Source organism: Gossypium arboreum, chromosome 9 (genome assembly GCF_025698485.1).
Source record: "Gossypium arboreum isolate Shixiya-1 chromosome 9, ASM2569848v2, whole genome shotgun sequence".
In the NCBI taxonomy this organism is placed as follows: Eukaryota; Viridiplantae; Streptophyta; class Magnoliopsida; order Malvales; family Malvaceae; genus Gossypium; species Gossypium arboreum.
In genome coordinates this window covers 59,722,646-59,794,734 of record NC_069078.1, presented here as the reverse complement: position 1 = coordinate 59,794,734, position 72,089 = coordinate 59,722,646, and the positions used below count along the sequence as shown (strand labels likewise).

Sequence of the window (72,089 nt, the reverse complement as noted above, 5' to 3'; positions counted from 1 at the left end):
GACATTGACTCAAAACTTTAGAATCTTTACAATTTGGTCCTAATTTGATCTCGAGTTAGCAAAATAGCTTTTGTAAGGTCATATAAGACCCAAAATTCATTATGTATCATTTACACATTTGTTTTAGTTACATTCAAAAGTTTAACGGTTTATAATTGAATGTAGTTTGATTATAGTTGCTTTGGAAATAAATGTGACACCTTGTAGCTGGGACCCAAAGATCGAGTTGGGTATTTAGGTGTTACATTTAATAGTATCAGAGCTATAGGTTTAGTAGATTCTAAGACTAAATTGAGCTCAGAATTGAGTTTAGAGGTACATGCCAAGTTGAGTCGTGTTTGAGTTGATATTTGGATGCGGATTATAAAATTTATCTATTTTATAACTGAAATGTCGCGGAATTGAGAAATGAGGCTAGTAATGATAATACAGTCAGATATCATCAGTATAGGGCAGAAAGATGTTGTCAGGAAAGTCAAGATAGTGAAAACTTGCTCCACACCATTACAGAGGCTTTTTAGTGAGTGGTCAGAGCTGTTGCGCCAATCGTACCAGTGATCATAGCTCTATGAGCTCCGATAAAAGAGTTGTGTAAATACAAAGCGACCTAGTTTAGAGTTTCGAATGGGCTGAATCCTTCATTAGCTGAAGCTTGGCTTGAGTCGATAGATCAAGTATTACATTAGCTTGAATGTTTTCTGCACGAGTGTGTCACATGTGTTGTATCTCTCCTGAAATGTACCAGTTGATCGGATCACTTGGACTTTCTTCAAGTTTGAATTTCAAAAGAAATATAATGGTAAGTTGTATTCAAAAGATCGAAAACAAGAGTTTATGATGCTGAGACACGGTGATATGGTAGTGATTGATTATGAACGGGAATTCCTGCGACTCAGCAAGTATGCTTCGGAATTAATTTTCTCCAAAAAAGAGAGTTGTAAGTGATTCCTCCAGGGATTGCAGGATGAGATCAGGGTTCAATTTGTATCATATAAACTGAAGGAATTTACAGATCTGACTAAACGCGTGAAGATGGTTGAGTAGACCATGGGCTTTGATAAAAATACCGAACCCTCCTTAGCCTTCGGGAAAAACTAAGAACTTCTAGTTCGCATCTGTTACTTAATCGGCCTAGAGAGTCTCAGGGATCTTAGAGGTCAGCTCCTAGGACAGCAAGATCTGAAAGAGGCTGTAACACTCCTCACCTGACTCGACCATCGGGTCCAAGCTACAAAATGCTATAGTCGTTGTTGGAGCAACTACGGTCGAATAACATGCAATGTAAAACATAAATCATACAATCACAACCATTATAGATCATAAGTTCATTATACAAACTTTCTCGGGTCTTATACGAGCCTATAAATGCTCTAAAGTTAACTTGAAATCACATTATAACCAAATTGCAACATTTTCAAAATTATAAAATGACATTGTGACATGAAGGGTTCCACGTCCCGACATGATTGTCTGACTTGCCTCTTTGTGAGATGGGGTTTTTCTTCACGCCGTGGCCCAAAATCCAGATCTTGTCACGATAACCATGTCTTGACATCACGACGTGAACTCTATTTTTGGCATAAAGTAGGCCTTTTGGTGCCTATTTCAACCAACCAAACCATTTTTCACATTTGGTGCACTTAGCACAACATTCAACCTGCACAAAACATGCCATAATACATACCAAAGATCTCACAACATCATTTCAATCCAATCTACCCAACATGTCTTCATTTGAACAACAAAACATAATAAATTAGCTTAATCAATTCAATCATAATTATCCATGAATTTTACCATTCATTGCCATCACTTTTACTACATCATTTCATACTCATCTTACCATTTTAAATGTCAAACACAAAGTCACACAAGTTACCAAAACGTACATTTACATATATGAACATTAACACTTCATAATTCAAACATTAACCTAGTTCAAAACAAACTATCCATCTAAAGTCTCTTATATTAACACTTTTATATTAACACTTATGTACATGCCACATAATCAGGTTACAAAATGATCAAAAGACTACCGAGTCAATGATAGGATAATATGGTCTGCAAGCTAATCCAATAATATGTTCCACAAAACTGACAATCTACAAAACAGGGAAAACAACTAGGTAAGAATTTCAAATGCTTAGTAAGTTCATAGGTATTAAAATGATAAACTTACCTCGTTTTATAATTAAACATATTAAAAAATTAACTTGATACAACTTCCCTAACATAGCAATTCACAACAACAAGATATGTTTATCATATAACTGAGTCATATAGCAATTCAACATTTAACATCTTATTTCAATTTAGTACCATTCATATAAAATCAACAATTCAATTCCATTTTCATTGTCTCATCATCATATAAACATTTGATAATCGAATTTACTTCATTTTACTTTCATTTTTCTTTTTCATTAGCTAGTTAGCCCGATGAATTATGATGAACAAATTTAGATACAAGGGTAACTACACCACACCAAGGCACCGAAGTGCAAAGTCTATAGGCAACATATATACATCGTCTTACCATATCGGGGTCTCCATAGAGACATATAACTCAGTAATCCACAACAAAGGATAGATTCTGGTATAATCAATAATAACTCTGTACAATCACATATATCCCGTACCAGCGCACAAATAACCCTATTGGCATTTCAATTGTATCATATCCTTGTATACGTTCACTCGGGCACGTTTAGTACATATAACCATTTTTTTTCAATTTAGTCCATATATCATATTATGTACCAAATCGTAAATAATTCAAATTACATTTGCACACAAACCAAATTCATAATTCAAATATATACATAAATTAAAATTACATTTAAATACACCTTATGAACTACTTGGCAAAGACAACAACAATAAAATGTCGAGGACTAAATCACAATTTTACATTTTCTCTGATTATCCTTATTTTGACTCAATTCCTGATCTAAACGATAATTTAATTCAAATTATCAATTCCAAACATTTTTTAATTTTCTATTATATGCATGTGATAATTCAATTTCATCATTCGAATGCCCACTAAAGTTTTTATTCTATTTAGTCCCTAAAATTAAAATTGCTATAACTTTCATTTTTGAGCCTCGATTTTGAAATAAATCTCAATTCCATCCTCATTCTATAATTAAAGAAATTTAACATCAATTTTGAATTCTTTACACTTTAGTCCCTATGTTCAAAACTAATAACTTTCACTTTACAAATTAGTCATTTTTCATATCTAAGCTTTAAGTCTAACCATTTATTTCTTAAAAAAAAATTTAAAACTTTAATAGTTTTGTAAATAGGTACATGGCTAGCTAAATTAAGCTCTCAGGATCTCAAAAACATAAAAACTACAAGAAACAAACTAAATCAAACTTACAGAATTAAAAGTCGAAACTTCAAAGATTAGAACCCTAGTTTCTCCTCTTTGTTTTGTGAAAGGAAGAACATATAATGTCATCCTTTCCTTTCCTTTTATTTTTTTTATACTTTAATTAAATCTTAATTAATATTAATTAGTTAATAAAATCTTGATTAATTAACTTTTAATCTAAATTAACATAAATTACTGGATCTTAGATATTTACCACCACCGTTTGTCACATAAAGAGGGGTTCAATTTCTCAATTGGCCCCTCAATTAATTAAAAATCTATAGCGATTATTTTTACCACTTTTACAATTTAGTCCTTATGCCTTAATTAACTATCCGATTAACAAAATTAAAGGAAAAAAACTTTAATTTACAATAATACTAACATCGTAAATATTAAATAATAATATTTATGGACTCACTCGTCAGAAATGGGGTTTTGAAACCACCATTTTTGAAACCATTGAAAAATAAGTTGTTACAGAGGCTAGGACCATCAATCGTCTGTATTTGTGGGCAACATCAGAGGTCTTTCGAAAGATGCCAAATTGTTAATTATATGAAAGAAGGCACTGGGGCAAGTGTTGGAAGAAATGGGTGCATGCTTCCGTTGTGGATCCCTAGAGAATTTTGCTCAAGAATGTCTAAAGAATAATGATGCCTCTCTTGTTGTCACGTAGAGGTCCGCTCCAACTATTAGGGGTCAGGGAAATTCTCGTGGTGGTTCTGTTTCTAGATGAAGCTAGAGGAAGGGAACTGATCTGGTTGTTTAGCAACTTGAGGCTAAAGCACCAATGCAAGCCTATATTGTTCAGACCTATGAAGAGGATGATGATACAGATGTTATAATGGATATTTTCCTTTTATATTCAATGCCTATGTATGATTTAATTGAAAATGGTTCGTCGAATTCTTATATCAACTCTAGTTTTGTGAAATCTAGAAATTTAAAATCTGAGTTGTACAAAGCGATTATGGTTGTCTTGAGTCCTTTTAGGATAAATCGTGCTCGTTGATCAACTATGTAGAAGGTATCCATTGAAAATCTAGAATACATAATTTCCTATCAATTTTTTGATTATGTCGTTTGGCGATTTTGATGGGATTCTGAGAATGGACTAGTTAACTCGGTATGGTGTAGTTCTAGATTATTGTAAAAAGAATATTTCAGTCCAGATTTCGAAAGGTGAGATAATAGAAGCGAGTGGGTATAACAACCCACCTGGTGAAGTCTTCGTATTTGGTTATTGTTTGGCATATAGATGGTAAATTAAGGATAGATTTGAATAAGTAAAGTATTTTTGGCTAAGTATAGAATTTTGTGTAATACGCCATTTGGCGAACTTTTAGTTTTGGCAAACTCTTCTGTTAAGTATTCGCCCAACCTAGATGCTTTACGTGAACTCATTAAGTTAGCAGTTGTTTATATTTGTTTATTATTTTAGTATGGTGATATTAGCTAGTCAAGTTGAGCTCTAATTAGAACAGAACTAGACTGCTGTAGATGATAAGACTTAAATTTTGTTAAATGTACTTAATCACATGAATCAAGAGAGTTAGTGGAATTATTTAATTTTTCCACTAATCATTGTCTTCGTGTTTAAGTATATAAGGATAGTGGTGGTCTTTCTGAACACCTTTACATTTTCTTCTTCTTTCTTGATTTCCTTTGAAACTCTCTGGATAAAACTAAGTTTAGAAAACTTCTTCAAAGTAAGGTTCGTAATATTCAGCTAACTTCCATGTTAGTACTAGCTCTACGGTAATTACTGATGAACCTTTAAGTTATCATCTAAGTTATTTAGGTGTTTTTTATTTTGTATGCATAGATGTTAAAATGATGTATGAGGAAGGAAACTTCCTGATTCAGGATTAAGTGCTATTGATTCTTGCATGCATGTTCAGATTTGATAAATTTATGGTCTGATGTGTGTAATTATCTTTCTTTTAGCTCAAGAGGCTAACGATGGTCTAAGGGATAAAGGCAAATAACCTACTTTGTAATTTTATACTAGAATTTTTGGTGAGTTCCTTGTTACTTTCATGTGTTGTAAGTTTCTTTATTTTATAATTCATGTAAGGTAAGTATTCTTCCTCTGAATGGATGAAAAGTGTATGTATGGATAATGATTATCGAGATTCATTAGTCTGAGTTCGGTTTATCTATGGTATGATGTAAGCGCCATTCTTCATGCTTAAACCACTACCATCTGTTTTTGACATGTATGATATGATCTGATCTGTAGTGATGGAGAAAATGAGATATGTTTGTGTAGCCTCTAGTAGGGTGGCTATATTGCAAACCAGATTGGTAGATCATGTTAATATATGCTATTATAAATTAAAATGATATAAGGTGTTGATAGGGTGAATGTGTGAAAATGAGAATGTATAATATACTTTTGGTTATGAACTTCAGGTACGTGACTAGCATAAAGATGGATTTTCTAATTTATGTTAAGTTGGCATACAATAAAGCCCACGAGTTAAGTAAGTTGGTGTACTTTGTCTGTCTATGTTTTGTATACGCCATTGGGTGTACTATGTTCATCGTGAGTAAATGTCCCTGAAAGATTTGGTTGTGTTGTAAGAAATGTTATGTATGATTTCTCTTTGGAACTTACTAAGTTCATATGAACTTACAACGTTTTCCATTTTAGGCTTGCTGACTGAAGGAAGGCTTTGTTAGAAGGACTACACCAGAATACTACTATTACTATGAGCTGACAGCTTTGTTTTGTATCATGCATGACTCTTGGGGTGGCATATAAATGTATTTTGGAAATGACTTGTATAAAGAACTTCTATTCTGATAAGACTTTGTTTTTATGAAACCTTTATTAAAAATCAAAGTTTATACTTAAAAGTTTTATATTATGTTTAATGAGGTTGTTCTATCTGAACTTATAGGCCATATGACTTGAGCGTTATTATAAACTGTTAATGATTTCATTTAAACATTATTAAAACAACAATTATAATATGTTTTATATTTATAACTTGTAAAATTTTGTAAAGTTTTCGCAAAATTATTTTGTTATAAGTTAGCCAAGTGTTGAGTAGTGACACATCATATTCAGATCCTATTAAAGGGTCAGGTTTAGCATGTTACAATGGCATTAGATCGAGTGGCTCAACTTTTATCATTTCAGCAATTTGAGCTGATAAACTTTTGAATCGAGGTTTTGAAGCTTTTTTAGCCTATGTTGTAACATCTCAAATTAGGGTCTAGTCGAAACAGTGGTTTTGAGACCATAAATCTGAGATAGAAATAATTATTATATGATTCTTATGAGGTCTATGATATGAATGCATGTTTATGTGAAAGTTTCATGAAGAAATTCTATGCATAAAATGTCTAATTGAACTTTAGGGACCAAATTGAATAAGATGCAAAACTTGCATTCTAGAAGCTTTAAGCATAAAATTTCTTTAAATTATGAATTAGAGGGTCCTAATTATCAATTTGACCAATTTCTATAATTTTGGACAAAAATGGACATGCATAGGAAAAATTTGAAAGAAAAACCCTAAAGGCATTTTAGTTATTTGGTAATTAAAAGAATAAAAAGGGAAAATCAAAGCAAAAATGTGTCCATTTTCTCCAAGTGCTAGCCGAATTTCTCAATAGCCATAGCTAGGGTTTTTTTCAACATTTCCAAGCTTGATTGTAAGTGCTCCCTAGCCCCGTTTTTTATGTTCTTTGTATTTTTGAAGTCTTTAAAGCATGATCTACCCATTTCTAGCTATATTTTGAGCTAGGGTCATGTGTAACATGCATGTATTTTATTGATTAATGGAGGAATATGAATGTTTGATGCATGATAAATATCTTTTACTAGGTGATTTTTAGTGAAAACACCTAAAAAAAGGGACTTATTTGTAAAAGAGTAAAAGTGAGTAGTAATAATGTGAAATAAAGGAAACTATGGGCTGATATGAGCATAGTAGAGGTTTGGTTAGGATTGGGTAACCAAGAAAATGCATGCATTTCATTTTACGAGCCTAGGGACTAAATCGTAAATAAATGGAAAGATAGGGGTAAAAAGGTAATTTTACCAAAGCATAAAATATGGATCGATTTTCGTAATATGATTAATAAACAAGTTAAATTTGGCATTATAGATCAAGAAAAACATGAACCGAGTCTTGATCGAGGGAAGAATAAAGTATACGATGATTAGACTTGATTACTATCATTTTTGTACCGAGGTAAGTACATGTGTAAATAATGTGACAATGTGGTATGTTATGTTGTTTTAACATTATGTGATAATTATTTTATTGCTTATTATGTATGTTATGCCTGATGGTACTATTGTAAGCATGAATGATATTATGGTCGCCATCCACGATGTCACGAGCAATTGCAATAGAGGTGCAATGTGCAAGTGAGAAAAACCCCGTTTGAACCTTAGGAATAGTAGAGGATACAAGTGACATGTCACTAGGAATTAAGAAGTTCAAACTCGTTAAATAGTCCGAGTTCGTGATATATGTGGCATCCGAGCTCGTTGAGTGGTCCGAGTTCATAATGGATGCGATCCATGTGATTTAGTTCCGGGCAATGGTCTTGTGTGTTCTACCGGTGGCTAGGTAATCCTTGAGTGGTTGGATACCTAACAGATTTTGTGAGCAGCCCATGTAGTTACACCTTGATCGATAACTTATATTAGCAAGCCCGTGAGTAGCTCCATTGCGAGCGTAGCATGATATGAGGTAGCTTCGGCTACGTATGTTTATGTGGCACTTATGTGCAAGTTTCCATATATCCAATAGTATTCTGAGTGTTCAACGGGTATTATAATGAATGATGCGATGAAAGTCCCAAGATGGGCTGATAATAAAGGTAAAGTTATTTGATATGCTACGAATATGTACAGGTACGTACGTTATACTCATGAGTGATGCCTTGTTAAGGGATGATATGTGATGAGAAAGTATATTCATATATATATATATATGAACACTTGATAAATGAGCTAGAATGCTTGAATGATGAATAATCTTAATGGTTATGCTATTTTTTCTTATATGATTATGTTTACTAATAGTACATATTATTTGCATGTGGACTTACTAAGCTTAAATGCTTACTCCCCTCTCTTTTTCCATCCTTTGTAGTTCCACCAAGCTAGCTCAGGGATCGGAAGTTGTTGGAGCATTCGATCACACTATCAAAAGAATATTGGGTATAGTGAATTTGTTATTTTGAGTATGGCATGTATAGGGGACTTGGTCATTTTATGGTATTTGTCATGCTATTTGGCCAAATTGTGAAGGCCTATGATGTTCATGATTCATTTGGTAATAGTCATGTGATATGGCTCATGATTGATTCTTGGGTTGTAATATTGATTCTTGGGTTGTAATATCTAATTGTTCATGCATACATGTGTTGATGCCTTAATGAGGTTATATGTGGTTGTGTGATGGATATATGATGAGATATTGTCTTGATGATGTGAAATATGATTGGTTGGAGGATGTATGAAAATGTATGGATTAAATACTAGGAGATAAAAAATAGTTTAATAACCTAAGATGACAATAGTCATAAATATGCAACTTGGAATTCTAATAATTAAGTTGATTTGCATGAAGTTTGTATAAAATGCTTCCAAATGGTGTGATCAAGGGAATGTGCAATAGGATGATATTATAAAAATGTGAAAGTGCTATGGTGTTGAATATTGAGTGTTTAAGTATTTCATATTGCACGCTATGAAATATGCTTAAATGCATGAGTGATTAAGGGTGGCAATTGGCTTGGAAAATAGCCTTCAAATTGTCCACACGGGTATGTGTCTAGGCCGTACGTGACACACGGTCTGTCCCACGGGCGTGTTGAATGGCCGTGTGTCCCCTGCACCCTATTTTTGCAAGTCAGTATGTTTAGTAGTAAATACACGGGCTAAGACACAGGCGTGTGTCTTGGCCGTGTGAGAGACACGGCCTACCCACATGGGCGTGTACTCTGGTCGTGTGACGTCGGCACCATTTTTATGAAAAATCATTTAATTTTTATTGACCACATGGTCTGGCCACATAGGCGTGTGATACGGCCGTGTGACCCTAAATTGGTGTTGATGTCATAATCAGAGAATTACACAACCGGAGGACACAGGCGTGTCAAGAGCACACGAGCGTGTCCCCTGTCTCACACAGGCATGTGGCTCTGTATTAGGGAAAATTTCCCAAACTTCCTAAAAGTTTCCGATTTATTCCTGATTCTTTTCTGATGGTTGTTTGGGGCCTCGTAGGCCCATATTAGGGACAAATTATGTATGTATGAATGAAGTTGTTTTAAAGAAAAAAAATTATAATCTGACTTTTGTATGAATGTATGAGTACAAGTTTGGTAATGCCTCGTACCCTATCCCGGCGTCGGATACGGGTAAAGGGTGTTACATATGTTATTAATTCAAATTAAGATGAGAATCAAATAAGCAAGATTCGAACAATTTTTGAGTTTCTAAGTGTGTTTCTTGAAGAATTACCAAGACTTCCTCCTAATCGCGAGGTCAAATTTGCAATTGAAGTTTACCCGGGTACAACTCCTATGTCAATTGCTCACCAATGGAGTTAAAAGAACTAAAAATTCAATTGCAAGATCTTTTAAATCGAGACTTTATATGCCCTAGTATATCATCCTGGGGGGCTCTAGTACTATTTGTAAAGAAGAAAGATGGGATGATGAGTCTTTGCATTGATTATCGAAAGTTGAAAGGCGCATCAGTCTTCTCTAAGATCTATTTCAAATCGGGGTATTACAAGCTGAAAGTGAAAGACAGTGACATACCAAAAATGGTGTTTCATACGCGGCACGATCACTATGAATTTCTTGTGATACCATTTGAGTTAATGAATGTACCTGCGGCATTCATGGATCTCATGAATCGCATTTTCCAACCCTATCTGGATCAATTTGTAGTGGTGTTTATCGAAAATATCCTGATATACTCTAAATTGGAAGCTAAACATAATAAGCATTAGAGAATCGTACTATAAGTTTTAAGCGAGAAGCAACTGTTCGAGAAGCTCAGTAAATGTGAGTTTTGGTGTATAGAAGTGGTATTTCTGGGGCATGTCATCTCATCCAAAGGAATTTGAGTTGATTCTAAAATGATCGAAGCTATCCTTCAGTGGAATGAATAGAAAAATGTGTCTAAAATTCAAAACTTCCTTGGCTTGACAGGTTATTACAAGAGATTCGTGAACAAATTTTCCAAAATAGCTTTTCCAATGATGAAACTCCTACATAAGTATGTGTCATTTGTATGGGATAATCAATGTCATGAAAGTTTGGAGAAGTTAAAGGTTATGTTGATAGAAGCACTGATCCTAACTTTACCCGAATCAGGGAAAGAATTTATGGTTTAAAGCAACGCTTTGTTAAACAATTTAGGTTGTGTTTTGATGCAGGATGGTAAAGTAATTGTGTATGTGTCCCGACAACTGAAAACACATGAACGTAATTACCCGACACATGATTTAGAGCTTGTCGCTGTGGTTTTTGCTCTAAAGATCTGGAGGCATTACTTGTATGATGAAAAGTGTCACATTTACTTAGATCACAAAAGTTTCAAATATCTCCTCTCCCAAAAGGAGTTGAACCTGAGACAGCAACGTTGGACCAAACTGGTAAAAGATTATGGCTGCATGATTGACTACCATCCAAACAAAGCAAATGTTGTTTTTGGTGCTCTAAGTTGGAAGTCAACAATTGAATTGAGAGCAATGTTTGCTGAGCTCAGCCTTTGTGACGACGACAGCCTTTTGGCTGAATTAAAAATTAAGCCCGTGTTGCTTGATCAGATTAAAGAAGCATAGTATGCTGATACGAAGTTAATGGATAAAAAGAAACTTGTTCAACAAGGTGATATTGAGAATTTCAATATTGATTCGAATGATTGTTTTCAATTTCGAAATCGAATTGGTGTCCCTGATAATGCTTATCGAAAAAACATGATTTTACATGAGGCTTACGATAATCCTTTTGTTATGCACCCGATAGTGTGAAAATGTATCGTGAATTGCAAGAATCTTACCAATGGTCTGGAATGAAAAAAAAATTGTTGAATATGTCGCGAAGTGTCTGACTTTTCAGCGAGTGAAAGTTGAACATCAAGTTCCCACTGAGGTCCTTCAGCTTATCTCTATTCCAGAATGGAAATAAGAACGAATTATTATGGATTCTGTAGTTGGTAATTACCTCCAAGTAAAAGAAATGTGATTTGGGTAATAGTGGATCAACTGACAAAATCTGCTCATTTCCTTACAATGAGAACTGATTAGTCAGTTCTGAAATTGGCTAAAGTTTATATTTGCGAGATAGTTAGACTACACAGTGTGCTTGTTTCTATTATCTCTATTCGCGATCATTGTTTTACCTTGAGATTCTAGAAGCAATTGCATGAATCTTTAGGTACGAGGTTAAATTTCAGCATGACATTTCATCCTCAGTCTGATGACCAGTCAAAGCAAGTTATTCAAGTGTTGGAAGATATGTTACGAGCCTGTGTTATTGATCTTGAGTCTGGCTGGGAACGCTACTTACCGTCAGCTGAGTTTGTGTATAATAATAGTTTCCAGTCGAATATTCAGATGGCGCCATATGAAGCTTTATATGGTCGTAGATGTAGAACACCTATATGCTAGTCAAAATTAAGTGAGAAAAGGATCGTGAGCCAAAATTGATTTAGGAAGCTAAAAAAGTAGTAAAATTAATCAGGGACAGATTGAAGGCAATGTTTGATAGACAAAATTCGTATACTAATATGAAATGAAGAGATATCGAATACGTAGTGGGTGATAAGGTATTCTTGAAAATATCTCTGTGGAAAAAGATCTTGCGTTTCAGACAAAAAAGGAAATTGAGTCCTAGGTTTATAGGGTCGTATGAGATTGTCGAGAGAACCGGACCGATTGCATATAACTTAGTTTTACCGTTGGAATTGCAAAAGATTCACGATGTGTTCCATGTATCCATGCTCTGGCGATACCGATCTAACCCGTCATATGTTATTTTGGTGGAAGAAATTGAAGTTCAATCAGATTTATCTTATGGCAAAGAACAAGTCAAAGTTTTAACTCAAGAAGTGAAAGAGCTGAGGAATAAACGGGTGCCTTTAGTAAAAGTCCTATGGCGTAGCCATAGAGTTGAAGAGGTGACCTAGGAACCATAAAATGCAATGAAATCCCAATATTCCCACCTCTTCTCAAGTAAATTTTAAGGACGAAATTTCTTGAGAGAGAGAATGGTAACGACCCAGTTTCCAGTGGTGTCGAAAAAACGGCTTCGAGATCCCTTTTTCATAAATTGAGCCTGTAAATATTAAATATGGATATTTACGAAGTTAGTGTATTAATAAATTAGACTTTGGTTAAATGATTTAATTGAAATTGTGAGTAATTATGGCTTAGGGACTAAACTCTAAAATTTAATCTCTATATTTTTTAATTAATAAATAATTTAGGGACTTAAATTGCAATTAACCAAAAATTTAAAATAACAATTATACCATGTTAAATCATATGTTATTGAACAACATGCTTAAATAAGTATTAACTTAGTTTAAATAAGAATTATTTAGCAAAAACATGATTAATTAAATTAATTTATAAACTAGGAAGAAAAAAATTGTTTCTTTTCCACCGAATCTAAAGAAAGAAAAGAAGAGAAAATGTCATAGCTAGGGTTTATAAGTTTTTTAGCTTTAATTTCAACTAACGTCGACACGAAAACGTCGAGTGAGGAAGAAAAAAAAGGAGTTATAATAAAATATTTATAATATTTAATGTAATTTTAATTAAACATCTATTTTATTTTGATAGGTTCAGTTTACGAAAAAAAATCCGATCAAATAATCACACTAAAATCGAGTTATAATAAAATCAAATTGGACAATTTAACTAAATTTCGTCTATTTGCATTTCTGCTCACGCGCGCTTCCAACAAAGGGTAGACAGGTAACTGAAAAAACAGAAAATCGAATGGAAAAAAATACATATACATAAAAGAAAAAAGAACCGTGTTGAACACTAAATTCCCCTTCTCGTCTCTTCCATATAGAAAAAACCGTAAATTCATAAATATAAATTATTAAATTTCCCTCCCCTTCCTTTCTCACTCATTTGATCCTCCTCAAAACGGCACCGTTCAGGCTAACCGGAGCCGTACGGTCGCCGGGAATAAACCACGATTCCTTCTTAATCGGAGCTCCACAATCCCCGTTTTTATCAGGTCCGTTTCTAATTAATTTGCTTTCCTTAGAATTTTCCTCTTTTTTTTGCTTACTATTCCTAACAATTTCTCCTTTGTAGATTATGGAGCAAAAATCGTTGATTATTTTGATTATTTTGACGTGTTTAATTGCACCTTCTTGCGGAAGAGGTACTAATTAGATTCAATTCTTTCGGTTTCTGAAATTTTCTTTTAATATTAAACCTTCCTATTGTAATAATAGTGAAAATCAGCTTAAAAATTTTGTCCTTTTATTTGATTTTTGCAGCTTATGAGTTTTTAAAAAAAATTAATTGAGGAATTTGCTTTTGTTTATTGCAGAATTGCAGGTGAAGCACAAGGATAGACAGGCAGTCTACAATCGTACGCTTGCCACTATTTTAGTAGAATATGCATCTGCGGTAAAGTTGTTATTACCACCAGTTTACTTTATGATGACTTCGACCTTCAAACTATAAATAATTATCTAGGAAATTTTAGTTTCAAGCTGTGGTTGTTCTTGCCATCAGTTAATTTATTATATTCTCACACACTGTACACACACACGCGCGTCATCTGTGAACCATACAGCTGATAAGATGAGATAGAAGTCCTAAGACCAACGAAAATGATCCCATTTAACTTGTTCTAGACTAGAACTCCGAAAAAGATGAGATAGAAGTCCTAAAATCAGTGTAAATGAAACCATTTTGTTTGGTCTAGACTAGAATTCCGATAAAATGAGATAGAAGTCCTAAAATTGGTATAAATGACCCCATCTTGTTTGTTCAAGAATTCTGATAAAATGAGATAAAAGTCCTAAGATCAGTGTAAATGATGATTCCATCTCCTTTGTTCTAGAATTCTGATAAAATTAGGAAGAAAGTCCTAGGCTTGGTGTAAATGATCCTATCTCATTTGTTCAAGAATTCCTATAAATTGAGATAGATGTTCTAAGATCGGTGTAAATGATGATCCCATCTCACTTTCTCTATAATAGACTAATCAATGAGTTGGATGTTGTTGGTTAAGGTGTTATATAAGAGTTTTGTGCTTCACTTATATTGCTTTTGTTTATCTTTAATATGGTCACTCAAGCAAATTTGTCCCCATAGGTGTACATGTCGGATTTGACTGAACTTTTCACCTGGACATGTGCAAGATGTGGTGGTTTGACTAAGGTACTTGATTTCCTAGTTCTTTAATATTTGATATTCAATATTTAAGTAGGTTTCCACTTGCATTGATCATCCCAATGTTCCTCTGTACTGAAACAGGGATTTGAAGTTATTGAGCTTGTCGTTGATATTCAGAACTGTTTACAGGTGCATTTTTTATTTTTCATTATGTTTCTCCGACTCTTCATTTTCCCTAAGTATATTATGAGGTTTATCCTCCAAATATATGAAAAAAAACTTAGAAACATTTATCGTACCTCTGCCAGATATATACATGTATTTGACACTCACCCTTGATAGATTAGAATCATGCTCAAAGTATGTGTTATACAGAATACTTTTGTTCGTAACCGACATTAAAATGACCATCAATTGATAGGGATTTGTTGGAGTGGCAAAGGATCTTAATGCCATTGTTATTGCCTTTAGAGGAACGCAGGATAACAGGTACTTAAATCATTTGCCTCTATAATCTTTGTTCAGGGATGTTTTCAAAAGGAGTTGTTCATTGACATCTAATGATAAAAGATACACATGATTTTAACTTTTCCAAAATTAATATATTGTTTTTCTTTTTCTTCAGTTTTGATTGCTTTATCTGTCTGTTTGCAGCATCCAGAATTGGGTTAAAGACTTATTTTGGAAACAGCTTGATTTAAAGTACCCTGGCATGCCTAATGCTATGGTATGCATAACAAATATCTCCAAATTTGTGAATTTATGCCGGAGTGATTTTTATTAATCTTTAGTCTTGTTCAATTGTTTCAGGTGCACCATGGATTTTATACCGCTTATCACAATACAACCATACGCCCTGGAATTCTATATGCTGTTAAAAAAGCAAAAGAGTTTTATGGGGACCTCGACATCATGGTTACAGGCCATTCAATGGGAGGGGCTATGGCTTCCTTTTGTGCACTTGACCTAAAGGTAAACTTGGCTTTTTTTGATTCAGCTGGAAATACATTATTATTGTTGTTTTTATCATCGTTGGGTAAACATGAAACCTTCTTGTTTAAATTATGGAAGCTTATCCGATTGCTCTGTCAGAGCGGTAACGAGAAAATATTATTTGATTCCCAGGTTAATCATGAAGCCAAGAATGTTCAAGTTATAACATTTGGACAACCTCGTATCGGGAATGCCGCCTTTGCTTCTTATTATGGCAAACTCGTGCCGAACACAGTCAGAGTCACTAATGAACATGACATCGTGCCTCATCTGCCACCATACTATTCTTATTTCCCTCAAAAGACATACCATCACTTTCCTAGAGAGGTAAGTATCATTGTTTCTTCAAACCAAAAATAAGTTCTCTTATGATTTTTGGTATTGCATTTAACCGAGCAACTAAAATTGAGTGGAAAATTAGAGCTGATATTTTGCTAATTGGATTATTATCAGTATTTGAATATTGAAAATTTTAATGTTATGCAACTTTCAAATGAAAAAATAAAATCAAAGGTTCAGGAAACTTTGATGCTGCCAATTTATATCCTTCTGCTATCTCGAGACCAATTAACACTAATGGTGAATGCCGGTATGGATGAAATGTTATTGCATGTTCCTGATTATTCTCGGAAGATAATCTTTATATACTTGTTCAGTATATAAAATTTACATTAGATTTGTCTCTTCCAATTCCCATCTTTTGAGTCGTAATTTACTTTAAGGGTTTCATGGTGCTTCTTTATGGTTTTGGAATTACACGAGTGTAAACATAAATGAGGTGCTTGTTTTTAAGTCTGTAAACATTTTAAGATATCTTAAATAGTGATGTGATTATGCTCTATTGTTTGACACTCTAAAATGCCTAAAGTTTATGTATGACTGTATTCTTAAGCTATGTTAACCCGGACTTAGGGTGTGTGTTGGATATGGATGTCTCCAACATGGGTAAACTCATTTTTTTTAAAAAAAATTCATACATTTGGAGCATCACACCCTCAAACGCATTTTCGAATATGTGCCAGACATGAATACTTTAGAAAAAATGAAGACTCCATGCAACACGGATAGAAGACTATTGATGTTTGATACATATAATACGATTTAATTTCACAAGGAAAGACGTGGATAAGTTCAGTAAATACATCTTGTATTTGTAGGTGTGGCTGTATAACCTCGGACTGGGAAGTGTGGTTTATCAATTTGAGAAGGTCTGTGATGGTTCCGGCGAAGATCCAGACTGCAGTAGGTAAGCCTATTTCTGTACATGGATTTTGATGATGAAAGAAAATTTAATGGTAGTTTATGCTTCCAGCTATTACTTAAGCAGCTTTGTTCTTTCATATTTATTAGTTTTCGGGTTTGTTTCCTACATCTTCGTGGCAAAAACCTAAGAAATAATGGCTTGTATAAATTATGCATTTTCTAAATCAGAATCGGGCATGAGTTGTGATGAGAGTAGAATTGTTAATCTGGAAATCTGTCATGAACTCTTCTACTTTCACATTCTATTGCAGGTCAGTGACCGGGAGCAGCATCACAGACCATTTGAACTATTACGGTGTTGATTTAACATTCATACGATGGAGATCCTGCAGAATCGTGATGGATCCTCGTGTCGAAGAGTTTGGAAAAACAGATGACAAAGGGAACATCGTATTGTCAAGAGATCCAGCCACTCTTGTTCCGAGAATGAATACTCCGTCAAACGGAAGGGAAGCTACTTATAATGCATAGTCTAACAGTTTGTGGTTTCTTCTTCATTGATTCCCATTTACATATTACTACGTCTTCCATTCTTCCATTGTAATAACCATTGAAAAAAGATGATTGTTTGAGTTCGTTCTTCGTTATCCGAAGGAGAAACGCCCGGCTACTAATATTACAGATTTCTGTTCGGATTATGAAGTAAGTTGTGTAAATAAGAAAGTGTACATCTTTTTTTCTTTTACATATATGTATAGTAATACCAGTTAAAATTTGTTTACTCGATCTTTAAGATTGATTTTGTCTTTAGAAGTTTTTCATGAAAATAACATAGTGAACCGAAAGATGCCGAGCCCTTGTTCTAGTTCAATCGGAATGAAAGCCGGGCCTTTTTTTTTTTTTTTTTTTTGGTCGGAGAAGGAGTACTTGCAGATCAAGCACTGAACCAACTAGGAAGAAAGAATAAAGAAATAGGAAAAAACTCAAGTTTGAACCAACTTGGGTCAAACTCGAGGATTATTAAGGCAAAGATCGATTCCTAAGATTGATTTAAGAAAAAATAAATATTTAAGAAGTCAATTTTAATTTCAAATAAATTGATATTCAAAAACTTGATTTTAATTTCAAATCTTTTAATGTAATATTTAAAATGTAATTATATTAATTAGCTAAGTTAATTTGTTTATAAGCTTCTTACAGTGAAGTTACAATTTATTAAAGCATCAATAATTGTAAGCAAAAGCTTATGAACACTAAACCGAATAACTTAACTCACTAACTCATTCACACATGATTTATACTAATGAGATTTGAATTTAGAATTTCACAGTTATTAAGTTTTCCTTGTTTGAATTTGTTTGTAAAATTTTACTTTAAAAATCAGTGCATTGAAAAAGAGGTTTTTGAATAGGATAGACTAATCCATCCCAAATTTAAATTAAATTATTAATTTTTATTTAAATTTAAGCATAATTATTTTTAATTTTATAAATAAAATTATTGATATAAAATTAATTTTAATATTATATTATTTGGATATAAGTGGAGTCTAAACATAAAATATTTTAAAATCAAAGTTAAACTCCACTTGACCTGTGACTTACGAAATAAATATGTATTAAAAGTGAATTAATGATCTTCTAAAGGTTTTCTTTAAATTAAATCTTTATACTCAAAACATGAGAATGAATGGCAGGATTTATTTGTTAGTGGCGTAGGTATCACAATGATTTGTTCCTCATAATGGTGCATAAAATGTATAAAAAAATTTCTTCAAACTCTCAATTTTTTAAAAAGAAAAACTATTTTGAATTGGTGAATTTTAAAAAATATTGAAACATTTATGATTTTTTCATTTTATACTACTATTATTCTTTTTCAGTTTGATTTCACCAAACTATATCATCAATAATATATATTTATAAAGTAATATTTATTCATTGAATTTAGTAACTTTTGCTACATTCATCTTCTCTTTTTTTTCACATTACTAGCTTTTCTTAAATTAATATTTGAATTTTGTTAAAATAAAATAGTCTGTTCATATGGTCGCTTGAATTTAAAAAAATTAACATCTTTTAAATTTTATATAAAATTTTCAAATAACGATGCAATATAATTTTATAGTGCCTTGTGATCATTCATTGACAAAATCTAAGTTAAATGATTAAATTGAAGTTTTCAAGTTTCAAAATTAATGTAGACCAAAAATTATTTAGCTATTGTTGATTAAATTTTAGTTTAATTGGTATTATTGTTATTGGAGTAACGAGGTGCTAATAAGTTAAAACATATTTAAGTATGTTTTCTTTCTAATTATAAATAGGAGTAAAAATGAGATTAATTTAAAAAAGTTGTCCAAATGGCTAAATATTGATTTCTTCTTCTAATAATAATAATAATAATCCATATACCTATGTATAAAATGAAGGTTCAAACACCTTCTTCTTATGACACGTGGCACACACTTATTAGTTCTTTTTCATTTTTTTTATTTTATAAAATGATTAATTTTAATTTTGGTCCTTCTAATATGCTTAAATCTAAAACTTAGTTCTTATACTTTAATTTTTAATATAATTTAGTTTATATGTATATAATTTTATTAATTAGTTCAAATAGTTAATAACTTTTCAATTGAAATATTACAAGGTTATATATAATTTGAAAGTGGATTTTTAAATATATAGAGTAGAGAGATTAAATTCTTGAAAATATAAAAGTTGAAGAACTAAATTCCAAATGCACAACGTGTAGAGACTTAAGAGTCATGGTTGTTTGAACAAGACCGGACTGATTGGTCAGATAAAGAACTAGTCGAGGTACTAGTCTAAAAACCGACTGATTCTTTAAATAATAATAATAATAATATTAATAGTTAATATGTAGTTTGCCATCTGAACTTGTTCAAAAGTAATTAGTTGGTACTTGAACTTTTTTGTTGGAGCTATTTGGTATCTGAACTTGTATTTCGTCACCCGGGTTGATACTTCTGCACTAATATTATTAGTTTATATTGATGTGGTACTAATAACCAATTTGTTGGTGACAGATAGCCTCTCAATATGCCAAGTGACAAGCATAAATTTAAAAAAAAAATTAAACAATTCTCTAAAAATAAATAAACTAATAAAAAAGAGTATAAACTTTTTTCGAGATTAATTCTTGATGTGGAAAAAATTTATACTTTTTAATTAATTTATATATTTTTAAAAAAAATTAATTTTTAAAATTTATATATGTTACGTGCCATATTAAGAGGCTACCACGTGTCACTAACAAATTAGTTATCAGTGTCACGTCAGTATTGTAACGCCCTTAACCCGTATCCGTCAGCGGAATATGGTTACGAGGCACTACCGGACTTATACACTATCATTTATATAAAATTGAGTCATAAAATTTTCATTTCAAATCAATTCTTTTCAAATTTCACCATAAAGTCCCTAATATGGGCCTACGAGGCCCAATATATGCTTTGGAAGTGGTTCGGAACTAAACTGGCAACTTTGAAAATTTTTCCTTGAAGATAGAGGCACACGCCCATGTGGCCTAGGACATGGCCGTGTGGCCAGCCCGTAGGGATCCCATGGCCGTATGGCCAGCCCGTATGGAATTCTGACTTGCAATTTCTTAAGTATCAGAGGGGCACACGGCCTGGGCACACGCCCATGTGGCTAGGTCGAGTGGTAAACTGATTTTTAACCATTTTTAAACAAATTTCACCCAATTTTGACACACGACCATGCTTGAAACCCGTGTTCTTCACACAACCAAGACACACGGCCGTGTCTTTGGCCCATGTACTATCCTGACTTCATATTTAAGGATGCAGGGGACACACGATCATATCACACGCTCGTGGGCTTACCGTGTGTCACACACGGCCTAGACACATGCCATTGTGTCTACCCGTGTAGATGAAAATAGGCCGTTTTAGGCTACTTTTCTCACCCTTTCATCCATTTCCTGCACTTAAACACAATTATAAACTAATAGAATCCAGCCAATCAATTACTTCAAGCCAAACCATGTATATTTCATTCTCAAACACAAAACATCACATTCAACTTACTTTGCATACTTAATTGTTCCTACAATTACATTATCAAATTAACCCCTATACATGCCATATAAATCAAAAAGTTGTTTAACAAAATCTACCGGAATAAATTTGGATTGTGATATCCCGAATTAGGGCCTAAATGGAATAGTGATTTCGAAACCACAATTCTGAAGTAGAAAAATTTATTCTGATTAATTTTTATAATTTATTGAGTGATTTGATGCATGTGTTAGAATATCGATAGAAAACTTCATGAATTGCATGTCTAATTTGTCTATTAGGACTTAATTGCAAAAGTTGATAAATATGAGTTTTAGATGTTAAAGGATTTAATTGAATAGCATAATTGAAGTAGAGGTCCTTAAATGGTAATTATACCATTAGGTTTTCATGGACAAAAATGGACATACATGGGTAGAAATAACCAAAGTTTTTAATGAAGGGTATTTTAGTCATTTGGTAATTAAAAGATTAAAAAAAGGAAAAAGATGGCAAAATATGTCCATCTTCTTCATTAGGACGAAATTTCAAGGGTTCTCCATATCTAGGGTTTTTTTCAAGCTTCCAAGCTCCATAGTAAGTGATTCCAAGCCCCGTTTTTAATGTTCTTTACGTTTTTAGAGTCCCAGTAATTTGATTTAGCTTATTCTAGCAATAATTTAACCTAGGGTTTATATTTGTAAAATTACCCATCGTTGAAATGTGTTTATATTGATGTTTTATGGTAGAATATGAAGCTTGAAATTGTGTTAAACAACTTTTGCTAAACGATTTTACGTGAAAACGAGTAAAATGACATAATCGGTAAAAATACCTAATGTTTATAACTACATGTTAGAGTGAGAATTTGATGTTGCCATAGAAGGGAAAAATGATCAGCATGTCATAAAAAATAATAATTTTGGGAAAAAAAATAATTTTCGAGCTTTGGGGCAAAAGTGTAAATATGCAAAAGTTTAGGGGAAAATCATAATTTTGCAAAATTTAGAGTTAAGGACTATTTTGATAAATGTGAGTATTAAATCATCTAAATGTGTTATTTTAGACCAAGAAAGACGTGGAATCGACCTTGATCGGGGAAAGAAAAAGATTGTGGACTAAATTGCAAAATTTCTTTATTTTGTACTGAGGTAAGTTCATGTGCAAATGTATTAACATAATTGTCATTTTAAGTAACTTACTGTTATTTATATGATATGATGATTAATATCATGAAATATTATGCTTTGTGGTTATTATTGAGTAATATGCAAATTATGTGTGCTACTTGTTAAATATGAATTGCTAGCGAGTATCGATTTCGATATTCCGTGGAAGACGACAAAGATGTGTGATCGAGGAAAAAGCCTATTTGAACCTTGGGAATAGATTAGAATACAAGTGACATGTCACTAGGATATTTGAGTTCCGAGCTCGTTGAGTTGAGTCCGAGTTCGTGAGATGTAACTAGGCATCCGAGCTCGTTGAGTTGAGTTCGAGCTCACTTATGGATGCGAAAGCTAGAGCTCGTTGAGTTGAGTCTGAGTTCGCTTATGGGCGGGTTACATGGTAGCTTGGCTACAATATTTCCGCTGGCTATTGAGTTTGTCTAGCTACGGGTATGGCACTTATGTGCATGAAATCCGTGTATTCGAATCATATTCCGATGTGTTCAACGGGTAAATCTTAAGTGAATAAGGTGAGTACCTAAAACGAAGGTGACATGTTGGTAAGTGTGGTGTACGAGAAAATTTTACAGGTATGTGCTTAAACCCTCGGGTTGAGAACTTGGCATGACAAAATCGTGGTAAGATAGTAAATGCAAGTGTAACATGAATGCCTTGGTGATATTTATGCAAATGATGTTTTATGTTAGATTGTATGATTATGTTACTTGCTATTTACATGTGAACTTACTAAGCATTTATGCTTACTCCCTCCCTTCCATTCCTTGTAGTTTTGACAAGCCGGCTTGGAGATCGGGACTGTCGGAGGCACATTCACACTATAACGGACCATCTCGGTATAGTGGTTTGCATATTTTGGGAATATAGCATGTATAGCATTATGATCCTTTTGTGTATATAATCTTATTATATGGTGAATGAGTGATGTGGAAATGCTTGTTGATGATTAGCTATTGAAATGGCTAATCAAAATTTATATTTAGTGTTATGTATGCTTAATAAATTTCCTAATCCATGGAAAACCATAAAATGGTGAAATTGGCTATAAAATAGTGTCATACAGCAGCAGTGACGTGAATTTTAAAAATCACTAAAAATAGTAGAAATATTATTAGATGATGAATAAAATATGGAATTTAATATTAATGAATCTATTTTCATGTGGAAGAAACAAAATAAGTAAAAGAGTTCTATTTTATGAGATATTTATGTTTTGGTGAAACAGGGTCAGAGCAATTTCTAGATCCCCTGTTATGACTTTATAAATTCACCATTAATTGTGTAAAAATAATTATGACTCACACTTTATATGTATAGGTTCCTTATTGAGTCTAATTTTAATAGAAACAAACGGCATAGTCATCTGAATTCTGTATAAAGAGAAAAGTGATTCGTGGTAAATAGAGGTCAGAGCAGTTGAACACTAAAACAGGGGAAATTTTAACTAATAAACTGTACTAATTGGCCAAACCAAAAATTCTAGAAAAAAATTAGTAAGTAGATATATGAGTCTAGTTCAGGAAAAATTTACAGAATTAGATTTCGAGTTTCGTAACTCTAGATATGATTTTTTTTAGCGAATGTGACGTAGATGGACAGTTTACTACGAGAATTGTTTAAACTTGTTTAAATGCTAAAATAAGTTTAGTAATGTCTCATGCTCGACTCCGGCGACGGTCTCGGGTAAGGGGGCGTTATATGGATAGTGTGATCCTTGATGTAGATCCGATCCTTCTTATGTATATAAGTCAATCTACAAAACAAATAACATACACAAGTAAGCTTATAGAAGTCCAGTAAGCTCATAGGCATAAAAACATAAATCTTACCGAACATTGTACACAATCATATATCTTTTAATTTAACTAATTTATCCTGTAAATTACAAATCATTAATAAGCTCATTTGAATAATTTTCGTGTTGCTATTCACGGATTTAACTTCTTTGGGCCCATTTCTCATTTACTTTCATTGTCAAATTAGGGAACACTAATGGAATTGAGTATTTCATTATCACATTGCCATGGTAAACCATGGACTTGCACATAGTCACATATCACACACTGAAGCCATAGCCCTGCCATGATTTTACACGAATCACATATCATACCGATGCCATATCCCAGATATAGTCTTATACAGAATCATATTATCACATCACACCGATGTCATAGCCCAGTTATGGTCTTATACGGGAACACGTATCACATTGCACCGATGCCATAGCCCAGCTATGGTCTTATACGAAAGCACATATCACATCTTTTCCGTCAATTCATCATGGTCATAAAATGAAAGCACTCAAAACCATTGTTTCAACTAATTTGTACTTTTAGTTACACATTATTGAGTAATTAATACAATTTAATAGTATTCATCTACAATAAGATACCTTAGAAATCATAAGATTTTCATAACAAAACATTGAACTTTGCCATATGAACTTACCTAGGCTAATTTGCAAAAGTCGTAGAAATTCAGAGACTATTCTTGTAATTTCTTCTTTCCACGATTCACTTCGTTTTCTTGATCTATAATTATAAAATCATTCCCTCATTAGCATATAATTTAATTATATTCTACTTCACAATTTATGCCCTTAAATTTTTTAAATTACGCTGTTATCCCAAACTTTTCAATTTTTACAATTTAGTCCCTGCTAAATTTATTCATCAATTGAGCTAATTCCTCTTAAATTAACACTTTATCAAGACATTATAAACTACCTCAAAGCATTTATCATTTAAAATTTCAACACAAAACCCTAATTCCAATAACTTTCACAATTAGATCCTAAAAATCAATTCTTATAAAAATCTCTTCATAAAATCATTATATAATAAAATTAAAACCTCAATTCCATGATAAATCATCATAAACTTTCAGCACTTATTCATGAAAACTTTCAAAATTATCCATGAAATCAAAAACTAATGAATTAAACAAGTGGACCTAGTTGTAAAAGTCTCAAAAACACAAAAATTACAAGAAATAATCAAGAATTGAGCTTACATGTAATAAAAATATGAAAGACCAGCTTAAAATAACCCTTCAATGGTGTTTTTGCTGGAGAGGATGAAGAAAAATGAAGAAAACTCTAGATTTACCTAATATATCATATTTTACAATTAAATTTTTACCCTATTTCCAATTTTGCCTCTTGTTCACGCTTTTTCTTAGCCATTCACTTACCTAACCCTCCGGCCCATTTTATTTTGGGCCAATTTTCTCTTTGAGTCCCTCTTGTTTATTATTAAAACTATTTAATCACTTCCTACAGTTTTACATCTTATTTAATTTAGTCTTTTTTCTTCAATTAACTATCAAAATAGTAAAATTTCCTAACGAAACTTTAATACTAACTTATTAACACTCCATAAATATTTTTAAAAATATTTATGGCTTGGTTTATAAGTTCGAGGTCTTGATACCTCGCTTTTATCTCATTTTATCTATAAATTTTCTTTAATTCATAATTTTACTAAAAAAAATATTTCTAAAACCACACTTAACTTTTACTTACTAACATCTAAACTCACATGTCGAATTTAGTGATCTCAAATCACTATTCCGATATCAATGAAATTTGAGCCATTACAAGTATAAACTAACAGCGTTAGTGCAAAGGTATCCACTTAAGTAACAGAAAATAAGTTTAGATATCAATCACATACTTTTAAATAAATTTTGGGGCAAGTTACATATTAACCCTAATAATAATAATAGCTCCACAGGAAGAACCATGCACCGCCGCTCTACCGAAGCACATCCTTCCTTCATCACCTAAACTCCTAAGCAGATTGGAGACAAAATAACAATAGCGAGCTTTGAACCCAAAACCTGCCGAGTTAGCTCGCTCCACTACTTTAACTCAGCTCTCCCTCGGTCCCCAACTCGAAAAGGAAAAACTTATATGTATCTATAAGTATAAAATGCAAGTCCTTTCGAATTCTGTAAAACTCGCTAGGGTTTTAGGAACCCGAATGATTCTACTCAATTCAAATAATCAATTTCTCTCCTCTTTGACCCAGTTCAGCACGTCTCCTCTCTCTTCTCTTCAATTCCAACTCAGAACCAAAAGTTCATCAGGTACGCTCAAATTTTCAGCTATTTTTAAAATTTTTCCTCAGTTAAATCCTTGTTTGGTTAGTGAGATAGAGACAGAAAGAAACGGGTTTTCTTTTAAATAACGTAATTTTTAAAAAAGATCCTGCCAATTATTAGCTAAACGGAGAAATGGAAAATTTGTATGAAATTTTTTTGTTGAATTCATGATTGTTAAATTACATAGGGATGTTTGGAGATTGTTATTTTCCTTGCCACAGCATTCGATTCATACGATGATGTCAAAGACATGTTATTCTGAAAGCTCGAACCACTTCCAATGGCAATCTTATTGGGGCTTCGCTTTTTTCCATAGTTTTAGTTCTATGTTGTTCGGATTCTACATTTTTTCTCTATCTGGGTATGGAGATATGACCCTCGAAATCCTCCAAACACATTGGAAAAACTTATAAAAATTCGAACATAGCTATGTCGGACATGTATCCTTATCTGACTCATATCCTAGTCTGAGTAATGCAGGTTTAGTTTGATGCTTTCATTGGACAAAACCTTAGTTCTTATAACCGCAATTTGCTGATTTTAGATTGTGAGACTTACAAACCATATCTTTGCTGCCCAAAATTTGATGATTTTCAATGAATTCCATGTGCTTTTATGCTTACATTATAGTGGATTCATGCATATCTAAAACTCCTTAAAGGGTATCTCGCTTAGAGAACTAGCTGAAAATTAGAGGTCCAATGCTCGAACACGTTTCCCAACTGGTTTTAATAGTTAAATAGATAAGTTCAAGGTTTTCTTCTGATCTTTTGATTTTATACGGTGAGCTTTTAAATTTGCATTATGCAGAAAATCTGAGGCAGATGCTTGGACATGTTTTGAAACCGGTTTCAATTGTCAAATAGACAAGTTTGAGGTTTCTTCGGGCAAGAACATAGTTCTAATATTCGCAGTGTCTTGATTCCATACACTGAGTTTTACTAAACCATATCTTTGCTGCCCCAGATTTGATGATTTTCAATGAAGTCATCGTACTTTTGTTCTTGCATTACTGTGGACTGATGTATATGTACACTCCTTAACGGTGTCTTGTATATAGTGCAAGCAGAAAGTCCAATATTCGATCCATGAACACGTTTGCGCACTGGTTTCAATGTTCAATCAGACAAGTTTAGCTTTCTTCAGAGAAGGACTTAGTCCTTGTCTCTGCAATTTATTGATTTCAAACAGATTTGCTAGACCTTATCTTTGCTGCCCAAAATTTGATGATTTTCAGTGAATTCATCCCGCTTTTATATTACGCTATGCATAATTTCCGAGACCAGATGCTCAAAACATGGTTTCAAACTGGTTCCAATGGTTAAAAGACAACTTTAAGGCTTTATCCGGACGAGACCTTAGTTCTTATATCTGCAATTTGTTGATTTCATACTATGAGATCTACTAAAACATATCTTTGCTGCCTAAAATTCAATGATTTTCAATGAATTCATCATGCTGTTGTAAGTATTTATAGTGGATTGATGTATGTGTACACTTTTTAAGGGTATCTTGCATAGGAAGGAAGCCGAAAGTCCAAGGTTAGATGAGCGAACATATTTTCAAACTGGAAATTTTTGGGGCATGTTTCTAAGACCATAGTTTTCCTGGATTCTGATTACTGAAACTCTATATAACTCGGATTTAGGTGTAAGTGTAGGATACAAATATATACTTTTTTTGAATTTTTTTCATGTATTTAAAGGGTCATTAGAGACTCAGATCGTACCAATGCCGGGATATGAGTCAGATACTAGTTTGGGACACGAGTACGTTAAGAAAAATGTAGAGTCAGACTAACATAAGGTTTTTTATACAGACATCTTTACTACTGTCTTCTTCTGCAAGAAATCTTTATTACTGTTGAATTAGCTTTCCCTGCAGGAAGACACAGGGCTGCCATTGCCACTGCGGATGTTTGTGATTCAAACGCAGCACTTCTGGTGAATGGTGACCTTCGTGCTCTTGATCCAATCTTCAAGATCTATGGCCAGCGTCTTGCATTTTCAGGGCCCATCGTAACCGTTAAGGTGTTCGAGGACAACGTATTGGTCCGGCAGCTTCTTGAAACTGAAGGCAATGGAAGAGTTTTGGTTATAGATGGTAGGGGAAGCACAAGATGTGCTTTAGTTGGAGGAAATTTGGCGCAGTGGGCTCATGACATGGCATGGGCCGGTATCATTGTGAACGGCTGTATTAGAGATGTCGATGAGATTAATGCATGTGATATCGGGGTTCGAGCACTGGGATCAAATCCGTTGAAATCGAATAAAAAGGCTGTCGGTGAGAAACATGTCCCAGTTCAGATCGCCGGAACATTGATCCATGATGGGGAGTGGCTATATGCTGATAGTGATGGCATTCTTATCTCCAAAACTCAACTCTCTGTTTAAAAGCAGTTGGTTACTGATCATTGAATTTCTTACCCATCAATTTCAGTTATATTTTGTGTTAAGTGTTATTTGGATTCAGTGTAATATCGAATATAGATGCGAATCCAAGATTTGTATATGTTTATATATATTGGCCATTAGCAAGATATATTCAATTTGTAGCCAGATCGGTGACTTGTGAACCAGTACGATCGAGAGGGTTGAAGCACTTTTTTCTATTTTCTTTTAACAATTTATTCAATCCAACCTGTAGCTACCAATTCAGCTTTGAAACTTTGATACAAATTTGATATAATTATGTTTTATTTTTAAAAATTATTTTTAATATATTTGAAGGATTATATCATACATATCATGAACTAGTAAGGTACTTTTGATTAACATTGGTAGAAAGGCCTCATTTTCATAAAAGAAATATTGAATTTAGTTCAATTTTGATTTTATAATTATGAATATTTTTATTTTCAGTTCATGGTACACACTTATTTGAATTAAAACATAATTTATTCTTATTTAATTTTAATTTTTTCAAAATATAAATAAGTATTTTATTTTAAAACTAGTAAAAAACCCTTAAAATGTTATAGATATTTTTAAAATGTATAATGTTAAATTTTAATCATTAACTTTTGAAAAAGAATCAAATGATTTTTTTTAAACGAAATGCTAAATAAAGTATTAATTTTTAACAATGTTGACATGATAATCTATATGACAATCTATATGTTATGTTAACATGACACCATTTATATTATATATCGTATCAACAAAAAAAAAAAACTACATAAAGTTCATAAATGGTAAAGAAAATATGAAGTACATGTGGATTGTCATGCGAGCTATTATGTTTAAAATTTAACGTTTTAATTATTATTTTCATTAAATAATAATAATTAAACACTTTTGAAAGTTGATGATCAAATTTAACTATATTAAAAAGATTATAAATTTAATTTAATTAAAAAAACTAGATTTCAAACATTAAGGACTAAATTTAACTTTATACCTTTTAAAAACCTATAGGTCCTTAAAGTTACAAATGATATTTTCATATAAATCAAAATACTGTGAATTGCAATTTTATTGTACTTTTTAAATTAAACCAAACTGAATTGTTATTAAATTATTATATGAAACATAAACAAAGCAAAGGAAGATACTCATAAGACAGTTAATTATTTACAATAACTCAATCTAAGTTGAAATGTCATGTACCTTCTTTCCACTTTTACCCCCTAAGATTTGTATTTGCATCAATCTTCATACATATCCCTGATCCTGGACAAAATTGGAAAAAGAAAAAAGTTAGTACTATTCATTTGTTTCGATAATAGTTGTTACACGAACACGACGCAAATATACGAATTTGCCAGATCTACTGATCAACCTCTTCAAGCAATTCCATGTATTGAAATGTAATAAAAACAATAGGTAAAGAATATGGAAAAAAGAATAAAAAAAAAACCATAGTGGCTATGATTAAATACTAACCTCTTTACGATTGTCGATCGTTTATCATGTCGTTTATTCACAAGCAATCTTCGTGTCGAAGCTGCTGAGGCAGATAGCAAATGCTTGGAATGCAGAAATCGGATACCGGTAATCCATGGTGAATAAGTCCTTCCCAACTTTTCCGAACTGGAGGATAATCTTCTCATGTTCTGGCCCAGCTGGTCCGTTTTCGGGAGAAACCACTAGTTGAAAGTTCTTCACTGAAGCAACCGTCACTCGTCCATGGAAATTCAAGCACCAACACTGGAGTTGCTCGTGCCACCTTGGAGATTTATTTCTCAACACCAGTGCCCCACCATCCTTTTGATGGGGCAAAGGTCCAGATAGAAAATTCTTCATGCTTGCTGACTTTGAGTGGAAGCTCGGAATTGATGGAAACACGTTGACATTGTTGACAGAAAACTCAGCCGGGGTCGGAGCAACTCCTCCTGGTCTTATTGAAGTTGCCGGGATGGAATCCATAATACACTGCATTCTCCTTGGACCCCTGGAAATCATATAAAACAGATCCGTATAAGACACTCAAGGAACCGGCATTCTCGGATCTCTATATGACGGTGAGAATAAGAAAATATCGGATCCTTGCGAAAAATAACCTCAATCTTACCGTGAACCTAACATATTCAATTCATATGAAATGTGTGCCGTGGGATAGTTTCTGAAAGGGACTCTAGGCGTAACTTGTTTCGAATATGCTAGCCTTGACGATCGACTTTTAGTCATTTTTGCACCGGCATTACTAGACTGTCCATCAAAGACACTGAACTTGGTTCCTAAAAAATTTGATCTTTGCCAAAATGAAAGTAAAACATAAGACTCGAGATTGCAGGTAAGTTAAAAAACGAATCAATTCAGTATATTTCGTTCCTTATAGCTCACCGCTTACCTTAGTTTCCCAACATAAGTACTGCTCCCCTTCGAAATTTCCTCTGCCCGTAGCGAAATGATATAATCCGTGCAAGTAGGACGCCTACACTTGCAAGCAGCAAGAAGGAACTTTCCATCATCGGTTAGCGCTGCCATAGAGAAAGGAAGAGAAAATTTCAAAGTGTTACCGATAAAAACAAAGATACATGAAGATGTACTGTCCCTAATCAATTAGTCGATTTCAAATACACCGGCAGCTTCGGTTAAACAGGCATAAAAGAAGGAAAAAGAGCTCACCGTTAGTTAAACTGAGGTAAAGGTGATAAGTTTGAGTCGATCGGTTCCGTTTTATAAAGCATTGGAGGAGACATTCCTTCGGACCAGGCTGCAAATGATCCAACACAAGACGGAAGATAGAATGATTAACATGAAAATCTTAAAAGTTGAAATGCTTCGATTCATAGAACTAGTAAACGAAGAATGTAGCTTTGTTGTTGAACCCTGAGGCTTAAACCAGTTAGTTCATACATCCACCATTAACAAGTGGAGTTCAATAGGTTCAGGATTCAAGTCCCGGTACCCTGCCTGTGAGTTGCAGCCTCGTTCGTACTTGAGAAAAAGGCTTTGATGGAGGCTTGGGGATGAGTGGTAGCAGTTGTGGGGAGAAAGAGAAAGAGAAAGAAGAGCATTCTATATAATCTATGTTACTCTGACTCCTCATATTTCTTGAAACACCGATATTCAATACATATACGGACATTGATTCGGAAATATTAACCTTCAAAGATTCTCCAAATATATGAAAATCTCGAAAAAGAAATTGAACATATTCATGTTCAACTCAAACAACAGTGTGTAACATAACCAATGATTAGTTAAGCTAATAATCTATGCAAACCCGAGTTTCATTTTCCTTCAAGCACTTGAAAAAATATACACGGTGGTATGTGGATAAGGATAAAGATAAGGATAAATCAAGCAAGAAAAGTGAAAACGACACTATTTCCAAACAGTGAATTGGAATTGAATTACGATTGATTCAAACTTGAAGCTCTAATCATTTCATTCAAATCTTAGCTCTAAAATCAAAAACAAAAATTGAAAGAACAATGTTTAATAACAATGAAGGGGGAAAATGTTAAGAACCTGTTTAACAGAGATAGGAAAAGTTAATTTCCCTGAAATTTCAGGAACTTGAACGATCTCTTTAATGACGAATCTCCAGCTCCTGCAAACGCCAGCACAGGCGACTACGTTTCTCCTTTGAGGCCAACGAGTTTCAGACTCTTCAATCCTTAACAAAACGTCCCTTAACAATTCATGAGGCAAGTTGGCCCAACAACAATCACCACCACCACCCGCCACTGCCGCCGCGGCCGCGGCCGTGTCTGAACCTTCCAGTTGGTCTTGAACCACCCGGCGTGATCTGAGCCTAGCAATGCACTGTATTGTCATCAATACACGTTAAGAAAAGACTCAAAAGTTTAATGACGATAATGCTCAGTTGTTTTACGTTTGGAAACGAAAAATCTGAGAAAAAGGGTTTTAAGAAAATGAGAAAAATTGTTGGGTTTTTTTTTTTCTTTGAAGATTTGAGTTTTCAAGGAAAATTTGAAAAGTTGTTAGACTTTAACACTCAAAATCATTATATAAAATTGGATTCTTCTTTTCATTTCTAAAGTTCCATAATTATATTCAAAATTGGAGGTTAAAAATTTATTTAATAATGAATATTGGTGGAGTAGTAGTAAATTTATATTTTAATATTATTAAATATATGTTTGTTTTTTAATTCATTATTTTTATTATTTTTAGCAAATATTTTGGTATTATTATTTCATATTTTATTATTATTTTGGATGTTTCTATTTATATTTAGGATTGAGGCTGCATAATGTCACTCATTAACAGTTTTTCAAAAAATTTTATTCTTACAAAGTAATAGATATTATTTTGTGGACTTTTTATCTTTTATATAAAATTTAAAAATTTATTTACATATAATGAAATTTGAACCCAAAATATTATAATTTTTAATATTTTAATTTCATCATTTCAACCAAATATTTTCTTTTAATTTTTTATATAAATTGTTCACTCACATTCTATGTACACAAGAATTTCCTAGTATTTCAATCAATTATAATTATATTTAATATATATAATTTTTTATAATTAGAGTGGAAAATAGAATTGAATCCAGGATCTCATGACTACAATATAATAATACTTTTAGTCATTAGGTTAAGAGGTTATTCGTTATATTTAAAATATTATTTGTTTATTAATTTTCTATATGTAAATATTTATTTTATATAGATATATACATTATCTTCATGTTATTATTTTGTTATTTATATTGCTTTGAAATCTGTGGATATCTTCAAGATATTTTGGGGGATGGAATGTTTGCTTTGGTTCTTACTATTATAAATACCTGAAAATGAAACTGATGTAGAAACATTAATAATTCTTCAATTTGAAACAAGAAATTTCCTATTTTGCACTTATCCTTTGGTTAAAATATACCATAAGTCTCCATACATTTTATAAATTGAAATTTAATCCCTATACTTTTATTTTTAAGAATTTATTCATTCTACTTTTCAAATTTTAAAATTTAGGTCTAATATTAATTGTTAAATTTATTTGTGTGACATTTATAAATTAAAAAATACTCATTCGATAGCCATGTAAATAAAAAAGTGACGTTGTACTAAACTTGAATTTAATTAAAAATTACCAGGGTAAACAATTAGACTTAAATTTTAAAATAAAAAAATAAAAAACTAAATTCTTAAAAATAAAAATATAAAAACTAAATTCTAAATTTTAAAATTACAAAGACTTAAAAACATATTTTAACGAATGTATGAGATTGTTTTAGTGGGAAAGCCGGAAAGGTCATATTCGTGTGTACTTAAATGTGTTAAAAAGGAGAAAAGGTGATAGTGAATATAAATGATGATTCCTTGGTATAAACACCATCTTATTGTCGTTAGTCAATATATTATGATTTTAAATGAGATACTTTGGTATAACCATCTTAGGGTTCCTTCTTTTCTACATTCAAAAGCTTCTTGTAAATTTTTTATTAATAATGATTTGTTTTAGATATTCAATTTTTTATGTAATATTTAAATTTATATATTCTGAAAATAAGCGTGTTTGAACGGTTTATGGAATATAAGTTTAATCGAAATTAAACTAAATTCTATTTTTTATTTAATATATAATTAATTTTAATTTTTATGATGTAAAAATAAATATTTTATCTTTAAAACAGTAAAATATTTATGAAAAAACTTCAAAATTTTATCAAATGATATTTAAAACTAATAAAATAAATTTGAAAATTAAAATGGGAAACCACCCTAATTTTACCAATAGCAAATAATAGATTCGAATTTCGGATCCTATTATATATTTTTAATTATTTTGGTTTACTAAATTTGGATATTTAATGTATTTATATATCCAGTAAATAATGTTATTTAATTTAGATATGAATTCATGTAATAATATACAGTTTTTATACAATATTAGGGATGAAAATGAGAGTCACATAGTTTGAATTCATATTAGATAGATGTCGATAAAAATTTTAATCAACGCTCCATTCAATATTGTAAATGAATCTAGATATTCAATAAAATAGTGTTATTTAATTTGAATTCATATCAATTTTTTAAAAATTATATAAATTAAAACTAAAATATTTAAAAAGAAATTAATATAAATGATAGGTTGGACAGCCATCTCGTTATATAATAATAATAATAATAATAATAATAATAATAATAATAATGGTGAATTAAAAAATCAATTGGCTTATCTAAAATTGATTAGAAGTTTGGTTTTATACGTGACCCTTTGGACCCATTCAAATGAATCCCCTCAATTATTTATCTGTTAATCCTTATCCTTTCTCGATGTAGCTTAACCCTTTCAATTTTAAGATTTTAGTGTACGGGAGGAACTTACAATGACTCTCTCATTTTTCTTTATCTTATTAACAATATTACAATATTTTTAATATTAAAATGGATATGGAGAAAGTGTGGGTTTCGAATTATCAGATGTTATTTATTGGAGTAGATCGGTTGGATTAGTTGAATCGAAAATCAGTTGAATATCAGTTCGAAGAAGAATATTGAATCAGTTGAATTGGACAAAATATTAGTTAAAATTGGATGGATGAACCAAAATTTTAATATTTTTTATTTTTATGAATTTTTTTTATTTATTTAATCGAACCGAACAAATTAATTGAACTAATAAACTGGTCACCTATCACCAATTCAATTTTAAAAGCCTTGAAAAAAAGATGTTTAACAAAATTTGTATTAGAAATAAATATAAAAATAAACCTTTTGTTTATATATTTCCTATAATTTTCATAAACGTGACCATTTAAGGTCAATTTGGGTGTTGATTCAAAGGGGAAAAATTGGTGGAGAATTTGAAGCTTTTTTTAAGGAACATTCTGTCCAATCACCACTAATGGTGGTGGTTTTTGCTTTCAAAACTAACATGTAAAGATATTTATAGATCATATCGAGTGAAGATTTAATTTATTACCAAAATTCGAATTCAAACGAAATTTTCAATAAATTTAGTTTCATTTCATATATGTTTTTCTTAATACATTCTCTATAATACTACCGACATGCAAAGCCTTAACTAATTATTCTCTTCAAAACACTACGGAAACTTTTAAGAATTTTCAATAACAATAGATTAATTCAAAAGTTTTTATTTATTTATTACAAAAAAAAGAAGAAAATATTGCAGCTTAAAAACAGAAAAAAGGACAGTTGATATTCGAATCTCTTTTAATATGAAATTACCTATGATGTAGAAAACCTCCATGGTAATAAGCAAATACTAAAAAAAAAAAAAAAGATCTCTTTTAGTTCAGAAAAGGAGAAATCATGAAGTATATTTAATGTTTAAAGGTTTAAACAAGAAATGATAGCTACCGGCTACAACGTATTATCCGTGTGCCATAGGGTGTGAATGCTACCAAAAATTAAAGAAGAAAGTGACTTTTCCTTTCCAATTGTTACTAATTCGCTTTACTTCACGAAAGTGAACCACCACCAACCAGCATGAAACTACACGACAAAGCTACATAATGCTTATATATAGGGTTAATTCCATGAAAGCTTCCTAAACTTTGGAGCAATTTCTATATTGATCCCCAACTTCAAAGCATTTCAATACAAGTATCCTAGTGTATTATTCACTAACTGTGTTCAATCATTCACCTCTATTATAAGTACTAGTTCCATTAAATAAATCAATTCAATACTTACACTAATAAAAAGAATCTAATAAGACAACTTTTAATATAATAAATACTTACCATTTAACAAAGCTAATGTTCTTAAAACTTTTATAAATATGCAAATGAAATGTTTTGTTCCAAAAAAAATTAAATTTAAAACCAGACTGATGATTGAATCGATTAGGACACCGATTCGTCGAATCAACTAATTCGATTAAATAAATCATTAAAACATTCATAAAAATAAAAATTTATATTAAAAACCTATACAACTGTCATTTTAATTCAATCTGTACCGGTTCGCGAACCAACCAAAACCGATTCAATCTCTTTCTAGATCATTACCCCAACCAATTCTCAGTCCAACTAGTCCAATCAACTGGTCAAGTTCCAGCAACCATGGTTCAAAGTTGAACTCCAACTCCAAATGAAAAAAAAAAAAAACTCATACCCTATCTAAAAACTATAAATGTCAATTCTGTTAAAATTCAACATTATCTAATTCTTTTTACCAATTTAAGAGTCAAACTAATTTGAACTGATCTCAATCTTCATAATAGAGGGGCCTCATAGGTACTTTCACCATCCTTTCCATCCCACATTTTCTGCTAGTTAGCAAACCGTCACCGACTGCTAATGGAACGATGCTGGAAATGCCAAAAGAAGGGATAAATTTGGTATAATATTAAGGACCAAATTAGGACAATTTGAAATTTAGGAACTAATATAAAAATTGCCCTAAAGGGACCTTTAGTGCGATTTTATATATCAGTCACACTAACACCGTATATATGAACAAATGTGAAAACTGATTCCTATGAGACCCACTTCTCCATTGTCACTGTAATTGGGAACAAATGGCAAAAAATCACTGATCCTAATTCTAAAGAATCCCTGTTGCGGCTTGTCACTATCCTATTTTATTCTGACAGGTTAGGTTACATACGAGTATGTATCTGACACATATATACTCAATATTTTTAAGTTTTTCATATATTTAAAAACTCATGTCCATAATCCTATTTCGAACACAGACACTTAAGAAAATTTTTTTTTAAAAAAAGCAACAAAGTCCACATAACTGATTGCAACTGGCCACATCATCAACAAACCAGACTTCTCTTTTAAATTTTTTTTCTTGTCAGTGAACTGGAAGTTTCCACAAAAGAAGTGCAAGTTAGGAACATTTAGTAAACCTTCCGGACAAAGACAATAGGCTGTCCAAATCTGTTGCTATCAAAAACCACCATTGTGAATTGCATTTGCAGATGGTAAGGAAAACCCTGCATCAGTTTGTCACTGAACCAAGGCACGGACCTTGTAGCGGTCCTACCATCCTTCATTATCTGCAATACCAATCAACAACATATCTTGAAAGCTAATGGCCAAATCTTCTATTCCTTACCTAAATGGCTTCTTCGGAGCGAAATACGCGAGATAATCAGGTCCTTTCTTTCACATTTATGTTTGGTTTCAACCAAGTTGGATAATTAGACCTAGTTCCAGATCTTGAAATTAGGGCTTGAGATCCGGAACGAATAAATGGATACACTATCCGAAGCAGGAGGATAATAGACTATACAACACCTAAAACGGTAAAAACGGCATGGAGGAGCTCAAATAGACCGGTGAGCAACAGTAATTGAAAGATATTTACTTCATTTCCATGAAATATAAATAGAAGCAAGTTGTCAAAAGTGTAATTCAGAAGACTAGAATGAACAATTGAAGAGATATGCTTTCCTAGGTTTTCAAAAATGGATCCTAAATCTCATGTATGGCTAAATACACCTTCGCCAAGCAAAAATTGATCCTGGGACTGTCTATACAACAGGAACACTTCCATTAGGAGGCTGCAAAGGCCCCAGCAGTTTGTCTGCAGAAAATCAAACTACAAGAAGATTTGTAAAGAAAGAAGTCAAAAACTTTGGAGCAAACCGCAACTATGTTAGTAGACTACCTGAGTTCCCAGCAAAAGTATGGTGCTCAGGAACATATTTGCTTCGGGTCAATCCAACAGAATCAGCCTGAGGCCTTGGAATAATATCAACAGGATGCGGATTTGAGAAGTCATTGGATGGCAGGCACACCTCAGATTTACTCGAGCATAATTCTGAAATTTGGGCAAGAACTTGATCGGGCTTCTGCAGAGAAGACTCTGGCTGCATTTCAAGGAACATGAAATTAGTCAAAGTTTTTCTGAACTCAATGAATACTTCTAGATATTGCAGTGCAGCAAAAGAGTTATGGCAATCAAACATATAGATACAAATTTATTCTATTTAACTGATAAACAATCCACTCAATCCTTGAAGTTTCAGTTCATCTAGATGCATAAAACATATGAATCACATAGGGCATATCAAAAAGCACTTCATTATTTTTAAAAATCCATGCTGTGCTTCTTCATGATTAAAGAAGCCCTAATTGCTTCAAATAATAAGCATCAATCTTTAGTTTGCTTGGTGGACATTCGTCTGTTGAACTTTGAATAGCATTCCACTGATTGTTGAGTTGAGGACTTTAACTTAAAGTCAAGGATGAGATCTTGAAGATATAAATGAAATTAATGACTAGGTATCTTGTAAAAGTTAAATGGTGACCCTTTTTTTCTGTTATTTTCGGTTTTTCCTACTAAATTAAAACAAAGTTGCAAGGGAAACTCAAGATTAATCATGAAAAAGCTTCCAGTTAGATGATTCAAAATAATCTCTCTTTAATTCATTTGTGTCCTTAAGCAAATCACATTCAAACTCATTACAACCTAGATGAAAGAGGAAAGCCTAAAGTAAGCATAGTTAGCAGGGGCAAACCTTCTTGGTAAGTAGATTATCCGCCTGTTCAAGAGGACAGCCCCCCTGAGAAGAATCCCGTAACATCATCGTGCTCTGCTTTGACACTTGTCGATTAGCCATTTCACTGTAAAGTTCTTTGGTTGAAGTAATGAAGTACTGGTGACTAAGCGCTAAGCGAAGACGACTATTTCTTTGAGAGTAATACATTTTGGTACTAAGAGGGGCAGGTGAATCTGATTTAATGGCAGGCAAAAAGAGAGTTCATGGTCAATTACAAGATTCAGAAACTACTACACTTAAGTGAAAGCAGTAAGGATTACCTTTTGTCAGCTTACAGTTAACGTTAGGGGTTTCACTTCTGGAAACTGTTCCAATTGGAGAGTCCTTTGCTGCAAATGTACATGATAAACATTAATGCATGAGTAGCAACGAGCAATAATTTGGTAATAGGATAGCCTTTCTGAGAGGCATATATCTCTGCTCCAGAATTTTGGTTAAAAGCCATCCCAAGATACTCAAACAAAACATCGAAAACTCTTATTGTGAACCAAAGCCTTTCTGCCTTAGCTAAATGCCGGAGATATTGTCCAACTGAGAATTTTCAGGAAATAGAATGACAACAACAAATTTAGTATAGCCTTACATGCATACAGGTCATGTGAATTTAGAATATTTTTCACACCAGAAGCTGTTTTTGGATCATCCGGAAAGGGAAGTCGGTTACCAGCTAGCCTACCAAAAAGAGAAAAGGAAGGCATCATCCACTAGAAAACAAAAAGATCTTCAGAAAGAATAACAAAAGCTTGAATAACAAGAGGTGACCTACTTCATAAGGAGCCCGGAAAAAAGCTAACAAAATATCACAATTCATAAGTACAACATTTTACAAAATCAATCCTCCCCAGGCTGGCAGACTGTAAAGAAAGAAATGAATCAACCTAAATGCCAATATGCTCAGTCACTTAAAACCTTTCTCAAACATTTGCACTCATATACTCCATGTTTAAGCTACAGAAAAAAAGAATACAATACTCATCTCAAAGGAAAGGAACAAGAAGAGGAAAACAGGTTTCTGGAAACCACAAATTGGGTAGAGTCAACAGTAATGAAGAGGAAGATAATTACAAGCATGCTAAGGTAAAATTTGTTTTAAAGAAAAGACAATTTTATCATGCTAAACTATAAGCAGACATCATTAGGACAAATTTACTATTATTTGAAAAGAAAAAAAGGACAACGAGAATACAATTTAAAGCGTTTTGTTGAAGGTGGCACTAGAGAGGCTGATTGATCAGTATTCTGGGGACTAATTCCTGAGCCATCCATCAGATATCCCATACCTATACAAGTTGAATTCCCTAAAAGAAAAGGGAAATGATGCATCAAGCTCAAATAACGAAGCAGTTGCTGCAAAGGGAGAACTGACATGTATTAACTAAATAATGACACATTTCACATAGCCATTACATCATAAAATCATACCATTAAATAATGGGAAAAGCAAGAGAAATCAACAACATGTTCCACTTACGTTTCACATGCATGGTTAAGGAAGAAGTCATTCCAATTTGCCCATCCACGAGGGATTCTGATGCTGTAGGATCATCATCAGCATCAATAATTTCGGATCTTTCCTGGTCCCCAGCTAGTGTAGGTTGGTCTAAGAGAGGTTAAGAAATATAAAAATATGAATCAACTAGGAAATACAAGTTTCCTAGTAATGAAACTGAAAAAGTAGGGCACTTCTTTAACATAAAACACAAGGAAACCAAAAAACAAATTTTCATTTAAAGAGAAAAAACATCTAAAGCTATTTTAAGTACTTTTGATATTTCTATTTTCCCGAAAAAAGAGTGATTAGTATAGTAACAAATTGAATAAAAGGAGATTGAAACTTAAAAGCGAAGGCAACAAAAATAATTAAACACATTGGAGAAGAAAAAGGTGAAAAAAATTGGATACTAGCATAAGCTGCTACTGACTTCTTCCTTTCCTTCCTTGGAGGTTTCCTATGGCCTGTATTACCATCAAGCTCCAAAATAATTTCTTCTGTGATTTTTAGTGACCTACAGAGTTCTGGAAAAATCGGCAGGGAGAGAAAAGAAACAATTTCAGTGAAGCACCACTAACTAAAGAAACAATGTAGACAAAATGACCATAAATCCCTAGTTCATACTGCTTATAGAAAGATCATTGAGAACAATAGCAATTGACTGACAACAGAAATTACATTAAATGCAGATAAATGTTTATCAATATTATAGATGATAATAATAAACTAGTCTTAACATCAATTTTAGCAGTGTTTGAATTAATCATAATGACAAATTGGGAAAAGTTGGTTACAAAAGTAAAATGCCTCCATACCTGCATGAGCAGCATATTGACTGGCCTTGACCGGCTTCTTACAAGCATTACAACATACCTTCATGATTATATTAAACAATTACGCGACAGAAAAAAAATTTGCCGTGCATAAAAACAACTTATGTAGAACCCAACGAACTGACTGTATAAAGAATAAATTTCTACCTTGGTGAAGACACAACCTTAAAACTAAAAACAAATAAAACACACGTTGGATGCTACAAAGAAATTTTGGTAACTAAGAATGTAAAAGGCAAGCCACTTGGTGAGTATTCTCATGCGAAAAAGTTAAACTCTAGGTGGCTTTAATTAACCATACATTTGCAAAACCCCATGTAGGACTCAAATGTGAATTTCTTTTTTATTTAAGATTATACATCAGCAATCCAAACCATATAGAGGGAGCCTTAATAGGCAAAGGTATCATAGTTATAGATCAGAGAGAGCATCAACAGAAACAACTCTTTAGATGAAAGAGTTTTATACATGATGTCAAAGAGAACTGAGATTTCATAGCTCAGATAAACTCACCAAATTTAAAGGATCAGTCATGGGCTTCAAGCCAAAGACATGCATATCTGTGAGAAAAATCAACGTGCCATCATAAACAATGATCACAGCATGGCCCATATAATTTGGTGCAAAAGAAACATTATTAAATTGAAAAACCAATAGAACAAACATTAGTCCGCACAGCATCACCTTCTTCATCAAGTAAATTTGCCTCATCTGCCTCATGCAATTCTCTGTAAATGTATTGAGCAGCTAATTTTTTATTGCCAACCTCCTCTGCCAACAGCGAGGACAATGTCAATACCATGTTGTTTAATAAATTGGACCAACATATCCAGTTCATTTGAAACAGTAAGACCTAAATTTGATAACACATCCTCCGAGTGCAAGCAACAATGGTCAAGTTTGAGGTGCGGTTTCATAAATTTGACAACATGCTTCTTTTGTTTTAACTATTTTAAAAGTGAATCAAGAGTTTTACACATCTAATTACATGCTTGAATAAGACAGAAAGACAGAACAAAAACAAATAAAAAAGATCTAGTAAATGGATCAAAAGTGCGAAATATTGAGGGAGAAACAGGAAGTTGTGGGTTCTCTTTTTGTGGTGGAGCAGAGCTACCACTAACTTCACTATAATAATTACAGAGACCTTCTCAAAAAGAAAGAATAATTACAGAGTTTCTCAAAAAGAAGAGACCAATTGTATGACACAACATATTTATCTCCCTTAAAGCATTCAGAACATGACAGTTACATACAATATAAAAGAATAAAAGTAAGAAACGGGTGATGCAAAATTGAGATATTTCTTTAATGATTTCTCTTACGTCAGTTCATTTGCAACATTCTATTTCACTTCCTAGTAACTAATTACTGATTGCTCACAAAATTAGACCACATCATTTCAATTTGACCATGCAACCAACGAGTGCAAATTATTAAAATTTTTATAATAAGCGTTGCTTCAACTCTTCATTTTTCTTGAAATACCCATGTTGGACACATATGGACGTGGATGTGAGGATATAATCCCAAGACGCTCTAAATACAAGGAAACTTGTTAAGAAAAGGCATACACGTGGCAGTCACATACTCTATCTATCACACCCGAATTGAAGTAACATATTGGAAGCATTCACATTCCGATATTTCATACCGTGTAATAATAGTGTACCTGCTATACTCGGCGAGATGCTTCCTGCTTCAAGAAGCCTAGCCATAACCGCCATTCTACCACTTCCCAGTGAGCATACCATTGAGACACAAAGCTAGCTCCGAATCTATACACTGCAATGAACAATGCAGATAAAATCACCACAATGTTACTACAGCAATGTATAGCTCATAATTAATACTAATGCTAATAATAATTCCACGCGTTTAAAATTTATTGTTTTTCAATAAATGCTGGCAATTCCAGGAGTTAAAAAGTTTGAAAACTATCATGTTTGTAAAATTGTATATTATTAACCATTTCCTTTTCATATTAATTTTTAAGAGAAATAAAATTTAAATAATTAAAGGAAACTCAAATGTAAAAAATGTGATTAAACAAAATTTAAAATAAAAACGAGGAAAAACTATATACATTGTAAATTCACATATACAAAAAATCTTACGCAGTCATGCAATCCAGAATAAAGAAAATACAAGAAATTATAGCTCGTTAAAAAAATTTACAGTTTTTAAAAAAAATAAAAAAAAAACTATAAAAATAGAATATGAAAATGATAAAGAATAAAGACTCACCTCGATCTACACCATTAAAATTTTGGGAAAAAACCCTAAAATTGCGGAGAAAGTTAAAAAATTCGAATTAGTTCTCAAAACAAAGCGCTGATCCCGATGCAATGTGAGTGAAACTAAAAGTTCAGGAAAGAGCTGCAATGGCGGAAATGGAAACCCTAGGCGGAGAGAAGAGATGAGTTGGCATTGTGGCGGAGCAAAATTGGGAAGGAAAAATAAAACGAAAACAAAAAACTGACGGTTTTTCTCTTTTGGATTTTGGTTTTCCGTTAATATATGCGCTGGGGGTTGCATTATAGCGATGTGGTCCTCGCCGCATTGGATAACAGGCTACTTTAGACACTTTTAAAATTAAAAATATTATAAATAACAATATAAATTTTGAACTGACTTCTTTGAAAAAGAAATTTGAATTGACCTCTCATCCGCCCAGTTGGGTAGGCCCAGCTCAGACCGGGCTATATCGCGTTTGAATTCAACTTGTTTATGGGCTAAGTGATTAGATCGGTCCAACCGGCTCGGCCTGAGTTTTGGCAATGATATTTTGTCTTTGAATCTGGTTCTGTCCGAATTTAAATTGAATAATTTGAAATATATTTTATTTAAATTTAAGCATATAATATAGAATATTAATATTAGATTTTTTATTTTTTATTTTTTAAAATAGTAGAGTGAGTTATTTGGGTGGGTTGAGTTGAGTTAAGACTTTTTTTTTTTAAATCAAACTACAGACTAGCCTAAATTAATTAATTCTTCCATACTTACTACTTGACGGCTAACGCCATCTAGATTTTCCAAAGTGCAAACAAGTACTTTTTTGAACTTGATAAATGATGCCAACTTGAGAGGCTTGGTAAATACATTAACAACTTGATCTTCATTTTAGTTCAATTGTTCCTTCATGATTAAAGTTTCACAAAAAAGGTACTATTTTATATCAATATGCTTGTTTCTTCTGTGTAGCATAAGATTTTTTTTTGTTTTTTTGACAATTGGATGTTTGAGTTGTTTTCACAAAAATTTGTAATGTCTCTTTCTTGCTTGAATTCCAAGTCTTCAAGAATTTTTTTTCTGTCCGTGAGGATCCCACCAGAGCGCCTTCAATATGACCACACCGAACTTGTGGAGCTTCAATATGACCACACCAAACTTGTGGAGCTTGTTTTAGTCCATATAAAATATTTTTCAATCTATAAATTTTATGCTTTCTTTTTTTATCTTAATATAATTATGGGGTTGTTCAATAAATACCTCTTCCATGCAAGAATGTCAATTCGATATTTAATTGAAAGTTAGGCCAATAATTATGTATTGCTAATGCAATCATCAATATGATGATGTTATGTACTATAACTAGGGCAAAAACTTATATGTAGTCCACGCCATACTTTTACTTGTACCCATTAGCTACTTACCACGCCTTGCACTTGTCAACTTGGCCATTTTCCTTCACATTTATCTTGTAGACCCACTTGACACCAATGGTTTTATGTCCTTTAGGAAGATCGACCAACTCCCAAGTATAACTCCTTTCAGTGGCATCAATTTCAACATCCATTGCCTCTTGCAATTTTGCTTCCTTGAAAGCACTTTCAAAATTTGTTGGGTCACAAACTACGAGCAATGCAAAATGAGTAAATGCATCATCATTTTCTCCAATTTCAATAACCTCATAATATTGCATCCATATATGCCTTCTTCGAACACGCTGAAGTACTTTAGTTGCTACACTAGTTTTTTCTTCTTGTGTTGGAAAAATTTAAGTGGCTGGTGAAGAGGTGTTCTCGGGCATTCGAGTTTTTTCAACTTCATTAGCACAAGGGACTTGAGTAGGCTCCTGTTCATCCCAATCCCAAGAGTTCTCTTCATCAACACACAACATCTTGACTTACAAGTTTCTTTGTCACAGGATTGAACAATCTATATGTCTTTGATGTTTCATTAATACTAAGAAAGACACACTTCTTATTTCTATCATCAATCTTCTTCTTTTTCTCCTTTGGGTGGCCATAATCCAGGGTCCAAATTAAACTTAAGATCACGCCTTTAACCAGAACCATCAATATCCTTTTGATGCATTGACAATGTTTGGACTTATTTCTCTAGAAAGATGAAGCTCCAAATGACAAATGGAAGGAACTTGCCCTTCCGAAAGACCAACAAAAGATAAAACATTAAGCCTACACTGCATAGGTGGGTTCTATCCCTTACCTTGGACAACCACCATATACGTTTTGTGGTTGGAATATTAAAGAAACAAAATAAAAAATAAAAAATACAAGACAAAGAGACAAAAAAACTAAAGGGATTAACATTCAAACCTTTACAAGAGAAGCTATGGCTAGGGGTGTTTAGATTTTGGTTAAAATCGAATTGATCGACCGAATCGGTCTAATTTAGTTAATCGGTCGCTTAATCGATCTAATTCGGTCGGAGATCGATTAATAATTTTTTGGAAGTTTGATTATCATTTAATTCGGTTTGAAATCGGGTAATTAACCAAATCAACCGAACTTAATAATTAATAATGCAAATTATATGTAGTTTTAATTCAGATAATTCGGTCAAATGGACATTATCAATTTTATTTTGATATGTTTTATACTTGTTTTAAACAGAAAAATAAAAACATATAAATTTCGGTTAATTCAGTTTTAGTTCAGTTAACTTTTTTTTGAAAAAAAATTGATTTAGTTAGTGGTTAAAGGATTAAAAAAAATTGACTAATTCGATTAATACTAGTTTGGTTTGGGTTAACCGTTTGAACACTCTTAACCATGGCAACTGTTTCAAATGATCGACAACTCATCATCGTTAGTCTTGTACCAACTCTGCAAAGATAGCTTAACCAAATTAACAATAATAGAATCACAACCCTCTAGGGTTAACAAACTAAAAACTATATACATTGCTTCGAGCCGAGCAAAAAAAGTAAGGTAAATTACTCCGATAGCCACCGAACTATTAGTAAGTTTCTTTTTTGGTCACCCAACTATGAAAAGTACTTACAAAATGATCACCCAACAAATCAATTTTTTTTTGTCACAGATAGTTAATAGCTAATGGAAAGATAACATGACATTTTAAAATCGACATAATAACAAATTTAGCCCTTAACGTTTATCAATTGTGTCAATTTAATCTTAATTTTTTAAAAAAATAGCTCTTAATATTTACACATTACCTAATTTTATTCTAGTTTTACATGAAAATGTAATTCATTACACAATGAGTAAATTAGGAATAAAAACATAAACAATTTTTTAAAAAATTTCTATTTATTATTAAATTAGGTAATCCTCAAATATATTGCTTTCCTTAAACTTTAAATGGTTGAGAACTTGATATCTTTTAATAACAATTAACTCGTTTTTATTAGCTTGAGCTAACTGCCATTGACGAAGCAAATCAAAGCTTAATCTTTTGAAGCTGTTAGACTTGAAATCGGGTTGAATTAACAAAGTGGATACTTTTTATGTTTAAGGAATTGAATTAGCTAGTTTACAAGATTTGGGTCATTTTATTTATTCTTCTCGTTCTTCATTTTTTCCATTGAGTCAAATGTAGGGACGATGTCACAAAAGGACGAAATGGTAGCACTTTAATCGCTCCTATTTACCAACAAAACCCATCGTTTGATGTTAGCTTTGGCGACCAATAATACAAGTTCATTATGACTCTATTTGAACTCTCGGGTCCCCAGTCTATTTAGCTTATCCACTCCCCAAACTTATCTAAGATTATTGAGGCTTCGACTATGGAAGTTGATGATATCAAAAGCACTTTTGTTTTCCTTATAATAGTGGACTAACTGAACGAGTGACAAGACTCTTTATGTTTGTAAAGACGTAATAATGACAACAACAACAACAATAATAAGAGCAGCTCAGTTGAATTGACGTCAAACAATTCAAGCACAAATCTTATGTAATCTAAAAAAAATGAATCGGTGAAAACTTAGTCATCTCAATTGTTAGTGGTCAATCCAATGATGAAGAATTAGAGTATCAAAAGAAAATAATGAGATAAGGTAAACATTATGACCTAGGGTTTTCAGGTGTTTTCATTTTTGGAATGCTTTTGATCAAATTTAGTTGATAAATTTATCTACTTTAGCTTTTTAGGTGAAAAGATCGTAGAAAAGCAAAAATGCAAAAAAGGACCAAATTATATAATGTGTAAACTTTGAGGGTTAAATGTTTTAAAATCAATACTAAATTGACATGTATAAATGTTTGAGCATTAAAGCTGCTATTATGCCAATTTTAAAAGCTGACACATCAAATTTTTGTTAGCCATTTAATGACGGGCGACAAAAAAGAAAAAAATTGAATAACTAAGTGATCATTTTGTAACTTTTCATAGTTGGGTGACCAAAAAATAAATTTATTAATAGTTGAGTGACTATAGGAACGAATCTGAGGAAGATAGGCAAGGGCCCCTCATATGGAAAATTTGTTATATAAGTTTTTATCAAATGATTAAATTAAAAATTGGTTTAAGATAAAATTACACTTTAACTGCTTAAAATAAAATAAAAATATTTAATCTCTTTAAAAATGATGAAATCTTAAATTAATATATTATAAAATTATATTACGAAATGATTCCACTTTAATTTACCTAAAAAATAATATATATTGATTCGTATTATGGTAGAGAGTCTTTGAAACCAAAACAACGAAATGTAAACCTATTTATAACTAAAGGCACTAATAACTTTTGGGCCCGTCGCACTCTTTTCCTTGGAAAGAAATTGAGCATAAGAGAGGGTCTAATTTCAGAAAAGAAAAACCATATCATGTCATGTCATGTGTGTAGGGCCCAATTTTTAGCCCGGGGCCCAATAATAACACAGTCCAATACAAATTGTAAGCCCCAAGTTCTAAATCCTGGCCCAAAATACAATTCTGGCCCGATCACACAAACCCAAATGCCACACCCAATCCAATCGACCCAAATTACTTAGACCCAACCTAGCTCAATTCCCAAACCCCAAACAAACCCTAATCCCAACCCCTTCGCGCCGTAGCCCTCAACTGCCGAACAACCTTCATACGCCCCGCATCTTGCACCGCTCCACCACACCACGTCAATGGTATGCCTACACATGCAACTGCAAACAAACACAAAAAGAGGGACAACAACAAAGAAGTTTTGTTTGTTTTTCTTTCGTTCGGCTATAAAATCGAAGAGAATCGAGTGTAAAATGGGGACTTTTTTTTTTTAGGGATACTGTCTACAAACAAAAAGGCTCAATAGCAATAAAAATCTGATTCAAGATTCAAGAGGTTGTCTTTTCGCTCTTTCTCCTTCAGCATTCTTGTTTCGTTTTTTTTCTTTCTCTTTTTGTTTCTTTACAAACTGATTTTAAGAAAAACCGAAAGAGAAAGGCTTACCTTATTCCGCTCCGTGGAACGTCAGTAGAGGCGGAGGTGCGAGGCACGAATGACCCTCAGATGCTGCACCAGGCTAGGTCGAAACCCTAGCAAAAGGGGGAGCATTCTGTTCTTTTTTTAAAAAAAAAGAAAAAACCAAGGCTGCCTTTGTTTAGGGGTAAAAGCTTTTGCGTAAAAGCTTTTGCAGAAAAGCTTTTCAACCTTTTCCCATGTTTGGTTGGCTGAAAATAATTTCTTATTGTAAAACCTTTTACAAAACACGGGAAAAGAAGCATTGATTTTAGTAAAATGTCTTACCGATTTTATTTTGGTAAGACGTTTTCCAAAGGTTTCCTTCCCCAGTAAACTTACCTGAAGTGTAACACCCCTAACCCGTATCCGCTACCGAAACAAGGTTTCAGAGCATTACTACCATTTGCAGATCACTAAAAAATTTCACTTAAATACTTACCGATTCCATGCATCAATAAATATATTACCATTCAACCAATGACTTGGCACTTGCTTAAGCATCATCAACAACAACACTTGTTAGTGTACTTACACATATTGCATATAAATTCTTATTTTCTCAATATATCATATTTAAATTTAATACTCGTCTTAACTTACATATTTTCCTTATATTAACATATAAAAGATAATCTCATATGTACATGCCATGATACATATCATTCTCTTACCGTTTATTTAATAACATTATCATTCATTTCATTATATCAACATTTCATGTACCATATACTTTCCACCCATGTGTCCATATAACATGTACAAATCATAATATAAATTCAATACAAAGATAAATGATTTATGAGTTCATTAATTCCATAATTTTCATATTCTTCCATTTCTCATATTTATCCCGTTGAATTTCTCGGAATTTCGATGGATTTTCCTATGTTCAATGGGATGTATCATTTTATCGGGCATTATCAAATATATCCATATCAATTTCATATGCATGACAAAAATACAATTCACAAGTATAATCATGAATTCTATTCCATTCAACCGGGATTTATTTTCAATTTATATCGAGTATTATCAATATTCCATCAATTATCATGAATTGAACATTCAAATCATATTTTCATCACATAACCACATATTTCAAGTGTTTAAAAATACAATTCAAGTTACACAAACTTACCTCATTGCTTGTTTGTGTTTATAATTTCATTAATTCGATATCTTTTCTTTTCCACGATCAAGTCTCGTATTTGAGTTGTTCGGATCTTTATAAATAAATTTAATCACTATTTTCATTCATTTCATATTCTAATGCATTTAATTAATGCTCTAGGCAAAATTACCATTTTGCCCATAAACTTTTAATTAATGATGATTTCATTCTTATGGTTAGGAAAATAAAATTCTTGCAATTTAATCCTTATTTCCAACTATTATTCTCATACGTATTGATAACAGTCCATAAATTCTATAAAATATCAGGATTTTCCATAATTTTAACACTTTTCAATTTAATCCCTTAAAACATGTTTTTCCCCGATTTTGAACTAAATTAATAATTTCGTTCAATTTTGTAATTTAAACAATAAAATAATCCATTTCATGCAATTTAGTCATTTCTGAAATTTTTACAAAATTGCCCATAAAATTTTACTTTTATTCAATTTAGTCCCTGAGCCTAAAATATACAAATTAGCCATGCTAGATGAATATTCATACATATTTTTCCTCCTCCTCCTCTCCATTCCACATCCTTAATGTAGATAACACACTTGTAAATAACATTATCCATAATTTTTATTATTTACTTTTATGAATATTCAAGCTGTCTATCTGCGTCATAGTCACTAAATTATTTATATCTGGAGCTATAGAACTCCAAATTAAGATCCGCTAATTTTACATGAAACTAAACTCATATATATTCTTACCATAAAATTTTAAGAATTTTTGGTTTATCCAATAAGTACAGTTTATTCTTTAAAGTTACCCCTGTTCTGCTGTCTGATAGTTCTTGCCCTTCTTCACTAAAAATTAATTATCTCCTCGTACAAAATTCGAATGATATTACCATTTGTTTCTATTGAAACTATACTCATTCAGGATTCTAAACATATAAACTTAAGCCCCTAATTATTTTTATCCAATTTTTTATGATTTTCCAAAGTCAGAACAGGAGAACCCGAAATCATTCTGACCTTGTCTCACAAAATTCATCATATCTCATGATTTACAATTCCATTACTTACATAATTTCTTCTATAAGAAACTAGAATTAATAAGCTTTAATTTCATATTTTATTCATCCTATAATTAGATTTAAGAATTTTTGATTATTTTTCAAAGTTAGACTACTGCTGCTGTCTAAAACTGTTTTAGTGTAAGATATTAATTACCATGTTATAATACCCTTATTTTCTTTTTCTACACCATTTCTCATCACTTTCTCTTATTTTCTCTTCACTAACATATTAAAAACATAGAACCTTATGTAAGAAAACTCTACTATAACATTATTTCCATGCTTTGTCAATAATAACAAACTTAAAAACATATTGAAATCTTGATGTACTTACCTTGTTCTCTTGATACCAATCTTTAACTTGATTTTCTCTCTCCTCCAGCTTCTATTTCTTGAATCCAACTTGATATTCTAACTCCCCATGGTCTCCTTAACATTTTTGTGTCTTAGTAGTTATGGAAATTCTTTTGATTTCTAGGTGAAAATGGTGAATTTTTTATGAAAAGACCAAATTGTAAGAAAAGGAAAACTTAGTTTCTTCCTCTTCTTCTCACGTTAGTTGCATGAGAAAGGTGATCATCCTCCTCTTTCTTTCCTTACATATATATATTAAATAAAATAATAATAAAATAATAAAATATCATTTAAAAATCAATTTAAAGTATTAATAAACTAATATTTATTTAATTAATTTATCTAAAATATCTCCAACATCATCATTGTCTCTAGATTTCTCTCTCTTCCAATTGACCATTTTGCCCTTCATGATCTTTTAAAATTCCATTCTTGAGTCATCGCTTAATTTGATAAAATTATAATTTAGTCCCTCATAATTCTTCACCTATTCAATTTGGTCCTAATTCATCAATTTTCCTTGGTTTCTAGATCATTCCACCCTTAAAATATTTGCACTATTAGTCTTTTAACTTTTCATATTTATACCTTAATCCTTCAAATTTTGCGTATTTACTCTTGGATCACAAAACTTTTCTCACTTTTACAATTTAGTCCTTTCTTGAATCAATATGTCATAATATACTTCCCAATATTGACATAACTCAAAATTTCCCTTTTTGTCACTTTATTTCCTTATTTTACTATATTACGGATAATATTTTACTGTAAAAAAAATTTCGAGGTATTACATGAAGCTTCTTCCCCTTCCCCTTCCCCTTCTCCTTCTCCTTCTCCTTCCCCCTCACTTATCCTTTGCACCTTGATCTACTGCTTGCTGTTAAACAAACAGACCCCTAACCTGACCTTGGGCTCGACTGGTCAGTCCTTCTGAAACCAATATCACCTTCCTCTCCTGGATAGCCAGAACCCAAGTCTAAACCAGACCCCACGGTTAGACCTGTTTCAATTGAAGACCAAGCTAGGTTTGCCAACATGCAAATGCAAACAAGGTTCTTAACAGTTGTAAAGAGTTTTTCAAGAACAGGGTTCGTGATGAAGAAAACGATGATGGTGGTGATGATGATTTTGATGAAGAAGAAGAAGAAAAGAATGAAGTAGACATGTTTTTTATTAGAATTTTTGTGAATAACAGTGAGTTGAGGGGCTACTATGAGGAGAATCATGAGAAAGGTGAGTTCTTTTGCTTGGTTTGTGGTGGCATTGGTGAAAATTTAGGTAAGAAATTCCAGGTGTGTATTGGACTTGTACAGCATTGTATGTCGATTTCGAAAACAAAGTGTAAGACAGGCAATAGAGCTTTTGGATTGGTTGTTTGTAAAGTTCTTGGTTGGGACATTGATAGGTTGCTTGTGATTTTGTTGAAAGGAGAGCCTTTGAGTCGTATTTTAATCACAGGTAAACTTCTTATGTTTATTTGCATTTTAATTGCCTAATAATTGTATCAATCATGAAGCTGTATGAGTGTTAGATACATGTTATATATTGTTTGAATTGAGTAATTTATAGAATTTACATTGATGATTATTGCTTATATGAACTTCTATGAATGGTAAGGTTTGTAGTGTTAAGGATTTATGTTGAATTGATGGTCTGTGAGGTGAGTGAGTTTTTTCCCTCACTATTTGCTCAATTAGTGAGGAATTTTTTGTAATAAGTAATGGAGAATTGGATGTATAGTGAAATAAGGAACTGTATCCTAATGGTGTTAAGTGCAGAACACTTTGCAAGGAGAAGGTCCAATAAAAACGTAGAAAATCTTGAAACTGGACCATTTGCAATGTTGTGATGGTAGTGATCACTGCGTGATGTGAAGTAAAAATAGTTGTTTTATAGCATTGTAGGTGTGGGGTTGGCATTCATGGACAGTTAAGCAGGATTATTATGTATGTCAAATAAGACTTCAATTTTACAGCATGATAAATTATATTTTGTGATAACATTCATGTAACGCCCCCACGCCCGAGACCATCGCCGGAGTCGAGCTTGAGGGGTTACCGAACAATATTTATCAAATTAAGAACTTCAAATCATTTGTTTCTACATTCACAGCTTTCTAACTACCCACGTCACAGTTACAAGAAAAATCATATCTCGAGTTACGAAACTCGAAATATAGATCCGTAAATTTTCCCTAAATCTAGACTCATATATCTATTTACTAATTTTTTTTCTAGAATTTTTGGTTGGGCCAATTAGTACATTTTATTAGTTAAAGTCTCCCCTGTTTCAGGGTTCGACTGCTCTGACCTCTGTGTATTACGAATCAGATATCTCTCTATACAGAATTTCAATGACTACGAGGTTTGTTTTTCTTAAAACTAGACTCAATAAGGAATCTGTACATATAAGAAAAACTTATAATTATTTTTTAAAAATTTATTATGAATTTTTAAAGTCAGAACAGGGGATCCAGAAATCACTCTGGCCCTGTTTCACAAAAGTTTAAATATCTCATAAAATATAATTTATGTGCCTGTTTTGTTCAATCCACATGAAAATAGACTCATTAAGCTTCAATTTCATAACTTACTCATCATTTAGTTCCATTTGTACTATTTTTAGTGATTTTTCAAATTCATGTTATTGCTACAGCTATATTCTGTTTTAAGGCAAGTTTCATCTTTCCATGAATTTTTATGAACTAGATAACCTATTAAACTTCCATAATATCAAACATGATCTAAATTAGCCATCACCATGACTTATCAATATCAAACATTTTCTCAACCAAACATGGCCATATCATAAAATTATTTACACAAAATAAGTATATTGCTATACATGCCATACTTAAGTTTTACAAGCCATTTACCCAGATGAAAGTCCTTTGGATAGTGTGATCGAACCTTCGACCCGTCGCGATTTCCGAGCTGGCTTGTTCAAAACTACAGTAAATAAAGAGGAGGGAGTAAGCATAAATTCTTAGTAAGTTCATATGTAAATAACAAGTAACATAACAATACAAATATGCCAAACAACTTTAGCATGGTATCACCAAAACATATATCACATTTCTAAACATCATTCATCATCTTACCACCTTATCGTTGTTGTATCCATTTTCAACCCGAGGGTTAAGAACATACCTGTCCAAAGTGTCCATTTCACAACACTTACCAAAACGTCACTTGCATCTTAAGTGTTCTTCCATTTCACTAGAAATTTCACCTGTTGAACACATCAGAATACAACTCGGATACATGGATAATTTGCACATAAGTGCCACATATGTAATCAAGAAATCATGTAACCCGCCCCTAAGTGAACTCGGACTCAACTCAACGAGCTCGGGCGTTCACATCCATAAGTGAACTCGGACTCAACTCAACGAGTTCGGATGCTTAGTTACATCTCACGAACTCGGACTCAACTCAACGAGTTCGGACATTCGCATCCATAGGTGAACTCGGACTCAACTCAACGAGTTCGGATGCTCAACCATCCTAGTGACATGTCACTTGTATCCTAATCTATTCCTAAGGTTCAAACGGGCTTTTTCCCTCGATCTCACATTTGCCGTCTTCCATGGAATATCGGAACCGATACTCGGTAGCAATTCATATTTATCAAGTAGTAAACATAATTTGCATATTACTCAACATTAACCACAAAGCATAATATTTCACGATTAAAAATCAGCATATCATATAATTAACATTAATAACTTAAAAATAACATTTATGCTACATTATTTACACATGAACTTATCTTGGTACCAAAATATAAAGATTTTGCAATTTAGTCCACAATCTTTTCTTTTCCTCGATCGCGACTTGAATCTCGTTTTTCTTGATTATGGAGCTTGGAAGCTTGAAACAAACCCTAGCTATGGAGAACCCTTGAAATTTCGGCCTAATGAAGAAGATGGACAAAAATTGGCTTTTAATTTTGTTTTTAATTCATTTTAATAACTAAATGACCAAAATACCCTTACTACTAAACTTTCCAAAAATTCCTTCCATGTCCTAATTTTGTCCATGAACTTAAAATTGGTCAAATTTCTATTTAAGACCTCCTCATTAATATTCCAAAAAAATTTCATACTAAAAACTTCTAGAATGCAAGTTTTGCAACTTATTCGATTTAGTCCCTACTTTCAAGTTAAGCACTTTAGGCATAGAATTTCATCACGAAATATTCACACAATCATGCAATCATATCATAATCATCAAAATAATTATAAAATTATTATTTCTATCTCGGATTTGTGGTCACGAAACCACTATTCCGATTAAGCCCTAATTCAGGATATTACAATTCACATGAATGCTTTCTTGTCCTTTATTTATATGGTTTTCCAATTTCGCAATGGAATATACGTAAATAGTAATGAAACCTTGGCTTTAAAATTTTATTTTAGGAAATTGATTTGCTTAAAATTATATCTTGATAAATTACACTTTGTAATGACATTCAAATTGGATGCTTTCTTTGTACTGGCAGCTGGATAGATTCATACCAAATCGCTCAACAATGGACTATGATTATGCACATTACATGCTGACTGAAGGGAGGAAGATCAAAGAGAACCAGACAGTTTTCTCACCAGCCAATGACGCCTATAGGATGCAGCTAGCCAAGGCCTTGAACATGAATAAGACTTGAATATTGGCTTTCAAGAACAAGCCACCAACACTTGTTGAACTCTTCCATTGGCTTGAACAATTATGAAGTACAGTTATGGGATCCTGCTTCAAATAGGCAGGTTTGTATAAGCTCTAAATATTAGCAGTTTCTTTTTGTTTCCCAGTTCTATCATTTATTCCGACACAATCCTTTATTTACTAATGCTTGCAACTGCACACTCTGAGAGGTTGTCACCGATCAAGAGTGGGTTCAATGGCATGGAACAGTCACTTTCTTACAACTGGAGGAATAGATGGTATGATAGTTAACAATGATGTAAGGATTAGATCCCATGTTGTTAAAACCTACAGAGGACATCGGCAAGAAGTTTGTGGGCTGAAATGGTCAGCTTCTAGACAATAACTGGCCAGTGGAGGCATGATAATCTTGTTCACATATGGGATATGTCCAAGGCATCTTCAAATTCACCAACACAATGGATACACAAGCTAGAGGATCATACATATGGGATATGGGATATGTCCAAGGCACAAGAGTTGGCAAAAGAGAAAGCTGATATTGCAATCAAGAGTCTCCAATGTCTTCCTCAAAGTCTTCAAATTATATATTTGCCTGAGAAAAAATAATTTCTCTGTTAAATTAAATTGATGAACAATAAAGTTTTTGTGGTCATCAATATTAAGTTAATAAACTTCCATTATGTATACAAGGGAAACCTATGTTACAGGGGTTTCTCTTTTTCTTTTTGAAGTATTTGTGTTTGACGTTTATCTGAAAAAGTGTGAATAGACTTTGGTTGTTTTCAATTTATGAGGGTTAATATTCTAGCTTAATAATTGAGTATTATTATATATTAAATTTGATTTATTTATTTATAAATAAATTATTGTAATATATGTAAAAATAATTTAAAATATAAATTTACTAATATATATATATATAAATTTATTAATATATATAAATATAGCTTTTCCGGAAAATATTTTCAGGAAACTTGCCAAACAACAGAAAATATTTTACACAGATTCATCTAAACACCGAAAAAGTAAATCATTTTCAGAAAAGTAAATCATTTTCCAGAAATTATTTTCCAGAAAACATTTTACTGGCAAACAAACAGAGCCCAAATGAATTTTGCAAAAAAATCGGACTTATATCACTTGTAAAACGGCACCGTTTTGTGCCTGGGGTTTAAGCATCTAAACGACGTTGTCTCAGCCCCTTGAATTCGTGCCCTGACCAGACCTTGGGATGATCTGCGCGTTTTCTATTAATGGGATATTTGCGTAATTGGACCCTCCCCCCTACGTTGTTATGTGATTAGGTCTTTTACCTTTTTTCTAATTTCGCCCAGAAATTTTGTGTAAGCTTCATTTTGATCCGTGTTTAAACGCTGTGTTCAGGAATCTGTGGTAATTTCGTTTTCAATCCCCGCACATCTGCGCGCGTTGCGCTTTAGCCCTTAGTTCTGTTTTAATGTTCTATTTTATCCTTTTAGTTTAATTCTATTTCAATTAAGTTTGTTTTTCCATTTCAATAGTTAATTCTTTCATTTTTTTATTTACTTAATATTCATTTCTTTTAAAAATTATTTAAATATATGTTGTGAATTACTTTAATCATTTTTACCTCATTTCAATTTGGTGTTTTATTCAGTATTTATTTTTATTTATTTAAATTATATAGTCATTATCTTTAAAAAAAACCTTTTCATATAATGTAGTTTTAAAATTATGTATGATATTAAATTTTGTTTTCTTTATATATTATTATATACACATAGTTTATATTAAAATTAATTTCGTCCATGTACATTATCAATTTCATGTTATTTCATATTTATATTTTCTTAAAATTTACTTATATACAATTTATTTCTCTTAAAGATCCTATTTTACTATATATTTTGTTTTTACACCTCATCCATTATTATTTTATGTATGTTATTTTCGTTAGGTTTTCACTTCATACACGTTACTTATTTTCAAATTTTGCATGGGCATACATCATTTTATGTACATAATTGACATTATATTTGTATTTATTTTAGCTTTAAATTATTTTGTATAGCATTAATTTTAAATTTCAGCTTATAATGTTTATTTTAAAATTTACTTATGTGATAAACCTTATATTTTATGCATTAATTGTTTTTGTTTTCGTTTATTTTATAATCTATTTCAAAGTTTTGCATATATTGTTTGTTTATATATATATATATATATATATATATATAAAATTTATTTTATGTATTGTTTGTTGTTTTTATTGTTTTTGTGTGTTTTAATTTGCATATGTCGCACCTTTGTATTATTGTTGATAAATGGTGTAGTATACTAACCGTGTACATGTTCCATATTAGTTACTTCGTTTTTAGTTCCGTGTATTGATTCATAGTTGAGATTACCAACTTGTTTGCTTTAATCTGTTCATTTCATTTTTTTTATTGCAAATAAACTGAATAAAAGTACTCCACCGCTTTTATAACCACCCGCAATTTAAAAAACCCTCTCAACATAAAGAAATATTTTGTGTTTGGAAGTTCGAGAAGTCGTGCTCTAACGTGCTGGGTTTTGATTTTTTGTTTGACTGAATAACTGAGTATCTTTTTGAAATTTCATCCATGTTTTCTTAAATTAAAAAAATGAGGCAATATTTTGTGTTTGAAAACTCGGGAAGTCATGCCCTAACATGCTAGGTTTCGATTTATCGTTTGGTCAAACAACCAAATATCCTTTTAAAGTTTCGATGCATGGATTTTGGAAATCATAATATGACCTTGGTATCGAGAGTTTGAAATGTCATATCCTAACGCGCTAGCTATGATATTTTAGTCTTTCGAGGCAAGAAAATCTCAACATCTATTTCGAATTATCCAAACATTTTGAAAGATATCGTTTTTTAAAAAAAAATCTTTCCAAATTTTCAACATTAGGACATTAATTAATCAATTAGGTACTGATTTTGGACGTTATGAGGGTGCTAATCCTTCCTCGTACGTAACCGACTCCCGAACCCGTCTTCCTGAATTTCGTAGGCCAAAACCAATATTTTAATAAAATAAAATGTTTTATTAGGTGATCCGATCCCACCTAAACAAAAAGGATCGGTGACGACTCTATTTTTTTATTTTAAAGTCAACTTCCGTTTTTCAAAATAAAAATGGTTTCAACAATGTTAACCTTCGTTGCCTTGTTCCTTTCTTCTCCTTCCATTCCCTCTCCAAATAATGAAGACTCATGGAATCATCCCATGCATCCGACACCACAGTCACAACCAAACACTTATCATACTTTCTTAGACTAATTATAATCGACGGTTAAGATCATTTTAAGAAAAAATTGAACTTTCTTTTCCAAGAGGCGTATAAATACATTTCCTTTAGGCGGATTTTTTCTCTGCCATCTCTTCGCTTGTTCACTGTCCGAACGGTAAAACTCTATGCGGTTCTCTTATTTAAATTTAGGGTAAATTGCATCTGTTGTCCCTTAATTTTGGTCAATATTATGTTTCGTCACTCAATTTTTTAATTATTTAATAGTCATTAATGTTATCAATTATTACTTACATAATGTGATATGTTATTTAAAGAATAAATAACCAATTTATTCTTGAATTATAAATAAAATATTATTTTGATATATTTAATTATTTTTTAATAATTATTCTAAGTTTTTAAAAATATTAAAAATAAATTAAAATTACTAAAAATATAAAATGTATTATAAATAATTATTATAAAATTAAATAAAATTATTATAATAAAATAAAACTCTCCCCACCCAGTTCCTCTTCTCTCTCCCATGCGTCATTTACGATACCAGCAAATGAAAAAATTCCGTCGCAAATTTTTATTGACTTACCATACCAATACGGTTCTTCAAATCTTGAATCCGTAGTCGACCTGTCAAACATGGTAGATTTAAATACATTGGTGGGGCTGGAATTTTGGAATCAGTCCAGGCCCAGTTTGGACCAGTTCAAGTAAGACAAATTAGATGAGCTTGGTTAAAATGGTATAAATGTTCCTTTGAAATACATGTTAAAACATCGCTCATATTAGACTCACCCTTTTGTTCTTTTTCCCTTTTTATGGAGTGATTAAATTTGAACTCTTTTGATAATTTTGCATCAATTCATTTTGTAATTTAATGAAGTGATAGTAATTTTCTTCTTGTACGAAATTGCGTATATGTAAGTAAAGCTAAAATAATCTATAAACCATATCTGGTAGCTGGTAATTTAGAATGAGAATTAAAAATATTGGGAATAGATCCATATAAATAATGAGATAATAAAAATGAATAAGAACAACATAACTATTTTATGTAGAAAACCTTTTTGAATAGGATAAAAAACTACGGGTAAAAGAGACTTCGGCTTTTCACTAATGAGTAAACAAATATGAGTACAATATAGAGAAAATAAACTTAAATGTACTAAACATATAAACCCTGAAAATAAAGTCTTAACTCTCATAGAGTTCTCGGTACAAAATTCTTTACATAGTTACCACGAAAACTGTCACCAAAATTTATCTGCGACTACAACTTGTCACCCCCCAAAAAAAAACCCTATAGTTCTACATCTTGCCTTTTTAATTGGCTTCTTGAATCAGGGATACAATGACCCTTTTAAATAGACTAAAACTAAAGTCCTAATATGACAATAATATTCCTAGAATAATCAGAGTTTAATTAGGAAATAAATAGTAGAGTTTAATTAAGAGAAGAAAATTTGATTGAATTTGAGAACATACCATCATCTCGTTTTCTTCTTGTCGGAATATAGTCTGTTGCGTCGTCGCAACGAGAATTACGCTGTCGTGACGTCATCTAATAAATACGAAGCACACTCCATAGAAAATCTTGTTTCAACCTTGCCTTTTTGTAGTGTCATATAATTAGAAATTTGTAGGACATGATTATTTCTTTTACAACCAAAGGAAAAAGAGAGGATCAGGGTGGGGGATAGTTATTTTATTTTATTTTATTTTATGTAATTTAATATAATGAATTTTACTTAATATTAATATAAAATTTTTAGTTAATTTTATATAATTTTATATGTAATTTTAATATTTTTAAAACTTTAAAATAATTATTAAGAAAATAATTAAACATATCAAAATAATGTTTTATTTATATTTTTAAATTGGTTATCAGCCCTTTAAATAAAGGTGTCACTCTTAATCGGAGATAATAAATGAGTGGCAAAATGTAAGAATTCTATAACATTAATGACTATTTCGTAAGTAAAAAATGTTAAATGGCTTAAACGTAATATTGACCAAAGTTAAGGGAAACAGGTGTAATTTATCCTTAAATTTAATATATATATATATATATATATATATATCCAGAATTTTAAAAAAAAAAAAAGTATTCTGTGTTCTTTGTCAACTCGAATAAGCTGCTTTTCGGTTAAGATATCGAATCAGATTCTGGTTGGAACTTTATGATCCAAAACGAGGACGTTTTATTCTCAGTTCAATACTTTTCTAACCACGGAACTGAGTTGAGGTGAGTTGGATTCTGACTCAGTTTTTCTCATGCTGATTTATTTGTTTATTTTTTTTTTATAAATTCTTCTTTGTATATTTGAAGCTTTCTTTTTTGAGTTGCTGTAGTAGTTCTGTTTGGCCGGTGAGAAAAAGAGTAGGAAAAAAGTGGAAAAAAACAAGGAATTCGTTGTAGAGTTTGAATCGTTCCATTTTTATTTTCGTTCTGAAATTTTTCATGTGTTTCGAATTTTATTTTCACCTATTCTCCTCTACTGTTTCTCTGCAGTCAAACTAGAAATTCTAAGAAGCTGAATTTCCAGCGGAATTAGCACCTGGAATGGGAGTTTCCTGATCCAAAATCAAATACTTGAATCAAAATTAAATTCTTAGTTCGTACTTTCAAAATCATTTAATTCTTGATTGTTAATGCGATGACAATCGGGATAATAAGCTCCGCTTTAGCAAATTCAGAGACGATTTTAGCCTCTGATCATGGCTCAATAGTTTCAATAAACTTATTCGTTGCGCTTCTTTGCGGGTGTATCGTGATTGGTCATTTACTAGAGGAAAATCGATGGATGAACGAGTCTATTACTGCTCTGGCCATAGTAGGTTTTAGTTTTGCATATATACACATAAATATTGTTAAGGAAACAAAGGCCATTAATTTTCGTAATTCCGAATATTTCTTTTTATTGCAGGGAGTATGTACTGGAGTTATAATTTTGCTTACAACAGGAGGAAAAAGCTCACGTCTTCTAGTTTTCAGTGAAGATTTGTTCTTCATTTATTTGCTTCCTCCTATTATTTTCAATGCGGGGTGAGCTATTGATGCTTGCATTTAATCTTTACTTTTGTATTGTACTTATTTTTTAAGGAACACGATTTATTTGTTTTAGTTGTTTATGTAAAAGTACATATAAATTCGGGGGTTTTTTTTTTTCATTTTTTCAGTTTAGTTTTGGGTGGTATACCAGGACTATGTTGCTCTGACTCTTTATTTTTCTTAAATTATTTTTGGTAACCACACCCGAGTCCAAGTAACATGGTATTGGTATAGTACTTGATTGTTCTTTGCTATACTAAAAGCATCTGAACAAATGATTGATAATTTATCTTTGTACCACCAGATTCCAAGTGAAGAAGAAACAATTTTTCCGCAACTTTTTGACTATCATGCTGTTTGGTGCAGTTGGTACTTTAATATCCTTTTGCGTCATTTCTATAGGTATGTTTAATGGTTTAATAACCTTATTATGTTTCATATTTTAATTTAGTTGCTGAAGCTCAAAGGTCGTACCCTGCTTGTGTTTTCTTGAACATCTTGACATTGTAGTTGAAGGTGGCTGATTTATGGAATCCGTTGGTTTCGAATTATTATTGAAACTTGGACTCTTATTTTGGTTGAAGTACCTTTGTGCAACATTCATGTTAGCACATATTGAGGCATGAGTATGGGATATGATCCTACGAGGATCTTCCAAGTGCAGTACATGAAAATAATTGGGAAAATTGAAAATAGATGCATCAGACACATACTCGTATTTGAGACTCGATCCTAAATCCTAGTAATATAGCAATTTATAATGAAATTGGTCATATTCCAGAGAATAAGGCTGGTTAAAGATTTTATAGCATGATGATGGAATAATTGGAATCATGCCCTTAAGTTATTTGTGTTAATAACTGCATATTGCATCCATATTACTTGGACTCAAGTGTGAGCACTAGGTAAGAGTATGTGTCTGGAACGGATATGTTAAATTTTTATGAAGTTTTTCCTTGTATTTGGAGTCTTTGGAGGGTTATATTCTTATACCTATATCCAAAAATGTGTCCAACATGGGTGATGAACTTAGGTACTTCAAAAAAGAAAAATAAAGTACTGGAGATCCTACCATCTATTAATTTGTCCTCTTATTGTAAATTAGGTGCCATACATTTCTTCAAGAAAATGAACATCGGTGATCTTACTTTAGGGGATTATCTTGGTAATATTCGTGTCGCTACATCTTTTCCTATTATTGTTGAAATTTATGTTTTACTCTTTTGCTAATTCTACTCTCTTAACTGCAGCAATTGGTGCAATATTTTCTGCAACAGATTCTGTGTGCACTTTGCAAGTATGTCTGTGTGAGATCTAGATTCTTATTAGAACTTTTAAAGGGTAGTTGTGCTCTAGTTGTTGGACTCTTTCTTTAAGAGTACTTAGGTTTGACACCCATATGCGACACTCATAATCGAGTTCAAGTAACATAAGTTGTGGTGACCTATTCTCTCCTTATTCATTCAGGTGCTTAATCAAGATGAGACACCTTTATTATACAGTCTGGTTTTTGGTGAGGGAGTTGTCAATGATGCCACATCAGTGGTTCTTTTCAATGCAATCCAAACCTTTGATATTTCTCACATCGACTCTACCATGGCTTTGCAATACATCGGAAACTTTTTGTATTTATTTATTTTAAGTACTTTGCTTGGAGTTTTGGTGAGGCTTTCTTTCTCTTCTCAGGTTGAATTTCCTTGATTTTGGTTGGATTTATTTATTTATTTTTGTTTATCTTCTACAGGCTGGACTGCTTAGCGCTTACATTATCAGAAAGCTCTATTTTGGAAGGTATGCATATAAGTAGTGTTCATTTGTTTGCCTCATCTAACTTGCTGAGGGTAAATTGAATTATCTGATAATTTCATGAGATATGAGAATGTAGAATGGTTGAACTTTTCACATCCTCAATTTGGGTTGAACATAATATGTTTATATTATGTTATTGTGTTATGTAGCGTTGATAACAGTTAGGTTCGGTTTTTAAACAATTATGATTAATGTGCAGTATTTTTAAGTTATTTTCACTAAGTTATAAAAGTATTTATTTTATATTATAAAAATAAAATTAATAAAAATTAAATAAAATTATAATTCAGTTCAATTTGAATGTTACTTTTTTAAAATATTACTTTTTTTCTTTTTTACTTATGAAAATAAAATTTGAACTTAATCAAATACATTAAGATAATATATGAACCAAATACTCCTATTGAATCAGCTTTCAGTTTTCTCTGTTTCTTTAAACCCTGCTGTTATGTAATTAGTTATATACACTAGTAAATACTTGCTTATGTCATAAATGAAGGAAAAGAGTTCCATCTTTTAAGATAGTGCTCTCATTTCTCTCCCCTTCTTGTAAAACAGGCACTCCACTGATCGTGAGGTTGCTCTCATGATGCTTATGGCTTACCTATCATATATGCTGGCTGAAGTAAGGTTTCCCCCTACTTGTATGGCACCTCTTGGGTTAACTTTTATCTTTGTATTATGTTAAAGGCTGTCTCACCACAATATTTGGCCCTATTGTCTTGCAGCTTTTCTCGTTCAGTGCTATTCTCACAGTATTCTTTTGTGGGATCGTTATGTCTCATTACACATGGCATAATGTTACTGAAAGTTCGAGAGTGACAACCAAGTATGCCTGATATCCAAAATAATTTATTTTGATAGTTGAATTCTGTGTTGCTTTGATACTTGTGTTGAACACATATTAGAACATAGATATGAGAATGCGACTTTTCAAGGACCTTCCGTTTATATGGAAAACATAGAAAAGAAAACATACTCAGGTCAAGTATATATTCGTATTTGACAATCATATCCAAGTCTAGTACCATAGGTTGAATTAGTTTGCCACTTCTTTTGGGTCTTGGGAGAAAGCCAGCCAATCAGTCATGGTAGTGACATGTCATTACACCTAATCAAGGAACAAAATATCGAACCGACCGGCCATTCGAATTGACTGAACCAAAAATCAGTGGGCATTCCTGTGGGTGTCAAAAGAAAATTGAACTGGTTTAATCGCTGAAAACCAGTAATTTTTTTATAAGATACACATCTCTTAGTTTTATATTAAAAAAACGAACATGAAGCTAAATACATTTCTTTTTGTTAATTATTAACTATTTTATTAGTTTATTTCACATTCACGAAGTGTTTAAAGTATTTAAGCACTAAAAATTCGAATCAGCATATTTAACCAGTTAAACCAGATGAACCAGGAAAACTGGCTCTATCTGTGGTGTTGTTATTTAACATAGGAAAAATTGAACATGTCCTTGTTGGATACACGTTCATATTTGACATTAATATCTGAATCTGACTTACATAGGTTGAATTAGTTTGCTAGTCTTTTTTGATCTCGAAAGAAAGCCAGCCAACCTTTGATAGTACTGATATGTTATTGCTCCCAATTGATTATTGCAGGCATGCTTTTGCAACATTATCTTTTGTTTCTGAGATTTTTATCTTCCTTTATGTTGGTATGGATGCATTGGACATTGAGAAGTGGAGAGTTATCAGTGACAGGTGAGGTCAATATTAAACTGTTTTTAGATCTTACAGATAACTTAAATGCAGACTTAATTTAACCCTTTCCTTCGCAGCCCCGGAACATCAGTTGGTGTTAGTGGAATTCTGTTGGGGTTGATTCTTGTTGGACGAGCAGCCTTTGTTTTTCCCTTATCCTTTATATCTAACTTGACAAGGAAAGCGCCGCACGAGAAAGTTGACTTCAAACAGCAGGTATGAGTTTCAAACCATTTTGATACATTATGATATTCGGACTCTTCATATTTGTTGAAGTACTTCTGCCCGATACTCGTGTGACAGATGGATATGGTGAGATGACCTTTAAAGATCCTCTAAATATATGAAAAAAAAAAAAAACCTTAAAAAAATCTGACCATACTTGCACCAGATACATATCCATATCCAACACTCATACTTGAGTCCGAGTAACATAGCTGATTTGTATCTCCAGTGTGCTTGAGACAGATTTGATGAATTCATAGCTCTCTTTTGACATCTGTTTTGCAGGTCACGGTTTGGTGGGCTGGTCTTATGCGTGGTGCTGTCTCAATGGCACTTGCTTACAATCAGGTATAAGATTCAATTGCTTTTTCTATTCTTGATTGGACCCTTTATCTAATAAAAAATGAGTTTCGATTTCCATGCTTGATTTTATTTCTTGTATTCAAGTTTGAAATGAAATTTTCAATACTAATTAAAAATAAAAAATAGATATTAAAATTAAAATTAAAATTAAAATATGACTTATCTAGACTTGTGACTAGTCGAGTCAAGCATTATGATAGTCGATAGCTAGAGATGTTCAAGTTCAACTTGACAATGACCGAGCCAACTCGAATAGTTTTCATACACAAGTGTCTCTTGTTTACACCCTATTTAAACCCTATGTTACTTCGATTAGGGTGAAACTGTCGGACACGAGTATGTCTCCCTCACGGGTATGTTCATGTTTTTTTCTAATATTGAGAGTCTTTAGAAGATCATATCCATAACCCATATCTGGATCTGTCTGACATGGTAGAAAAATGAAAAATTATATGCAATTTTATATTCTATTTAGTTATTATTTGAAAAAAAAACGAATATTCACCTGCAAGTAACATACGCAACAACCAAAGCTAGTAGAGAGACAAATATGTAAAGACGGACTAAACTATTTAACTTTGCAGTTTACCAGCTTAGGTCATACGCAGTTGCGAGGAAATGCGATGATGATAACCAGCACAATCTCGGTTGTTCTTTTCAGCACAGTGGTAAGACACAAAGTATATATGTTATTTGAATTTGGATGTAAGCATTGGATACGAGTGTGGTAAGATCTTTTCAAGTTTTCTCATGTATTTAGAGTATTTTTCAAGTTTTCTCATGTATTTAGAGTATCTTTGGTAGTCATATCCTTATAACCCCATGTTAGACACGAGTGTCAGGAATAAATACTTTAAAGAAAATAGAGTCGGAGCATCATAGTAAACTATCCCTTTCTTTGTCACCGAAGCTTTGATCATAAAATCTCATATTTTTCAAGTGGCAACATGGCACTCAAAAGTTGCTTTAATTGTAGCACTCTATGTTATCTGATCTCGGGATGAATATCGGATATGAAAACATATTTGGTACCTAGTATACTTGTCATAAGTTTACATATATATATACACACACACATATTTAAAGGATTATATTTTCAAACTCATGTTTGAATATGCATTTGACATTAGTTTTTTTAGAAAAATAAAGACTCTCGGTAACATATGTAGTACTTCATTCTTATATTTCTCCAACTCTTCATTTTTCTTGAAATAACCATATCCGATATCTGTGTCCGACATATTTTGAACACGAATATGGGATATGAACCCCCCCTCCCAAAAAAAAAAAAAAAAGACACCCATATCAGACATCTATCCAACACTCCCGACATTCACTCATGAGTCCCTGTAATTTATCTTTGCTATGTTTCACTTAGCATGAGTCTCCCTATGTAATTTTATGTTCCTCTAAACCATACAGGTTTTTGGATTGATGACTAAACCATTAGTGAGACTCTTACTTCCTTCTCCAAAACATCTCATGAGGACGCTTTCGTCTGAACCATCTACTCCGAAATCATTCATTGTACCACTTCTTGGCAATGAAGGTGAACCCGAAGCTGACCAAAACAACCGTAATGCATGTCGACCGACTAGCTTGAGAATGCTCTTGACAACTCCTTCCAACACTGTGCATTACTACTGGAGAAAATTTGACGATGCCTTCATGCGACCTGTGTTCGGTGGAAGAGGTTTCGTTCCATTCGTTCCCGGATCACCCACCGAGCAAAATGGTCATCAATGGCAATGAAAAGGTACTAGTAGATTTTACATTAAGAGTCAACAATTAAGGTATTATATATGTATATAAATATTGATACATTAATAAAATCACATTATATAGATTTATGATATTTGTTTAATAGTACTGTTTTTTATTTTTGGGTTATGTAATGTTTTAAAAATATTTTATTTTATTTTCCTAGCTCGGATCGGAGGATAACATGTATTTAAACTTATTTGGATCTACATTCTTTTACATATTGCAACAATCACAGTACTATGCGTTTAATTTTAATTTTTTTCAAAGTATATAAATTATTTTATATGCTTTAATAATTTATTATACGATATATTTCACTAATCAAACCCTCATCTTTCATTTTCATTCGAGTTTGTTTCACACAACATATTAAGCTTTTATGGGTTGAATACCTTAATGCATACATCTACACATAATTATTTATTTTACATTTGATTAATCACATCCTTGTATTCATTTTTTATATGACATATTCATATAATGCAACATCTTTATTTAACTTCGAGTTAGAATTTTTTACGGTTTGAATTTAATTTAACTTGATTATACTTGAATATGTTTTTTATATAAAAAAATAAATTTGCTATAAAATTTTCAATATAACGTAAATAAAATCATCACTCAAAACTAAAACAAAGGCTCAATATAATAAATTTTCCAATTGCTTTGTTCTTTTTACATAGGATTTGTTCAATTTATTTAAAAAAAAAGGAAAGAAAAAAGAGCAGTAGGAGGTTGTATCCGAAGAGCAAGGTGAGAAGGGGCACAGCACGGCAAAACCCACCTCAACTCTTTTCACTCCACATTTCCTCTACAACATTTATGAAAAGAAAATATCATAAAGTTGAATAAGAGTATGAGAAATGCAAATACTCTATACTCCCAACATGTTACTCCATTTCTTTATTTAAAAAAAAAAAAATGGTATTTGTGCTCATTACGTATTCATGCATGGGTATGGAGAATATTTTAGCTCATGAAATTTTATATTTCATAATCTAGTCTCAAGTTTGGCTGAAAATTCCCATATTTGAATTAGGAATGAGATATTTATCATGATCATTTGAATCGAATTAAATTGATTGGCAAGGTTAGAAATTAATTAAATATGGGTCCAGAGAGTAGGTTTTAGATTATTTGAGCCACAAATTAATATCAACTGATTGGATTTCTTTTTAATTTTTTTAATAATTCATTAAATCGAATCGTCTAGACTAATGAATCAATAGTTAGATCGGTTTGACGATCAATTCAATTTACACTTATTCATAAATCAATTTTGGACAAAAATTTTTACATCTCGGCTTGACTTGGACCAACACGAATTTAATTTTAATAAGAATAAAAATATTTTTAAATTTTAATATAATCATAAAACATCAACTAAAAATATTTTTTAATATTTTATTAAATTTTAAATAATAAAACAATTTTTTACCAAATCAAAATGAATTGAAATTTAATTTATATTTTAAAATTGAATCTCGAGTTAACTCAACCTACAAATACTTTTTAAAACCTTAATATTTATAGTTTTAAGATGTTAGTTTTGGTAAGTAAAGCTTGTGATATATTGTAGGTGTCTATGATGGTGTTAACATATGACAAATTAACGTCAACCTTTTAGACTGTTGCACCAACAAACCCTCTCCTTCCCACCTGCCCCTTTTTTCACTTAACCAATCTTCAAATCTATCTAACAAAAAACAATACCAATTTGCTAGTGAAATCTACTCCGTCTTAATTATTCAGGTAAATATGATAAATTTAAACTCAATACGATTATAATAAAAAGTTTAAATTTTTTTTCTAAGTTAAATTATGAAATTGACAATTGTTCCCACAGTAGGGGCCCAAGGGTGAAAGGAGGTCCGAAATTAAATTGTAATTTTTACGATAGAAAATACAATTTTACCATTTTGATAGATTATATCTTTATAATTTTTAAAAGATTAAATTAAATTTTTATATTTTTAGGGTGACAAAGTACAATTTTACTTTTGCTAATTAAAAAATTTAAAAATTTTAAAAACTGTCATATGAAAAAAATTTTATATTAGGGGGCCGGACCCACCCAACTATTTTTCAAGGAAATATGAAAGATTAACTTTGACCCTTAAAAGTTTTAAGTTATTTAGTAATACTTAAAAAAGAAAACACTTATTAAGATTTGAAAAACACTTTTAGAATAAAAATTATGCTAAACAAGAAACTTTTGGTTGAAATAAGTGACTTTTCAAAAGTACTTTTACTCATAAGTTAAATTTTTTAACTTTCCTTGGGCCAAAAGCACTCCCGAAAGTATTTATTCCTCCATATTTCTTCTCTCATTTTTCACTCACTTTAAATTGCAAATGCTAATGTAAAATTTTTAATATTTATACTTGGTATATAAATATTACCCATTTTGAAAATTTAATCCAAATACATGTAATATTTTAATTTGTTAGGTTTATGTTTTCTATATTATGTTAATATCTAATATGGTTTATACATTCAAATTACATTTTAAAATAAAATCATTAATTAAAAAACATTTCTTAAAATAATACAAATGTGTTAATATATAATTATAAATATTTAATGGTTATATTTAAATATTTAAAATATACATTTTATAAATAATTAATATTAATTGCTTAAAAATATTTAAAATTTATATTTTATATATTAAAATATTAATAATAAGTTATAATAAATTATTTTTATATTCTTACTAAAATATCATAATATTAACTAATTTTAATATTATTTAAATGCATATTTGTTACTTTATAATACCATGTTTAAAATAGACATTTTATTTCTTAAAATCACTTCTTGATAGTAATACTAAACACTTAAATCTTAAACCAAAATTTTTAAAAAATATTTTTTCACGGTACTTTTTAAAAATATTTTTCAAAAGAAATGATAAACTAGCCCTAGTCTTAATACGAGAATAATTGTCAAGTTCAAACACTAATTTAGATAAAAAAATTTAAATTCCAATATAAAAATAATTATGAAATTCAAAGGGTAATTTAGAAAAAAAAAATAGACCCAATATAGAAATACTTATCAAATTGAAACCCCATGCATTGACCCGTTTGTATATGATGCCCTCTAAATTTAGACTAATGGAGTGTATATGACTAGCTTATATAGACTAGATTTCATTTTCTTCCTACTTTAACTGTACTATATATATAAGGGTAAATTGCACTATTAGTCACTAAACTATACATAAATTTTTGTTTTGATCATTTAATTAGAAAAGTTATAATTTGGTCATTAAATTATTTGAAAATTTTCATTTAAGTGAATAATTCAAAATGTTTTATTTAAGTCACTAGACTGTAAAGTTTTCTCTTAAAAAAGTTCTGTCAGCAAGTTTCAAGCGTTGATTTGATGACTGGTACTGTGGATCAATACCTATCGACAAGTAAAATAACATAACTTAGACTCAAATCGATCTGATGGCTAGTGTTGGAGATCAGAAAAAAAGACTGATTGAATT

General features: G+C 31.8%; 5 protein-coding genes across 10 annotated transcripts; 3 read left to right on the top strand and 2 right to left on the bottom strand.

The window, feature by feature from the left end:
• Window positions 1–13,270: 13,270 nt before the first annotated feature.
• LOC108456044 (lipase-like) lies at window positions 13,271–17,786 on the top strand. Its single transcript, XM_017754636.2, has 11 exons — window positions 13,271–13,630; window positions 13,711–13,780; window positions 13,952–14,031; window positions 14,725–14,790; window positions 14,887–14,934; window positions 15,167–15,234; window positions 15,400–15,472; window positions 15,556–15,717; window positions 15,871–16,065; window positions 16,896–16,984; window positions 17,253–17,786. Exons 2-11 carry the CDS (start codon window positions 13,714–13,716, stop codon window positions 17,470–17,472), a joined length of 1,068 nt encoding a protein of 355 aa, XP_017610125.1. The 5' UTR covers window positions 13,271–13,630; window positions 13,711–13,713; the 3' UTR covers window positions 17,473–17,786.
• Window positions 17,787–25,799: 8,013 nt separating this feature from the next.
• Window positions 25,800–28,985, top strand: LOC108454275 (putative 4-hydroxy-4-methyl-2-oxoglutarate aldolase 3). Of its 2 annotated transcripts, none has more exons than XM_017752685.2 (2): window positions 25,800–26,262; window positions 28,162–28,985. In XM_017752685.2, the coding sequence occupies exons 1-2, from the start codon at window positions 26,106–26,108 to the stop codon at window positions 28,668–28,670; spliced, it is 666 nt and encodes a 221-aa protein (XP_017608174.1). In that variant the 5' UTR covers window positions 25,800–26,105; the 3' UTR covers window positions 28,671–28,985. The 2 variants fall into 2 exon arrangements, with proteins under 2 accessions (XP_017608174.1, XP_017608173.1); XM_017752684.2 differs by having other exon boundaries at window positions 28,150–28,985.
• A 730-nt stretch (window positions 28,986–29,715) lies between these two features.
• Window positions 29,716–32,758, bottom strand: LOC108454658 (tubby-like F-box protein 3). Of its 2 annotated transcripts, none has more exons than XM_017753190.2 (6): window positions 32,196–32,758; window positions 31,347–31,434; window positions 31,069–31,198; window positions 30,790–30,969; window positions 30,162–30,669; window positions 29,716–29,948 (listed from the first exon to the last, which is right to left on the bottom strand). In XM_017753190.2, exons 1-5 carry the CDS (start codon window positions 32,502–32,504, stop codon window positions 30,195–30,197), a joined length of 1,182 nt encoding a protein of 393 aa, XP_017608679.1. In that variant the 5' UTR covers window positions 32,505–32,758; the 3' UTR covers window positions 29,716–29,948; window positions 30,162–30,194. The 2 variants fall into 2 exon arrangements, with proteins under 2 accessions (XP_017608679.1, XP_052874909.1); XM_053018949.1 differs by lacking the exon at window positions 32,196–32,758 and adding an exon at window positions 31,630–32,129.
• A 5,220-nt stretch (window positions 32,759–37,978) lies between these two features.
• On the bottom strand, window positions 37,979–44,074 carry LOC108454778 (uncharacterized). Of its 2 annotated transcripts, none has more exons than XM_053018695.1 (13): window positions 43,767–44,074; window positions 43,192–43,304; window positions 42,204–42,290; window positions 42,033–42,079; window positions 41,502–41,559; window positions 41,097–41,210; window positions 40,666–40,794; window positions 40,381–40,492; window positions 39,778–39,866; window positions 39,455–39,523; window positions 39,153–39,367; window positions 38,300–38,501; window positions 37,979–38,230 (listed from the first exon to the last, which is right to left on the bottom strand). In XM_053018695.1, the coding sequence occupies exons 2-13, from the start codon at window positions 43,271–43,273 to the stop codon at window positions 38,226–38,228; spliced, it is 1,209 nt and encodes a 402-aa protein (XP_052874655.1). In that variant the 5' UTR covers window positions 43,274–43,304; window positions 43,767–44,074; the 3' UTR covers window positions 37,979–38,225. The 2 variants fall into 2 exon arrangements, with proteins under 2 accessions (XP_052874655.1, XP_017608837.1); XM_017753348.2 differs by having other exon boundaries at window positions 37,979–38,215.
• Window positions 44,075–61,749: 17,675 nt separating this feature from the next.
• On the top strand, window positions 61,750–68,819 carry LOC108457443 (sodium/hydrogen exchanger 1-like). 3 transcript variants are annotated; one of them, XM_017756511.2, is made up of 15 exons: window positions 61,750–62,075; window positions 62,168–62,489; window positions 62,583–62,701; window positions 63,012–63,109; window positions 63,813–63,872; window positions 63,958–64,004; window positions 64,175–64,369; window positions 64,452–64,498; window positions 65,075–65,141; window positions 65,245–65,345; window positions 66,137–66,238; window positions 66,316–66,454; window positions 66,749–66,811; window positions 67,411–67,494; window positions 68,249–68,819. In XM_017756511.2, exons 2-15 carry the CDS (start codon window positions 62,313–62,315, stop codon window positions 68,576–68,578), a joined length of 1,629 nt encoding a protein of 542 aa, XP_017612000.1. In that variant the 5' UTR covers window positions 61,750–62,075; window positions 62,168–62,312; the 3' UTR covers window positions 68,579–68,819. The 3 variants fall into 3 exon arrangements, with proteins under 3 accessions (XP_017612000.1, XP_017612002.1, XP_017611998.1); XM_017756513.2 differs by lacking the exon at window positions 62,168–62,489 and having other exon boundaries at window positions 61,750–61,900; XM_017756509.2 differs by having other exon boundaries at window positions 61,750–62,489.
• The last annotated feature ends 3,270 nt before the right edge of the window (window positions 68,820–72,089 follow it).

Bases quoted from the DNA above. Each gene is read 5' to 3' on its own strand.
- LOC108454658 (XM_017753190.2), bottom strand. From the start codon at position 32,504: ATGACAATACAGTGCATTGCTAGGCTCAGATCACGCCGGGTGGTTCAA. The intron at 31,199-31,346 runs GTGAGCTCTTTT...TCTCTATGGCAG, and splicing joins TTACCTCAGTTTAACTAACG to CGCTAACCGATGATGGAAAG. The intron at 30,970-31,068 runs GTAAGCGGTGAG...ATTTTGGCAAAG, and splicing joins ACTTATGTTGGGAAACTAAG to ATCAAATTTTTTAGGAACCA.
- LOC108456044 (XM_017754636.2), top strand. From the start codon at position 13,714: ATGGAGCAAAAATCGTTGATTATTTTGATTATTTTGACGTGTTTAATT. The intron at 14,935-15,166 runs GTGCATTTTTTA...ATCAATTGATAG, and splicing joins ATATTCAGAACTGTTTACAG to GGATTTGTTGGAGTGGCAAA. The intron at 16,985-17,252 runs GTAAGCCTATTT...ATTCTATTGCAG, and splicing joins GAAGATCCAGACTGCAGTAG to GTCAGTGACCGGGAGCAGCA.
- LOC108454275 (XM_017752684.2), top strand. From the start codon at position 26,106: ATGCAAGTCCTTTCGAATTCTGTAAAACTCGCTAGGGTTTTAGGAACC. The intron at 26,263-28,149 runs GTACGCTCAAAT...CTGTTGAATTAG, and splicing joins CAGAACCAAAAGTTCATCAG to CTTTCCCTGCAGGAAGACAC.
- LOC108454778 (XM_017753348.2), bottom strand. From the start codon at position 43,273: ATGGTATGCTCACTGGGAAGTGGTAGAATGGCGGTTATGGCTAGGCTT. The intron at 39,368-39,454 runs GTAATCCTTACT...CCATTAAATCAG, and splicing joins TAACTGTAAGCTGACAAAAG to ATTCACCTGCCCCTCTTAGT. The intron at 38,502-39,152 runs GTTTGCCCCTGC...CTTGAAATGCAG, and splicing joins ATAATCTACTTACCAAGAAG to CCAGAGTCTTCTCTGCAGAA.
- LOC108457443 (XM_017756511.2), top strand. From the start codon at position 62,313: ATGACAATCGGGATAATAAGCTCCGCTTTAGCAAATTCAGAGACGATT. The intron at 64,499-65,074 runs GTATGCATATAA...CTTGTAAAACAG, and splicing joins AGAAAGCTCTATTTTGGAAG to GCACTCCACTGATCGTGAGG. The intron at 67,495-68,248 runs GTAAGACACAAA...TAAACCATACAG, and splicing joins TTGTTCTTTTCAGCACAGTG to GTTTTTGGATTGATGACTAA.